This window comes from Salmo salar, chromosome 04, assembly GCF_965601325.2.
Source record: "Salmo salar chromosome 04, fSalSal1, whole genome shotgun sequence".
NCBI classification, from domain to species: Eukaryota; Metazoa; Chordata; class Actinopteri; order Salmoniformes; family Salmonidae; genus Salmo; species Salmo salar.
This window is the reverse complement of record NC_138294.1, coordinates 7,440,182-7,512,270: the sequence shown is the minus strand read 5'-3', so window position 1 is coordinate 7,512,270 and position 72,089 is coordinate 7,440,182. Positions and strand designations below refer to the sequence as shown.

Genomic DNA, 72,089 nt, shown 5'->3' with positions numbered 1-72,089 from the left:
GGAGCCCTATTCCTTATATAAGTCACTGTTTCTAGAAGTAGTGCACTATGTAGGGAATAGAGTGCCATGTTGGACAGAGATTCAGTTTATTTAACTTGACCCTGTTCCTGCTCCCCACTCACTCCTCCCTCTCAGTTAAACAAATAGAGACGTCCGTTCACTATCAGTTCATTGGTAAACACCACCATGAGTGTCCTCAGCTACGTGTCCAGAAATACATATTCAGAACTTTGTTATTCCTCCTCCTCAGACCCCTCCCCTTATTCTGGACCACACCTTGGTCTGAACTGGTTATGATCATGTGTGTCGTCCCAGTGATTGAGAAGTGAACAGGAGTTTTTTTTAACCCAAAGATCCTGATGAAATTCATTAAGTGGGAAGCAACCGAGGAGGAGGAGGAGTGAGGAGGAGGAGTGAGGCTTGACTAGTTTAGTGTTGCAACATGACTAGGGGGATGGGTGAATTCTGAATCAGTGTGTATATAAGGGTAAGCAATATTCAGACCTCCAGTTCCATTATCAAGCTGTGATTGTGATATGAAGATGCAGAAGTCTGTCTCTGTTGTTCCTCTGTTGTTGCTCCTCTGTCTGTCTGTGGTAGGGGTCACCAAAGGTCAAGGGGTAGAGGTCACCAAAGCTGTAGAGTTCAAGACGGAAAACGAGGTGGTCACAACACCAGCAGATGGAAAGACAGATGGACGGACAGACTCTGAGCCGGACCTCTGGGCTGAGCTGAGAGCGCTGAGAGACATGGTGGTGGAACAGAGAGTGGAACTGGCTGTCACTCAAAGTCAACTGGAGGATATGAAGACACAGAATTCAGGTAATAAGTGCAAAAAAATGTCAATCTTACCTAGATGTTTTGTAGTGTTTTGAGATAATGAAGTTACATGTTCTTGTTTTGAGTCGGTCTCACTTTCCCAGAAAATGTATTTACTTGTTTTGTGTTCATTTCTCTTTCCCAGACAATCAAGATGATTTGTCTTGTTTTACAATATTCTGACTTCTTTCAAGCCTTATTATGTTAAAATAAGCAAAACAATCTGCCATTGTACTAAGATAGTTTACATTGGTAAGATGTCAATGCATTCTGATGGTAAGAGAGATCTAGGTAAGGTAAGCACACTCAACACAGCACATTGAATATAGCACGGCAAAGGAACATACAGACACAATGTGGACACTGGAGCCAGATAGGAGACACACTGTTAAAACCAGTGGCAGAAAAAGTACCCAACTCTCATACTTGAGTAAAAGTAAAGATAAATTAATAGAAATTTACTCAAGTAAAAGGGAAAGTCACGCAATAAAATACTACGTAAAAGTCTAAAAGTATTTGGTTTGAAATATACTTAAGTATCAAAAGTATAAATCATTTCAAGTTCCGTACATTAAGCAAATCAGACGACACAATTTTATGTTTATTTTTTTTCATTGACGGATACACAGGGCCACACTCCAACACTCAGATATAATTTACAAACTATGCATTTGTGTTTAGTGAGTCGGTCAGATCAGAGGCAGTAGGAATCACCAGGGATGTTCTCTTGATAAGTGTGTGAATTGGACCATTTTCCTGTCATAATGTAACAAAAATATAAATAGTAAAGTAAAGTACACATATCTTTTTAGGTATAGGGGGCAGTATTTTCATTTTCGGATGAAAAGCGTGCCCAGAGTAAACTGCCTAATACTCGGGCCCAGAGTCAAATATTTGCATATTATTAGTATTTGGATAGAAAACACTCTGAAGTTTCTAAAACTGTTTGAATGATGTCTGTGAGTATAACAGAACTCATATGGCAGGCAAAAACCTGAGAAAAATCCAACCAGGAAGTGGAAAATCTGATACTTGTAGTCTTTTCAAGTCATTGCCTATCTAACACACAGTGACTTAGGGTTCATTTTGCACTTCCTAAGGCTTCCACTAGATGTCAACAGTCTTTAGAACCTTGTTCCAGGCTTTTGCAGTGAACAGAGAGCGAACAAGAAGGCCGGGAAGTTGGTGACTCAGAAAATGACATGACTTCAGTGGTGCACTTTCACGTGATGAGGTAGCTGTGTTCAATAACATTTTTCAAGACATTGGAAACGTCCGGTTGGAATATTATTGAAGTTTTATGTTAAAAAGGCCCTAAAGATTGATGCTATACAACGTTTGACATGTTTCTACGAATGTAAATATAACTTTTTTTGACTTTTCGTCGTGAAATGTTCGGCACGCTTCCTACATTTGGAGTAGCTTACTGAACGCGTAAACAACAAGGAGGTATTTGGACATAAATTATGGACTTTATTGAACAAAACAACATTTATTGTGGACCTGGGATTCCTGAGAGTGCATTCTGATGAAGATCATCAAAGGTACGTGAATATTTATAATGCTATTTATGATTTTAGATGACTCCAAAATGGCAGGTATCTGTATTGCTGGTTTGGTTTTCTGAGCGCTGTACTCAGATTATTGCAAAGTGTGCTTTCCCCGTGAAGCTTTTTTGAAATCTGTCACAGTGGCTGCATTAACCTGTCTGGGCTAGGGGACAGTATTGTCACGGCCGGATGAAAAACGTACTCATTTTAAACAGGTTACTACTCTGGGCCAGAAACTATAATATGCATATTATTAGTAGATTTGGATAGAAAACACTCTAAAGTTTCCAAAACTGTTTGAATGATGTCTGTGAGTATAACAGAACTCATATGGCAGGCAAAAACCTGAGAGAAATCCAACTAGGAAATTAAAATCTGGTTCCTGTAGTTTTCTCAAGTCCTTGCCTTTCTGACACACAGTGAGTTAGGACTCAAATAGTACTTCCTAAGGCTTCCACTAGATGTCAACAGTCTTAGTAAGTTGTTTGGGCCTTTTGCGGTGAACACAGACCGAAGGAGAACGCTGGTAAGCAGGTAACCAGAAATTCCCTTGAGTTCATAGGGCGCGTTCACGTTAGATGGGACCTAATGTTCCAAAACCTTTTTCAAGACATTGCAAACGTCCGGTTGAAATATTATTGAAGTTTGAACTTAAAATGGCCCTAAAGATTGATGCTATACAACGTTTGACATGTTTGAACGAACGTAAATAGTACTTTTTTAAAACTTTTCGTCGTAAAGGTTCCCTCGCGCGCCGTACATTTTGAGTAGCCTGCTGAACGTGCAAACAACATGGAGTTATTTGGACATAAATTATGAACTTTATCGAACAAAACAACATTTATTGTGGACCTTGGATTTTGTGGACCTATTGTGGACCTCGCATTTATTGTGGACCTTTCTTTTACTTTTCGTCGTAACATTTTCCGCGCGCACATTTGGAGTAGCTGAACTGAACGCGCGAACAACAATAAGCTATTTGCACATAAATTATAGATTTTATCTAACAAAACAACATTTGTTGAGTACCTGGGATTCCTGGAAGTGCCTTCTGATGAAGATTATTAAAGGTAAGTGAATATTTCTTATACTATTTATGCGTTTAGATTACTCCAAGATGGCCGGTGTCTATAATTGTCTGCTGTTTTTTTCTGAGCACAGTACTCAGATTATTGCAAAGTGTGCTCTCCCAGTAAAGTTATTTTTAAATCTGTCAACGCGATTGCATTCAGGAGATGTTAATCTATAGTTCTTTGAATAACAGTTTAATATTTTATCAACGTTTATAATGAGACATTTTGTAATTTGTTGTGCTGGTTCACCGGCATTTTTGGAGGCAAAATATTTTCTGAACATCACGCGCTAATGTAAAATGCTGTTTATGGATATAAATATGAACTTGATAGAACAAACAATGCATGTATTGTCTAACATAATGTCCTAGGAGTGTCATCTGATGAAGATTGTCAAAGGTTAGTGCATCATTTTAGCTGGTTTTGTGCTTTTGGATGAATACCGTTGCTTTGAAAATGCTAAGAAAATGGCTGTGTTGTTCTTTGGCTGTGGTGGTATCCTAACATAATCTAATGTTTTGCTTTTGCTGTAAAGCCTTTTTGAAATCGGACAACGTGGTTGGATTCAGGAGATGTTTATCTATAAAATGGTGTAAAATAGTTGCATGTTTGAGAAATTTGAATTATGACAATTTAGTTGTTTTCTAATTTGGCGCTCTGATTTTTCACTGGCTGTTGAATAGTGTGTCCCGCGGGTGGGACGCTGACGTCCCACGTAGCCCATAGAAGTTAAGGAGATGTTTATCTATAATTCTTTGAAAAACAGTTTAATATTTTATCAACATTTATGATGAGTATTTTTGTAAATTGTTGTGCTCATTCACCGGAGGTTTTGGAGGCAAAATATTTTCTGAACATCATGCGCCAATGTAAAATGTGGTTTTTGGATATAAATATGAACTTTATCGAACAAAACATACATGTATTGTGTAACATTGAGTCCTAGGAGTGTCATCTGATGAAGATCGTCAAAGGTTTGTGCTTAATTTTAGCTGTATTTCTGTTTTTTGTGACGCCTCTCCTGCTTGGGAAATGGCTGTGCGGTTTTTCTTGTTGACGCTCTGTCCTAACATAATCTAACTTTATGCTTTCGCCGTAAAGCCTTTTTGAAATCGGATAATGTGGTTGGATTAAGGACAAGTGTATCTTTAAAATGGTGTAAAATAGTTGTATGTTTGAGAAATTTGAATTATTGCAGATCTGACCAGAGCTCAAGGACGCTAGTCGGAAGCTTTAAAATGTGTCTTTGAGCTGAACAATAACTAATAACATTCATGCTAGGATTGTTTTACGGCAACAGTGTTGAGAGCTAACTTCCGTTGATAGGAATCAGAAAGCACAAGACCCATATTATTACCAGGTATAAATGGTCAATAAGAGTTGTTGTGGTTCTTATTCCAGAGATGCAGTTCAGGCTGAGAACTGCAGAGAACCAGGTGAAGCTACTGAAGGCTGAGATTCAAGGTAAAACAAGAGACTTTGGTGAATCTGTGATTTGGGTAATATATTTGAACCAATATTATGTATTTATTTATTGGTCGTTCCGTATGATTTCAATCACATTCTGATTGCACCCCCTTTGATTTGAACAAACATTCCATGTTTGCCCATGGTGGAAGTGGTCAGAAAGGGACACGTTGAACCTGAATGCCAAAACATTCAGGTCATAGAGGTGTTCCAAGTTGACCCATGTTGCATACCCCACCCTACCATGAGACTTCCATGTCTTCATCACTGAAAAACAATCATGGAGGACTTTGAAATAATTTGAAAGCTGACAAACAGGGTTGTTAAACTATTTTATGATTTATTTTATTTTTATGTTTAACGTTGAATTTTAGAGAAGTTAGAGAATACAGATAGAGGAGAAGAAGAGAGAACACAGATAGAGGAGAAGAAGAGAGAGAACACAGATAGAGGAGAAGAAGAGAGAGAACAGAGGTAGAGGAGAAGAAGAGAGAGAACAGAGGTAGAGCAGAAGAAGAGAGAGAACAGAGGTAGAGGAGAAGAGAGGGGAAACGTAGAGGAGAAGAGAGAGAGAACAGGTAGAAGAGAAGAGAGAGAGAACACAGGTAGAGATGGAGGATGAGCTGAAGAGAGAGAGAAAAGGTATAGGTAGAGGAGGAACTGAGGACAGAGAACAGGTAGAGGAGGAGCTGAGGACAGAGAACAGGTAGAGGAGGAGCTGAGGACAGAGAACAGGTAGAGGAGGAGCTGAGGACAGAGAACAGGTAGAGGAGGAGCTGAGGACAGAGAACAGGCAGAGGAGGAGCTGAGGACAGAGAACAGGTAGAGGTAGTGGAGGAGCTGAGGACAGAGAACAGGTAGAGGAGGAGCTGAGGACAGAGAACAGGTAGAGGAGGAGCTGAGGACAGAGAACAGGTAGAGGAGGAGCTGAGGATAGAGAACAGGTAGAGGAGGAGCTGAGGACAGAGGACAGGTAGAGGAGGAGATGAGGACAGAGAACATGTAGAGGAGGAGCTGAGGACAGAGAACAGGTAGAGGTAGAGGAGGAGGAGTAGCTGAGGACAGAGAACAGGTAGAGGAGGAGCTGAGGACAGAGAAAAGGTAGAGGAGGAGCTGAGGACAGAGGACAGGTAGAGGAGGAGCTGAGGACAGAGGACAGGTAGAGGAGGAGCTGAGGACAGAGAACAGGTAGAGGTAGAGGAGGAGCTGAGGACAGAGAACAGGTAGAGGAGGAGCTGAGGACAGAGAACAGGTACAGGAGGAGCTGAGGACAGAGAGCAGGTAGAGGAGGAGCTGAGGACAGAGGACAGGTAGAGGAGGAGCTGAGGACAGAGGACAGGTAGAGGAGGAGCTGAGGACAGAGAACATGTAGAGGAGGAGCTGAGGACAGAGAACAGGTAGAGGTAGAGGAGGAGCTGAGGACAGAGAACAGGTAGAGAAGGAGCTGAGGACAGAGAACAGGTAGAGGAGGAGCTGAGGACAGAGAACAGGTAAGGAGGAGCTGAGGACAGAGAACAGGTAGAGGAGGAGCTGAGGACAGAGAACAGGTAGAGGAGGAGCTGAGGACAGAGGACAGGTAGAAGAGTGGAGGAGCTGAGGACAGAGAACAGGTAGAAGAGTGGAGGAGCTGAGGACAGAGAACAGGTAGAGGAGGAGCTGAGGACAGAGAACAGGTAGAGGAGGAGCTGAGGACAGAGGACAGGTAGAAGAGTGGAGGAGCTGAGGACAGAGAACATGTAGAGGAGGAGCTGAGGGCAGAGAACAGGTAGAGGAGGAGCTGAGGACAGAGAACAGGTAGAGGAGGAACTGAGGACAGAGAACAGGTAGAGGAGGAGCTGAGGACAGAGAACAGGTAGAGGAGGAGCTGAGGACAGAGAACAGGTAGAGGAGGAGCTGAGGACAGAGAACAGGTAGAGGAGGAGCTGAGGACAGAGAACAGGTAGAGGAGGAGCTGAGGACAGAGAACAGGTAGAGGAGGAGCTGAGGACAGAGAACAGGTAGAGGAGGAGCTGAGGACAGAGAACAGGTAGAGGAGGATCTGAGGACAGAGGACAGGTAGAGGAGGAGCTGAGGACAGAGAACAGGTAGAGGAGGAGCTGAGGACAGAGAACAGGTAGAGGTAGAGGAGGAGCTGAGGACAGAGAACAGGTAGAGAAGGAGCTGAGGACAGAGAACAGGTAGAGGTAGAGGAGGAACTGAGGACAGAGAACAGGTAGAGGAGGAGCTGAGGACAGAGAACAGGTAGAGGTAGAGGAGGAGCTGAGGACAGAGAACAGGTAGAGGAGGAGCTGAGGACAGAGAACAGGTAGAGGTTGAGGAGGAGCTGAGGACAGAGAACAGGTAGAGGAGGAGCTGAGGACAGAGAACAGGTAGAGGAGGAGCTGAGGACAGAGGACAGGTAGAAGAGTGGAGGAGCTGAGGACAGAGAACATGTAGAGGAGGAGCTGAGGACAGAGGACAGGTAGAGGAGGAGCTGAGGACAGAGGACAGGTAGAGGAGGAGCTGAGGACAGAGAACAGGTAGAGGAGGAGCTGAGGACAGAGAACAGGTAGAGGTAGAGGAGGAGTTGAGGACAGAGAACAGGTAGAGGAGGAGCTGAGGACAGAGGACAGGTAGAAGAGTGGAGGAGCTGAGGACAGAGAACAGGTAGATGAGGAGCTGAGGACAGAGAACAGGTAGATGAGGAGCTGAGGACAGAGAACAGGTAGAGGAGGAGCTGAGGACAGAGAACAGGTAGAGGAGGAGATGAGGACAGAGGACAGGTAGAAGAGTGGAGGAGCTGAGGACAGAGAACAGGTAGAGGAGGAGCTAAGGACAGAGAGCAGGTAGAGGAGGAGCAGAGGACAGAGAACAGGTAGAGGAGGAGCTGAGGACAGAGAACAGGTAGAGGAGGAGCTGAGGACAGAGAACAGGTAGAGGAGGAGCTGAGGAAAGAGAACAGGTAGAGGAGAAGATGAGGACAGAGGACAGGTAGAAGAGTGGAGGAGCTGAGGACAGAGAACAGGTAGAAGAGTGGAGGAGCTGAGGACAGAGAACAGGTAGATGAGGAGCTGAGGACAGAGAACAGGTAGAGGTAGAGGAGGAGCTGAGGACAGAGAACAGGTAGAGGAGGAGCTGAGGACAGAGGACAGGTAGAGGAGGAGCTGAGGACAGAGAACAGGTAGAGGTAGAGGAGGAGCTGAGGACAGAGAACAGGTAGAGTAGGAGCTGAGGACAGAGAACAGGTAGAGGTAGAGGAGGAGCTGAGGACAGAGAACAGGTAGAGGAGGAGCTGAGGACAGAGAACAGGTAGAGGTAGAGGAGGAGCTGAGGACAGAGAACAGGTAGAGGAGGAGCTGAGGACAGAGGACAGGTAGAAGAGTGGAGGAGCTGAGGACAGAGAACAGGTAGAGGAGGAGCTGAGGACAGAGAACAGGTAGAGGAGGAGCTGAGGACAGAGAACAGGTAGAGGAGGAGCTGAGGACAGAGAACAGGTAGAGGTTGAGGAGGAGCTGAGGACAGAGAACAGGTAGAGGAGGAGCTGAGGACAGAGAACAGGTAGAGGAGGAGCTGAGGACAGAGGACAGGTAGAAGAGTGGAGGAGCTGAGGACAGAGAACATGTAGAGGAGGAGCTGAGGACAGAGGACAGGTAGAGGAGGAGCTGAGGACAGAGGACAGGTAGAGGAGGAGCTGAGGACAGAGAACAGGTAGAGGAGGAGCTGAGGACAGAGGACAGGTAGAGGAGGAGCTGAGGACAGAGAACAGGTAGAGAAGGAGCTGAGGACAGAGGACAGGTAGAGGAGGAGCTGAGGACAGAGAACAGGTAGAGGTAGAGGAGGAGTTGAGGACAGAGAACAGGTAGAGGAGGAGCTGAGGACAGAGGACAGGTAGAAGAGTGGAGGAGTTGAGGACAGAGAACAGGTAGAGGAGGAGCTGAGGACAGAGAACAGGTAGAGGAGGAGCTGAGGACAGAGAACAGGTAGAGGAGGAGCTGAGGACAGAGAACAGGTAGAGGAGGAGCTGAGGACAGAGAACAGGTAGAGGAGGTGATGAGGACAGAGGACAGGTAGAAGAGTGGAGGAGCTGAGGACAGAGAACAGGTAGAAGAGTGGAGGAGCTGAGGACAGAGAACAGGTAGAGGAGGAGCTGAGGACAGAGAACAGGTAGAGGAGGAGCTGAGGACAGAGGACAGGTAGAGGTAGAGGAGGAGCGGTAGCTGAGGACAGAGAACAGGTCGAGGAGGAGCTGAGGACAGAGAACAGGTAGAGGAGGAGCTGAGGACAGAGGACAGGTAGAGGAGGAGCTGAGGACAGAGGACAGGTAGAGGAGGAGCTGAGGACAGAGAACAGGTAGAGAAGGAGCTGAGGACAGAGGACAGGTAGAGGAGGAGCTGAGGACAGAGAACAGGTAGAGGTAGAGGAGGAGCTGAGGACAGAGAACAGGTAGAGGAGGAGCTGAGGACAGAGGACAGGTAGAAGGGTGGAGGAGCTGAGGACAGAGAACAGGTAGATGAGGAGCTGAGGACAGAGAACAGGTAGAGGAGGAGCTGAGGACAGAGAACAGGTAGAGGAGGAGCTGAGGACAGAGAACAGGTAGAGGAGGAGCTGAGGACAGAGAACAGGTAGAGGAGGAGCTGAGGACTGAGAACAGGTAGAGGAGGAGCTGAGGACAGAGAACACGTAGATGAGGAGCTGAGGACAGAGAACAGGTAGAGGAGGAGCTGAGGACAGAGAACAGGTAGAGGAGGAGCTGAGGACAGAGAACAGGTAAAGGAGGAGCTGAGAACAGAGAACATGTAGAGGAGGAGCTGAGGACAGAGAACAGGTAGAGGAGGAGCTGAGGACAGAGAACAGGTAGAGGAGGAGCTGAGGACTGAGAACAGGTAGAGGAGGAGCTGAGGACAGAGAACAGGTAGAGGAGGAGCTGAGGACAGAGAACAGGTAGAGGAGGAGCTGAGGACAGAGAACAGGTAGAGGTAGAGGAGGAGCTGAGGACAGAGAACATGTAGAGGAGGAGCTGAGGACAGAGAACAGGTAGAGGTAGAGGAGGAGCTGAGGACAGAGAGCAGGTAGAGGTAGAGGAGGAGCTGAGGACAGAGAACATGTAGAGGAGGAGCTGAGGACAGAGAACAGGCAGAGGAGGAGCTGAGGACAGAGAACAGGTAGAGGTAGAGGAGGAGCTGAGGACAGAGAACAGGTAGAGGAGGAGCTGAGGACAGAGAACAGGTAGAGGAGGAGCTGAGGACAGAGAACAGGTAGAACAGTGGAGGAGCTGAGGACAGAGAACAGGTAGAGGTAGAGGAGGAGTTGAGGACAGAGAACAGGTAGAGGAGGAGCTGAGGACAGAGAACAGGTAGAGGAGGAGCTGAGGACAGAGAACAGGTAGAGGAGGAGCTGAGGACAGAGAACAGGTAGAGGAGGAGCTGAGGACAGAGAACAGGTAGAGGAGGAGCTGAGGACAGAGAGCAGGTAGAGGAGGAGCTGAGGACAGAGAGCAGGTAGAGGAGGAGCTGAGGACAGAGAACAGGTAGAGGAGGAGCTGAGGACAGAGAGCAGGTAGAGGAGGAGCTGAGGACAGAGAACAGGTAGAGGAGGAGCTGAGGACAGAGAACAGGTAGAGGAGGAGCTGAGGACAGAGAACAGGTAGAGGAGGAGCTGAGGACAGAGAACAGGTAGAGGAGGAGCTGAGGACAGAGAGCAGGTAGAGGAGGAGCTGAGGACAGAGAACAGGTAGAGGAGGAGCTGAGGACAGAGAACAGGTAGAGGAGGAGCTGAGGACTGAGAACAGGTAGAGGAGGAGCTGAGGACTGAGAACAGGTAGAGGAGGAGCTGAGGACAGAGAACAGGTACAGGAGGAGCTGAGGACAGAGAACAGGTACAGGCGTAGAGGTTAGGCTGCCGTGGTAACTAAAGCATTACACAAAGTGTCTTGTTGGTTTCTGACCAGTGTTTGTTTTTGTTTGTTTCCTCTTAGAAGGGAATGTAGCGTTCTCTGTTACTTTGGGAGTTGGGGGTTACTATGGTGGTTACTATGGACCCACATCCAATACCCTGGTCTACAAGGACATCCTGACAAACATCGGCAATCACTACAACCCAACTAATGGTGAGTTACAATGTATGCTTTGCTGCAGTTTCTTACTCTTGAACTGATCTGTGGAGAGTCTTCAACTGAACTATCTATAGAGAGTCTTCAACTGAATTATCTATGGAGAGAGATAGTTCAGTCTATCTATAGAGAGTCTTCAACTGAACTATGTATGGAGAGTCTTCAACTGAATTATCTATAGAGAGTGTTCAACTGAATTATCTATAGAGGGTCTTCAACTGAATTATCTATGGAGAGTCTTCAACTGATTTATCAATAGAGAGTGTTCAGCTGAATTATCTATAGAGAGTCTTCAACTGAATTATCTATGGAGAGAGATAGTTCAGTCTATCTATAGAGAGTCTTCAACTGAACTATGTATGGAGACAGACTCACATGTTTAATCTCTTTCCCAGGTCACTTCACAGCCCCAGTGAGGGGAGTGTACTACTTCAGAATCGCCTTGTTCGGAATCGTAGAAAGGAACAGCGGCATACATTGCAACCTCCGCACAAATGGCAATGTAACCCTGAAGGCAGGTCTTTGGGAATACATTGCAAAATCCCAGCACCATGTAGCTAATGCTGCCTCTCTGCTGCTAGAGCAGGGAGATGTAGTTGACGTTCAACTGGGTGGAACCACAATCTATGATGACAGTCACAAGAGAAACACCTTCAGTGGCTTCCTGCTCTTCCCAGTGTGAGATGATAATCAGTGAACCACAATGGAAATAAGCCTTCAGCCAACGTGTGTTTATCCTCTATATTTGTTTTTATTGATTGCAATGTTGTGTCTGGCTGGAGCACCCTTCTCCTTTTGATTATAAAATAAATGAAGTCGATTGATCGATCAATAAATCAACCAAGCAATCTGTCAATCACTATGAATCTTTCTGTAAGTAAAAATGAAAGATTAACAACATATTTATTCTCATGTATGTTGTGGACTCAAGATCATTCAATACTTATTTTCATTCTATATCTATCTATAGAGATCTGTAATGGCTGTCGGGAGAGAGAGTAGACTAAGGCGCAGCGGAGTTAGTGTTCATCATGATTTTTATTTAATAAAGAACACATCACAAAACAAAACGAGAAAACTGACAGCCAAACAGTCCTGTCTGGTTTAAAACACTCAACAGAAACAATTACCCACAAAATCCAAAGGAAAAACATGCTCCTTATGTGTGACTGCCAATCAGCAACAACGAACTTCAGCTGTGCCACACACGGCCCAAAACAAAGAAATACAAAAAACCTAGAAAACGAACATAGAACGCCCACCCAATGTAACACCCTGGCCTAACCAAAATAAAGAACAAAAAACCCCTCTCTATGGCCAGGGCGTTACAAGATGTTTACTGTAAATGAGTTGATAATACTATGCTCTGCTGGTAGAGCAGTGATTCAGCTGTTAGGTATGGTAGAGCAGCTGTTAGGTATGGTAGAGCAGCTGTTAGGTATGGTAGAGCAGTTGTTAGGTATGGTAGAGCAGCTGTTAGGTATGGTAGAGCAGTTGTTAGGTATGGTAGAGCAGCTGTTAGGTATGGTAGAGCAGTGTTTCAGCTGTTAGGTATGGTAGAGTAACTGTTAGGTATGGTAGAGCAGCTGTTAGGTATGGTAGAGCAGCTGTTAGGTACGGTAGAGCAGCTGTTAGCTACATACATACATATATACATTCCAAGATGGCATAGCAGTCAGACGTCCTTTGTCTTCCTCTTGTCGTGTCCCATATATATATATATATATATATATATATATATATATATATATATATATATATATATATATTTTCTTCGCATATCTTTTTATATTTTTTTTCTCTAAAAACTCAACCTCAAAACACTCTCCTGCAACAATAAAAAAAAATATATATATTATTTACCTCAAATCTGAAATCCACAACAGAACGGTTGGCAGTCATCAGCTATCCCTTAGCTCGAAAAGCTATCGGCAGTTTTGTACAGCGCAACTCAGACCAGAGCATACCAGACCTATTTTTCTCTCCATATCCCCGGATTTCTACCGCAGGCTCTGGACATTTACACCTGGATCTTGCAGCTAGCTACCTGCTACCCGACTGACTATTGGCTAACGTCGGTCCCGGAGCTAACATCAATCATTCCGGAGCTAGCCAGCTGAAGAGTTCCATCAGCCACTCCTGGGCTACAATCACCTATCCGGACCCATTTTACTGCCGATGCGGAGCCCCATCGGGCCTTCACAACTGGACTACCGACGTTATCTGCCCGAGGGAGTTATCCAACTGGCCCCTCCATATGGTATGGTAGAGCAGCTGTTATGTTTGGTAGAGCAGCTGTTAGGTGAGGTAGAGCAGCTGTTAGGTATGGTAGAGCAGCTGTTAGGTATGGTAGAGCAGCTGTTAGGTATGGTAGAGCAGCTGTTAGGTATAGTAGAGCAGCTGTTAGGATGGTAGAGCAGTGATTCAGTTGTTAGGTATGGTAGAGCAGCTGTTAGGTATGGTAGAGCAGCTGTTAGGTATGGTAGAGCAGCTGTTAGTTATGGTAGAGCAGCTGTTAGGTATGGTAGAGCAGCTGTTAGGTATGGCAGAGCAGTGATTCAGCTGTTAGGTATGGTAGAGCAGCTGTTAGGTATGGAGGAGTAGTGATTCTGCTGTTAGGTATGGTAGAGCAGCTGTTAGGTATGGTAGAGCAGCTGTTAGGTATGGTAGAGCAGCAGTTGGGCATAGTAGAGCAGCTGTTAGGTATGGTAGAGCAGCAGTTAGGTATGGTAGAGCAGCTGTAAGGTATGGTAAAGCAGCTGTAAGGTATGGTAGAGCAGCTGTTAGGTATGGTAGAGTAGTGATTCTGCTGTTAGGTATGGTTGAGCAGCTGTTAGGTATAGTAGAGTAGATTTTAGGTATGGTAGAGCAGCTGTTAGGTATGGTAGAGCAGCTGTAAGGTATGGTAGAGCAGCTGTTAGGTATGGTAGAGTAGTGATTCTGCTCTTAGGTATGGTTGAGCAGCTGTTAGGTATAGTAGAGTAGATTTTAGGTATGGTAGAGCAGCTGTTAGGTATGGTAGAGCAGCTGTAAGGTATGGTAGAGCAGCTGTTAGGTATGGTAGAGTAGTGATTCTGCTGTTAGGTATGGTTGAGCAGCTGTTAGGTATGGTAGAGCAGTTGTTAGGTATGGTAGAGCAGTGATTCAGCTGTTAGGTATGGTAGAGCAGGTGTTAGGTATGGTAGAGCAGCTGTTAGGTATGGTAGAGCAGCTGTTAGCTGTGGTAGAGCACCTGTTAGGTATAGTAGAGTAGATTTTAGGTATGGTAGAGCAGCTGTTAGGTATAGTAGAGCAGCTGTTAGGTATGGTATAGCAGCTGTTAGGTATGGTAGAGCAACCCCACCACAATAGTACCTCACATCAACCCCACTACAATAGGACATCACATCAACCCCACTACAATAGGACATCATATCAACCCATCAAATCAAATCAAATCAAATGTATTTATATAGCCCTTCGTACATCAGCTGATATCTCAAAGTGCTGTACAGAAACCCAGTCTAAAACCCCAAACAGCAAGCAATGCATGTGAAAGAAGCACGGTGGCTAGGAAAAACTCCCTAGAAAGGCCAAAAACCTAGGAAGAAACCTAGAGAGGAACCAGGCTATGAGGGGTGGCCAGTCCTCTTCTGGCTGTGCAGGGTGGATATTATAACAGAACATGGTCAAGATGTTAAAATGTTCATAAATGACCAGCATGGTCAAATAATAATAATCATAGTAGTTGTCGAGGGTGCAACAAGCACGTCCGGTGAACAGGTCAGGGTTCCATAGCCGCAGGCAGAACAGTTGAAACTGGAGCAGCAGCACGGCCAGGTGGACTGGGGACAGCAAGGAGTCATCATACCAGGTAGTCCTGAGGCATGGTCCTAGGGCTCAGGTCCTCTGAGAGAAAGAGAGAAAGCGAGAATTAGAGAGAGCATATTTAAATTCACACAGGACACCGGATAAGACAAGAGAAATACTCCAGATGTAACAGACTGACCCTAGCCCCCCGACACATAAACTACTGCAACATAAATACTGGAGGCTGAGACAGGAGGGATCAGAAGACACTGTGGCCCCATCCGATGATACCCCCGGACAGGGCCAAACAGGCAGGATATAACCCCACCCACTTTGCCAAAGCACAGCCCCCACACCACTAGAGGGATGTCTCCAACCACCAACTTACCGTCCTAAGACAAGGCCGAGTATAGCCCACAACGATCTCCGCCATGGCACAACCCAAGGGGGGGCGCCAACCCAGACAGGAAGACCACGTCAGTGACTCAACCCACTCAAGTGACGCACCCCTCCCATGGACGGCATGGAAGAACACCAGTAAGCCAGTGACTCAGCCCCTGTAAAAGGGTTAGAGGCAGAGAATCCCAGTGGAAAGAGGGGAACCGGCAAGGCAGAGACAGCAAGGGCGGTTCGTTGCTCCAGCCTTTCCGTTCACCTTCACACTCCTGGGCCAGACTATAGTTAATCATAGGACCTACTGAAGAGATAAGTCTTCAGTAAAGACTTAAAGGTTGAGACTGAGTCTGCGTCTCTCACATTGGTAGGCAGACCATTCCATAAAAATGGAGCTCTATAGGAGAAAGCCCTACCTCCAGCCGTTTGCTTAGAAATTCTAGGGACAATTAGGAGGCCTGCGTCTTGTGACCGTAGCGTACGTGTAGATATGTACGGCAGGACCAAATCGGAAAGATAGGTAGGAGCAAGCCCATGTAATGCTTTGTAGGTTAGCAGTAAAACCTTGAAATCAGCCCTTGCCTTAACAGGAAGCCAGTGTAGGGAGGCTAGCACTGGAGTAATATGATACATTTTTTTGGTTCTAGTCAGGATTCTAGCAGCCGTATTACAATAGGACATCACATCAACCCCACTATAATAGGACATCACATCAACCTCACTACTATAGGACATCCCATCAACCCCACTACAATAGGACATCACATCAACCCGACTGCAATAGGACACCACATCAAGCCATCAACCCCACTACTATAGGACACCACATCAACCCCACTACAATAAGACATCACATCAACCCCACTACAATAGGACACCACATCAACCCCACCACAATAGGACATCACATCAACCCATCAACCCCACTACAATAGGACATCACATCAACCCCACTACAATAGGACACCACATCAACCCCACTACAATAGGACACCACATCAATCCCTCTACTATAGGACATCACATCAACCCCACTACAATAGGACATCACATCATCCCCACTACAATAAGACATCACATCAACCCCACTACAATAGGACATCACATCATCCCCACTACAATAGGACATCACATCAACCCCACTACTATAGGACATCACATCAACCCATCAACCCCACTACAATAAGACACCACATCAACCCCACTACAATAGGACATCACATCAACCCCACTACAATAAGAAATCACATCAACCCCACTACAATAGGACATCACATCAACCCCACTACAATAGGACATCACATCAACCCCACTACAATAGTACCTCACATCAACCCCACTACAATAGGACATCACATCAACCCCACTACAATAGGACATCACATCAACCCCACTACAATAAGACATCACATCAACCCCACTACAATAGTACCTCACATCAACCCCACTACAATAGGACACCACATAAACCCCACTACAATAGGACATCACATCAACCCCACTACAATAGGACATCACATCAACCCCACTACAATAGGACATCACATCAACCCCACTACAATAGGACATCACATCAACCCCACTACAATAGGACATCACATCAACCCCACTACTATCGGACATCACATCAACCCATCAACCCCACTACAATAAGACATCACATCAACCCCACTACAATAGGACATCACATCAACCCATCAACCCCACTACAATAAGACACCACATCAACCCCACTACAATAGGACATCACATCAACCCCACTACAATAAGACATCACATCAACCCCACTACAATAGGACATCACATCAACCCATCAACCCCACTACAATAAGACACCACATCATCCCCACTACAATAAGACATCACATCAACCCCACTACAATAGGACATCACATCAACCCATCAACCCCACTACAATAAGACACCACATCAACCCCACTACAATAGGACATCACATCAACCCCACTACAATAAGACATCACATCAACCCCACTACAATAGGACATCACATCAACCCCACTACAGTAGGACACCACATCAACCCCACTACAATAGGACATCACATCAACCCCACTACAATAGGACATCACATCAACCCCACTACAATAGGACATCACATCAACCCATCAACCCCACTACAATAGGACATCACATCAACCCCACTATAGTAGGACATCACATCAACCCCACTACAATAGGACATCACATCAACCCCACTACAATAAGACATCACATCAACCCCACTACAATAGGACATCACATCAACCCCACTACAATAGGACATCACATCAACCCCACTACAATAGGACATCACATCAACCCCACTACAATAGGACATCACATCAACCCCACTACAATAGGACATCACATCAACCCCACTACAATAAGACACCACATCAACCCCACTACTATAGGACATCACATCAACCCCACTACAATAGGACATCACATCATCACATCAACCCCACTACAATAAGACACCACATCAACCCCACTACAATAGGACATCACATCAACCCCACTACAATAAGACATCACATCAACCCCACTACAATAGGACATCACATCAACCCCACTACAATAAGACATCACATCAACCCCACTACAATAAGACATCACATCAACCCCACTACAATAGGACATCCCATCAACCCCACTACAATAGGACATCACATCAACCCCACTACAATAGGACATCACGTCAACCCCACTACAATAGGACATCACATCAACCCCACTACAATAGGACTTGGGCTGACTGAAAATGGAGTCTGGAAAGAGCTCACCTTTGGCCCTTCAGAATCTTTATTGAAATTGATTTTTAGTCAAGGACTAGGCTTAATCTGTGTCCATGAAACCAGCACTAAATGCAAACACTCAGAGAGGTTTCCGACCTTTTATATTGATAAACTGTAATGCTTTCCCTAGATTGAGTCATGCAGAGGAGGAGTCAGTTTTGTGGTCCTTACCGTTTTCTATAGATTAAGCCAGGCAGAGGAGTCAATATGGGAATGCTAAACGTTTTCTCTAGATTAAGCCAGGCAGAGGAGTCAATATGGGAATGCTAAACAGTTCTCTAGATTAAGCCATGCACAGGTGGAGTCAGTATGGGGTACTAAACATCTTTTGTGAAAACGCAGCTCCTGTGTTTATACTATAAAAAATGGATATAGGTGGCATCATAGCAGAGATGTTAGAAAAATAGTTTGTATTATTGTAACGGCCGTCGGGAGAGAGAGTAGACCAAGGCGCAGCGGAGTTAGTGTTCATCATAGTTATTTAATTAACGTAAGAACACGATACAAAAAACAAGAAAACCGACAGCCAAAACAGTCCTGTCAGGTGCGAAACGAAACAGAAACAATTACCCACAAAACCCCAACGGAAAAACAGGCACTTATGTGTGACTCCCAATCAGCAACAACCAACAACGGCTGTGCCTGATTGGAAGCCACACGGCCAAAATCAATGAAACAGACAACATAGAAAATGAACATAGAACGCCCACCCAATGTAACACCCTGGCCTAACCAAAATAAAGAACAAAAACCAATCTCTATGGCCAGGGCGTTACAGTTATTCGCATACATTTGCTCTCCGTCACCATCTACTGTCTAACTAAACCTCTTCATCACCATCTACTGTCTAACTAAACCTCTTCATCACCATCTACTGTCTAACTAATCCTCTTCATCACCATCTACTGTCTAACTAAACCTCTTCATCTACTGTCTAACTAAACCTCTTCATCACCATCTACTGTCTAACTAAACCTCTTCATCTACTGTCTAACTAAACCTCTTCATCACCATCTACTGTCTAACTAAACCTTTTCATCACCATCTACTGTCTAACTAAACCTCTTCATCTACTGTCTAACTAATCCTCTTCATCTACTGTCTAACTAAACCTCTTCATCACCATCTACTGTCTAACTAAACCTCTTCATCACCATTTACTGTCTAACTAAACCTCTTCATCACCATCTACTGTCTAACTAAACCTCTTCATCTACTGTCTAACTAAACCTCTTCATCTACTGTCTAACTAAACCTCTTCATCACCATCTACTGTCTAACTAAACCTCTTCATCTACTGTCTAACTAAACCTCTTCATCACCATCTACTGTCTAACTAAACCTCTTCATCACCATCTACTGTCTAAATAAACCTCTTCATCACCATCTACTGTCTAAATAAACCTCTTCATCACCATCTACTGTCTAACTAAACCTCTTCATCTACTGTCTAACTAAACCTCTTCATCTACTGTCTAACTAATCCTCTTCATCACCATCTACTGTCTAACTAATCCTCTTCATCTACTGTCTAACTAAACCTCTTCATCACCATCTACTGTCTAACTAAACCTCTTCATCTACTGTCTAACTAAACCTCTTCATCACCATCTACTGTCTAACTAAACCTCTTCATCTACTGTCTAACTAAACCTCTTCATCACCATCTACTGTCTAACGAAACCTCTTCATCACCATCTACTGTCTAACTAAACCTCTTCATCACCATCTACTGTCTAACTAATCAGCTTCATCTACTGTCTAACTAAACCTCTTCATCTACTGTCTAACTAAACCTCTTCATTTACTGTCTAACTAAACCTCTTCATCACCATCTACTGTCTAACTAATCCTCTTCATCTACTGTCTAACTAAACCTCTTCATCACCATCTACTGTCTAACTAAACCTCTTCATCTACTGTCTAACTACACCTCTTCATCACCATCTACTGTCTTACTAAACCTCTTCATCAACATCTACTGTCTAACTAAACCTCTTCATCACCATCTACTGTCTAACTAAACCTCTTCATCACCATCTACTGTCTAACTAAACCTCTTCATCTACTGTCTAACTAAACCTCTTCATCACCATCTACTGTCTAACTAAACCTCTTCATCACCATCTACTGTCTAAATAAACCTCTTCATCTACTGTCTAACTAAACCTCTTCATCTACTGTCTAACTAATCCTCTTCATCACCATCTACTGTCTAACTAATCCTCTTCATCTACTGTCTAACTAATCCTCTTCATCACCATCTACTGTCTAACTAAACCTCTTCATCACCATCTACTGTCTAAATAAACCTCTTCATCTACTGTCTAACTAAACCTCTTCATCACCATCTACTGTCTAAATAAACCTCTTCATCTACTGTCTAACTAAACCTCTTCATCACCATCTACTGTCTAACTAATCCTCTTCATCTACTGTCTAACTAAACCTCTTCATCACCATCTACTGTCTAAATAAACCTCTTCATCACCATCTACTGTCTAACTAAATCTCTTCATCACCATCTACTGTCTAACTAAACCTCTTCATCAACATCTACTGTCTAAATAAACCTCTTCATCTACTGTCTAACTAAACCTCTTCATCACCATCTACTGTCTAAATAAACCTCTTCATCTACTGTCTAACTAAACCTCTTCATCACCATCTACTGTCTAACTAATCCTCTTCATCTACTGTCTAACTAAACCTCTTCATCACCATCTACTGTCTAACTAATCCTCTTCATCTACTGTCTAACTAAACCTCTTCATCACCATCTACTGTCTAACTAAACCTCTTCATCACCATCTACTGTCTAACTAAACCTCTTCATCTACTGTCTAACTAAACCTCTTCATCACCATCTACTGTCTAACTAAACCTCTTCATCTAATGTCTAACTAAACCTCTTCATCACCATCTACTGTCTAACTAAACCTCTTCATCTACTGTCTAACTAAACCTCTTCATCACCATCTACTGTCTAACTAATCCTCTTCATCACCATCTACTGTCTAACTAAACCTCTTCATCACCATCTACTGTCTAACTAATCCTCTTCATCTACTGTCTAACTAAACCTCTTCATCTACTGTCTAACTAAACCTCTTCATCACCATCTACTGTCTAACTAAACCTCTTCATCTACTGTCTAACTAAACCTCTTCATCACCATCTACTGTCTAACTAATCCTCTTCATCTACTGTCTAACTAAACCTCTTCATCACCATCTACTGTCTAACTAATCCTCTTCATCTACTGTCTAACTAAACCTCTTCATCACCATCTACTGTCTAACTAATCCTCTTCATCTACTGTCTAACTAAACCTCTTCATCTACTGTCTAACTAAACCATAAAATAGAAGAAACTAAGTAACCATTAAGGGTCAGAGAAGAAGAAGGGAGGAGAGAGTCTTAACAGTTCAGTATTTTTAATGGTTGGAGTACAGCATGACAAAGCATAGGCGGACATCACTCATTCAGTCATTCACATACAGCAGTTAGTTAGTTATTTCCCTGATGTTTCAAAGATGCAGTTCTGGTTTAGTAGGGCATGCTTAATGAGCAGAAAGTAGGAATTCCAGCAAAATTCCAGAAACTTTATTTCCCCCAAAATTCCAAGGTTTTTCCAAAAACTCAGGTTGAAAGATTCCCAGAATCGTAATGTATTAAGCAGGGAATCTGGAATCCTTCAACTGGGATTTCTAGAAAATTAACCGGAATATTGCAAGCATAGCAGAGAGGACATAAAAACACATTTCAGCCTTCATTTTAGGATTAAAGTATAATAGAACTAGAAGCAGTATGTGAACATCAACGTTGGGTTCCATTCCACTTCAATTCCAGGCAATTCATATACTACACTGAAATTCCAATTGTAATTCCAATTCTCGTCAATGCTTTTAAATGAGGAACATTTGGAATTTGGTTTACTTTCTGAATTAACTGCAAACTGAAATTGAATTCATCACAACCCTGCTGGACAAACAGTAGTTGTGAAACTATTTTGTCTAGATTGGCTTTGGATCAGCAAACTTTTCCCCAACAGGAAATATGAATATGTAAAATAAGATATTTTTTCCCATGACAAACAGTTACTTAAACATTTAACATATAGAAATGTGCTGTATGAAATCAGGCTACATGTGAAATCAGGAAACACGTGAAATCAGGTTACACGTGAAATCAGGTCACACGTGAAATCCGGTATCACGTGAAATCAGGTTACACGTGAAATCAGGTAACACATGAAATCAGGTTACACGTGAAATCAGGTTACACGTGAAATCAGGTTACACGTGAAATCAGGTAACACATGAAATCAGGTTACACATGAAATCAGGTTACACGTGAAATCAGGTTACACGTGAAATCAGGTTACACGTGAAATCAGGTTACACGTGAAATCAGGTATGACACGAAATCAGGTAACACATGAAATCAGGTTACACGTGAAATCAGATTACACGTGAATTCATGTAACACGTGAAATCAGGTAACACATGAAATCAGGTAACACATGAAAACAGATTACACGTGAATTCATGTAACACGTGAAATCAGGTAACACATGAAATCAGGTAACACATGAAATCAGGTAACACGTGAAATCAGGTAACACGTGAAATCAGGTAACACATGAAATCAGGTAACACATGAAATCAGGTAACACGTGAAATCAGGTAACACGTGAAATCAGGTAACACGTGAAATCAGGTAACACATGAAATCAGGTAACACATGAAATCAGGTAACACATGAAATCAGGTAACACGTGAAATCAGGTAACACGTGAAATCAGGTAACACGTGAAATCAGGTAACACATGAAATCAGGTAACACGTGAAATCAGGTAACACATGAAATCAGGTAACACATGTATGTGTGTAGTGTTCAAGTTGGAAACAATCCTAATTTCTGAACAGTGAACATGCAGATTGAATGAGTTTGACAGCTCTTTCCAGAAACTAAGTGTGGATAGAAAAACTGCAACTGCCTACCAACTAGTAAGCTTACTATTCCCTATGCAGTGCACTACTTTTGACAAGGGCCCATGGGGCTCTATAGGGAACAATCAAAAGTAGTTCCCTATACTGGGAATAGGCTTCCATTGGGACACAGCCTGTAAATATAAATGGCCACCATTTTTTTACAACCACATAATGGTAGGTTTGTGTGCTAATTCAAAGTGTACACTCCCCGCGTCACCCCCCCCAACTCCCCCATTTAAAAAAGTAATACGCAGACATCAGCATTCAGCTACTAGGTTTATAAAATATCATACACAGTGATGAACCTTTATACGGTCCGTCTAGATAGTACAACTCTAAGGGAAGGGCACTATTCCCTACGTAGTGCACTACTTTTGACCCGAGCCCTATAAGCCCTTGTAGTGCACTATGGAGGGAAAAGGCCATTTGGGATATCATTTCCCTCCTTTTTTTGGTTTTGTAAACTGTTGACATTCAGAGCCCCGCCCCCTCATCTGAGGGTTGGTCATGTGACCAGACCACCTGTCACGTATTCAGAGATGTGGAGAGATAGAGAGAGAGAGAGAGAGAGAGAGAGAGAGGAAAACAGAGTATTAGTAGTTGTCAGAAATCTGTATTAGAAGTATCAAATAAAACCTTCCACTGACTGATCAGCCAGCCAAATAATAACACAATCAACATGATTGTACCTTTCAGCCAACTCTGGAGTGTGTGTGTGTACCTACATGGATCCTCCTTTTTGTAAACACACCCATTCCCTCGACATTCCTCTTTTTCACACCCCACACCAATACCATACAGAATCAATAATGAAAGCGATAACATCACAAATAAATAATACATCAAAACAAATAAATAATGAATGACAATAAATAAATTATGAATGAAAACAAAAAAATAATGGACTTTCAAATATAATAGTTACTTAAATGCTATATCAAAGCAAGCAGGTTGGCTTTGAGTGCGGAGATTGTCATTGCGTGAGGCTTCTTGCAGTTTGGTGATGATGCTACGTATGTCCAGTTTGTCCCTCGTTGTGTGGTTGCAGTACTTGCACAGCATACTGTAGGTTACTGTTAAAAAAACTTAACAGTCATTTGGGACCTGTTATGACATCACTCTTATGTCTTCCAGCGTGTCACACGTTCTCTGTGATGTCACACAGGCGCTTTGTGATGTCACAGAGGTTCCTTATTTATGATGCCACAGAGGCTCTCTATGATGTCACAGGAGATTAGACCCGTCTTGTTTCATCCATCTCATCTCTCTCTCCTTTCAATTGTGCTTCTACTGTTTTTTTTCACTACGTGGACTTGTTGCAGTTCACACATTCATTCCCCACTCAGCCTGGTGACTGACTGATTGGCTGGCAACCCTGTGTAGTGGGTCTAGAGGTCAGAATTGAAAGGTCAACCTCTTTGTTGTTATAGGGGTCAGAGTTCGTTGGTTCAGTTCAGAGGGCGGTGAGTGTGCGGAACAGCTGTGTGAGGCAGAAGACGGAAGCAGTGAGGGCAGTACACTGCTTGGCAAGAAGCTTGGTGCTGAGGTCATGACAGCTCCGCCTCCCGCTCGCCCTCTCCGCTGCCAGCACAAACTCCCGGTACGTTCTGGCCACGTCCGCCAGCCCCGCTAGTGCCTCGGCATTCCTCCGGTCGCACCGGTCGCACCCGGAGAACCACAGGCACATGCCGGCCATGCCCACCAGGGTCCTGAAGCTGTCGGAGAGGGAGAAGAGCATCTCGTCCGGGGTCTGCCCCACCCGGACCACCTTCTGACAGCCGGCCATCAGCCTCCGGGCCTCCATGTGGAGAAGACGCTTGTTTTCTGAGAAGTGGGTGGCGCAGGTCTCCCTGGGGTGCCTCCCCCCTTTCCCCCCCATCCTCCCCCCCTGCAGGAGGGTGAGAAGCTCGTCCACGTCACTCCGGATGGTCTGGAACCCTGCGGGGGGCGGTGGGAAGCGGCGGTGGCGTAGTCGGCTGATATCATCATGGAGACTTGACTGGGACAAGAAGCAGTTGGACGGGGAAAGGAGTGGGGAGAGGAGAGGGGTGAGCTCCATGGAGGAGGAGGGGGGCAGGATGGAGCGAGGAAAGGAGGGAGAGAGGAGGGGGGAGGAGGGAGGGGAGGAGGACAGGAAAGAGGAGAGAGGAGGAGAGGTCGTGAGAGGGAGGGCCAGCGCAGAGGAAGAGGGTTGGGAGGCGGGAGGAGAACTTGTCCGGCAGGAGAACTCGTATACTGTCAACTCATCGTCGAAGCTGTCACCCCCGCTGAAACAGTTGGTATAAACCAGCGGTGGCGGACACCTGCATGCCTCCAGGGGCGTCTGCACCCCCTCCAGGACCGTCTCGCACCCTGATGCCAGCACCGAGCTACACCCAAAATCAGGCTTTGCTGGGGAATAGGATTCCATGTGGGCCTGGTTGGGCTGGGTCTCACAGGTGGAGGTGAAGACCCCACAGCCTGTAGTCAGAGTGTTCAGCAGGCCTGCCTCCTCACCTGGGGGTTTACAGAAGCTGTTGCTCCCAAATGGCCGTCCTCTCATGTTATAACCAGGGAAGCTGAGCCCCGGTCCGTTCAGACTCTGTGTGGTCACCACTATAGCAGAGGGGCAGGAAACCAATGGAGCGGACATTTTGGGGCCTGATAGGGGTTCAGGGCAAGGCTCTGGCTTGGGTTCTACTCTGATGGGGGGAGGATTAGAAGAAGAGAAATTCAGACTCTGTGTGGTTACCACTAAAGCAGGGGGATAAGTAGACGACAAGGCGGCCATTTTGGAGCGTATGGATAGTGGTTCATGGTCTGGTTTGGGCTCTACGCGTATGGGCACGGGAGAGGAAGGACAGGAAGTTAATGGGGCGGGCATTTTGTGGATAGTGGGGCCTGGGGAGAGTAGTTCAGTGACTAGTTTGAGCTCCAGACAGATAGGTGCAGGAGCCATAGGAGGGGCAGTTTCCACTGTAGCAATGGGACAGGTAGGCAACTTGACAATCATTTTGGGATGATCTGGTTTGGACTCAAGAGAGATGGGTGCTAAAGGGGGAGGAAGGGAGGATCCGTAGACCATCACAACCTTCTCGACCACCTCCTTGACCTCCGAAACCGTCAACCTCGTGATTTCCGCCCCGGCCGTCTCCACAACAACCTCGCCAACCTCCGATTCTGTCAGCGTAACCTCGGAATCATCCGACTCTGCCAACGCCACCCCGGAATCTTCCAAATCCTCCACTGTCACCAATTTTGTGACATCGTCGTCCTTGGTGGTTTCGGTGGTGACCATTACCTCAGTCTTGTTGCTGGTGGTCTCCGGAGAAGGGTTCCTGTTGGGGCTTCCCACCCCAGAGAGGGTGAGGGTTTCCTGGGAGCGAGATAAATAGAGGGGCAGGTTCTGGATCTTCCCCCGTAATGTGGAGGCCGAGAGGCTTTGCCCGATGATGCCCGGTGAGCAAGGCCGGAGGAGGAAGCCTGTTGTAGGTGATATTGGAGACTCTTTGGGAATGTTAGCCATAGCTGAGTTAGTGTTAGCTGAATTAGCATTAGTCATAGCTAAGTTAGCATTACCTGTAGAATCATTGCTAGTTGTAAGGGAATACATTATAGCATTAGCTTCACTGTTAGCCGTAGCAAAATCGGCATTAGCTATAGTGTTAGCCGGAACAGATTTGATGCTATTTGTATCTTTGTGATTAGCAGTGCCTAAATCAAAATCAGAGCTAACTGTAGTCTCAGTGTTAGCCATGACAAAATGAATGTTGGCTGTAGCTGCAATGTTAGCCGTAGCAACATCAGTGTTATCAGTAACATAATTAGTGCTAACTATAGCTTCATCATTGTCAGTTTCTGCTTTCCCTTGGCTTGTCAGGTCTTGGTGACTGATAGTGAGTTTTCTATGGACTTGAGTCAAGCAGCTAATGTCCTTCTCTCCGTCTGAGTGTGTGAAGGGTTTGGGTTGAGACCCCACATTCCCATCCTTGCTATCACTCTCTCCCCTCTTTGTGTGGGGGATGGAGGGGGCTGGGAAGGGTGGCAGTGGAGAGGTGGGGGGAGGAGGAGCAGAAAGGGGAGTCACGCTCTCCTCACCACCAGCCACGCCTTGTTCACCCCCCATGTCCCTCCCATACACACCTGGATGGGAGATACTTATTTGGGGTACGAAAGAAGCTACCTGATCCTCGTCTTTCGTTAGACACAGAGGTCGTCTACTAAACTGGGACCCCCTAACAGAGGATGGATCTTCAGAAATGAGAGAAAGCTGTCTCTCCTCTCTGTCGCTCTCCCCCTCCTCCCCTGTTTCCTCCCCCCTCTGCCCCTCCTCCTCCTTAATCTCAGTCAGAAACATGTGACATGTGAATGGTCCTGCTTCTCCGCCCCCCTCCTCCTCCTCCATCTCTCCCTCCACCTCCTCCCCGTCTCCTCTCCGATCAGTGCTCTCCTTGCCGTCTGGTTCTACTCTACAGCGGACAGCCGTGATGGAGAGGGAGGCTGCCGTCACCAGGGCAGTGACCGATTTGGACTCCATCACGTCAGGCTCCGTCTCCATGGACTGCCGCCTGCTCCTGGAGCTCCTATGGAGGTTAGCCTTCGGGTTATCAGGCGCCCGTGGATCTCCCTTTGGGTTACCAGGCACACATGGCTCTCCAGGTCCCCGATGGGACCCCTCTGGGCTGGGCTTGGTGAGGATAGGCTTGGACTCGAGCTGGGACGCCTCCCCCTCGGCGTGGCTCAGAGAAGAGACAGTAGGACATGGGTTCTGGCTCTGCTCAGAGGGTTCTGGGTCCAGACTCAGCTGCTGGCTTTCATCTGAACTCTCTGTCCGGTTCTGTGCCCGGTCCGGATACTGATCAGGAATGTGATCTGGGTTCCAGTCCCTGTTCCGCTCCTGGTTTTGGTCCGGTCCAGGGTAGGAGACTGTTGAGGTGAAGTCGGTCTGCATGAAGGAACGCCGCTTCTTCGATCTTTTCCTAGAGAGCCTGGAGAACATCTCTCTCCCTCCTCCTCCTTCGTTGGTCTCTCCCTCTCTACCCTCCTCTCTTTCATGCCTCGTTCCTTCAGCCAGGCTGATTCTGATGTCACTCAGGCTCACAGTTTGCTGCGTCATTCCACTCATCATCTCGGCTGAAAAATCTGGAAAAAATGAAAACTTTATGTGACGAAAGAAATCAGAACAAACCTTACATAATTAAATGCTTTCCAGATATCTATTGACCTCAGATCATCAGGAATTAGAACCTTTCATCCATTTAATCTCATTAATCTCTCTTTATACATCACTAATTAACTGGAGAATACGCACTATACTTCTCACAGTTTTATCTAATATGACCAGTTTCAGTTCTTCAAGTAAACACTTAAAAACTAAAGCTGTTAAGTTAACACCATAACGGACCTAGTGCAATTAAGTTCATAACCCCACCAACCTCTGGACACCTAATAGGGAACTAACTCTTACACCTTACAGTACAGTAATAACCCTGACACACCTCGGGACACAGTCCCTGATGTTGGGTCTTCAGGCGAGGCAAACCGATCCCTCGCATCAAAGAACTCCTCGTCAGAACTGCTGTCCCCGAACCCTGGAGGCGGCTGGAGGATGGGCACAGGCTCCAGGGTTAGGAGCGCCCCCTGCTCTTCCTCCTCACCACCACCCTCCTCTTCCTCAGTCTCAGGGTGAGGGTGGGTGAGGCTGCGGGTGCGGGTGCTGTCAGGGGTAACATTAGGGCAGATATTGTAGTAATGCCTTGCGTCTCTCTGCTCGAATGTAAACACACAGTCCATAAGTGAGGAGGAGGAGGAACGGGGACGTCCGGATAAGGAAAATTCCTCCTGTCCAGTTCCTTCATTACTCCTCCTCATCTCTTCCCTCTTCTCCTCCTCGTCCTCATCGTCACTCGCCTCCGGAGGACTGGGGAGGTACTCCAGCATGAGAGAGAGCTCAGCATAGTTCAGGTTCTCAGAGGGGTCAACCACGGGGGTCACAGGTTCAGAGTTCATGGAGTCAGGGGTCATGGGAGAATGGTGAGTGTTGACCCAAGCTCCGTTGCCCGATCCCCTCCCTCTTCCCCCTCCTCTGCACTCTCCTCCCCCTCCTCCTCCTCTCCACTCTCCTCCTCTCCACTCTCCTCCTACCCCTCCTCTCCACTCTCCTGACACCTCTCCACCTCCTTCTCCTCTCCACTCTCCTGCCCCTCCTTGGGGTGAGGATGCACCCCCTCGTGGGTGAGGCTGGGGATGGGGGGGCTCCACTGTGAGGCGGAAGGGAGGGTGAGGGTGAGGGAGGGAGGAAGAGCAGGCGATCAGGTCATCTTCCTCCAGAGCATCCAGGGAGTCACTGGAGATGCTGGTCATGAAACGAGAGTCAGTACGACACGAGTCTGACGCCTCCTCTGATACGGACGGGTGCTCTTCTGTCGTAGCTCCCCGAACCTCCCCTCCTCCTCTCTCCTGCTCTGCTTTCCTCTCCCCTCCACCTCTCTCCTCCTCTCCTTTCCTCTCCCCTCCTCCTCTCTCCTCCTCTCCTTTCCTCTCCCATCCTCCTCTCTCCTGCTCTCCTTTCCTCTCCCCTCCACCTCTCTCCTCCTCTCCTTTCCTCTCCCCTCCACCTCTCTCCTCCTCTCCTTTCCTCTCCCCTCCACCTCTCTCCTCCTCTCCTTTCCTCTCCCATCCACCTCTCTCCTCATCTCCTTTCCTCTCCTCTCCTTCTCTTTCCTTCTTTGCGCTCTCGTCCTCTCTTTCTCTGTCGTCTTCCTGCAGTCCTCTGTTCTCTGCACCTCGTTGTTTCTCGGACTTCGCCTCTCCCCCAGTGTCTTTCTTTCTCTGGTCCCCAACTCCTCCCACCTTCTCCTCAATTCTCTCCTTCTCTCTGTTTTTTCTCAGTGGAGACATAGTTCCGTATTTCATATTTTTCTCTTGTTCTCCTTCTCCCTTCTTTTTCCTCTCCTCTCTCTCCTTCCTCTCTTTCCTCTCCTCTTTCCTCTCCTCCATAATCCGGCGTAGACCGACAGGGTCTGATGTGGTTCGCTTGTTGTTATGGGATACAAGGGAGATGAGAGTGTCCATGTCCATGTCGGAGGAATCGTCCGAGTCACTGCCACACCGCGACACATAACCTATAAACACACACACATCATGACAACATGAAACCTGTAACACATAACCTATAGAAACACACCATGACAACATTAAACCTGGAACACATTACATCATGAAAAAACAGTTCCGCAACTTGATTTTCATGATAGGTTTACTTATCTATCTGCTTACAGTATATACTGCACTATCTGACACACAGATACAACCTAGTTCTACTGTCTGACACACAGATACAACCTAGTTCTACTGTCTGACACACAGATACAACCTAGTTCTACTGTCTGACACACAGATACAACCTAGTTCTACTGTCTGAAACACAGATACAACCTAGTTCTACTGTCTGACACACAGATACAACCTAGTTCTACTGTCTGACACACAGATACAACCTAGTTCTACTGTCTGACACACAGATACAACCTAGTTCTACTGTCTGAAACACAGATACAACCTAGTTCTACTGTCTGAAACACAGATACAACCTAGTTCTACTGTCTGACACACAGATACAACCTAATTCTACTGTCTGACACACAGACACAACCTAGTTCTACTGTCTGACACACAGATACAACCTAGTTCTACTGTCTGACACACAGATACAACCTAGTTCTACTGTCTGACACACAGATACAACCTAGTTCTACTGTCTGACACACAGATACAACCTAGTTCTACTGTCTGAAACACAGATACAACCTAATTCTACTGTCTGACACACAGACACAACCTAGTTCTACTGTCTGACACACAGATACAACCTAGTTCTACTGTCTGACACACAGATACAACCTAGTTCTACTGTCTGACACACAGATACAACCTAGTTCTACTGTCTGAAACACAGATACAACCTAGTTCTACTGTCTGACACACAGATACAACCTAGTTCTACTGTCTGACACACAGATACAACCTAGTTCTACTGTCTGACACACAGACACAACCTAGTTCTACTGTCTGAAACACAGATACAACCTAGTTCTACTGTCTGACACACAGATACAACCTAGTTCTACTGTCTGACACACAGATACAACCTAGTTCTACTGTCTGACACACAGATACAACCTAGTTCTACTGTCTGACACACAGATACAACCTAGTTCTACTGTCTGACACACAGATACAACCTAGTTCTACTGTCTGACACACAGATACAACCTAGTTCTACTGTCTGACACACAGATACAACCTAGTTCTACTGTCTGACACACAGATACAACCTAATTCTACTGTCTGACACACAGACACAACCTAGTTCTACTGTCTGACACACAGATACAACCTAGTTCTACTGTCTGAAACACAGATACAACCTAGTTCTACTGTCTGACACACAGATACAACCTAGTTCTACTGTCTCCTTCTTTTCTCTTCAACTATCTAATTATTTAAACATTCTAAACTGATATTATTACATTGGCAGATGTCAACTCAACAATTCAAAATCTTTATTGAAAATACATGGCACTTTTCAATTCCTTAAATGACTGAAAGGACCCTGTCCCTGTTGTGAATAGCCTGGTAGTGGGGTGGTATCGTACCTTCCTCAGCAGAGACTTGGTGTGTGTGTGTGTTTGTGTTCGTCTGTGGTAGCATACCCTCCTCGGCGGACACACGGTGCTGCTTGGCGTCCTGTGTCCAGGGGAAGATGATGAGGCTGGGGTCCACTAGGGCACGACAGTACCCTGCCACCAGACAGGACAGTTCCTTAGCTGCTACTGACTCCAACAACAGGGTGATAGGCTGGGGAGAGGAGGAGAGGAACAAGGGACAAGAGAAGAGGAGGAGAGGATAGGAGGGGGAAGAAAGAGAGGAGGGAGGGAGAAGAGAGAGAGGGGGAGGGGAGTAGAGGAGAGCAGAGCAGAGCAGAGGAGGTCAGGGGAGAGAAGACGATGCTTCAGTGATAAAAACACGTCTTTCAGTAGTAAGAAAATAGCTTTTGGGGAAATTGGCTTTGTAGCGTGTGTCTGTGTGTGTGTGTGTGTGTGTGTGTGTGTGTGTGTGTGTGTGTGTGTGTGTGTGTGTGTGTGTGTGTGTGTGTGTGTGTGTGTGTGTGTGTGTGTGTGTCTGCTAGTGCGTGCATGCATGTCTGTGTTTGTGTATCATACCATACCTTGATGTCCTGTAGATATATCTTGACCAGACTAACACGGTCAGACTCTGGCAGCAGCTCTATGCGTGTGATACTGCTGAACTCTGTGAGTGTGGTCATGATGCTCAGTTTGTGGTTCACCACCTGACTGATACCGTACCGCGACCCCACCAACAGGGTCACCATCGACTCTCTGTCCTGGAGCTATGGAGAGAGAGAGAGAAAGAGGGGGAGAGAAGAGAGGGAGAAGAGAGGGAATGAAGTTCTCATAGACAGTTGAGGTCAGTTGAGCGTTTTTCTCGACTAGATCTGTGGGTAAGGGAGGTGCATCGTGTTAGTACTGAAGATCCATGTGGTTTCTCCCTTAGATCTCTGGGTAAGGGTGGTGCATTATGGGAGTACTGAAGATCCAGGTGCTGTGGCCACCTAATTCCCGCTCCAACAACCAGCACTTCCCAACTCAAGGTGTAACTTTGGCCTGAAAACATGGCACTCCCTGGCCACACCACCAGGGGGTGCCAAAATAGAATAATTAATAGCTCTGTCATGCCCACTGAAACCCATCATATCCTGTCAGTAGACAGAGATGAATAGAGAGGTACTGTAGCTCTGTCCTCCCCACTGAAACACATTATATCCTGTCAGTAGACAGAGATGAATAGAGAGAGAGAGAGAGAGAGACACCATGACAGGGATACGTTGGTAGAGATAAATAGCAGTAGAGATGAATACATCATGCCAGCACTGACAAAGAGAAATAGAGAGATAATATAATCCTTCAAATTGGTGCTAAGCAACTACCATCATGATATAGACAGAAATAACTAGAGATAGATAGAGCTAATCTCTCTCCTACCATCATGATATAGACAGAGACAACTAGAGATAGATAGAGCTAATCTCTCTCCTACCGTCATTATATAGACAGAGATAACTAGAGATAGATAGAGCTAATCTCTCTCCTACCATCATGATATAGACAGAGACAACTAGAGATAGAAGGAGCTAATCTCCTACCATCATGATATAGACAGAGATAACTAGACAGCGGTAATCTCTCCTCTACCATCATGGCAGAGTTACAGAGACAACCAGATAGAGGTAATCTCTCTCCTACCATCGTGGTAGAGATACAGAGACAACTAGATAGAGGTAATCTCTCTCCTACCATCATGGTAGAGAACCAGAGATAACTAGATAGAGGTAATCTCTCTCCTACCATCATGGTAGAGATACAGAGATAACTAGATAGAGGTAATCTCTCCACTACCATCATGTCAGAGATACAGAGATAACTAGATAGAGGTAATCTCTCCACTACCATCATGGCAGAGATAGAGATAACTAGATAGAGGTAATCTCTCCTACCATCATGGTGGCGCTGAAGGACTTCCCGCCAAAGGACTTGAGGTCACACAGCTCCTCCAGGTAGTTAATCTTCGCCTGATTGGCCGACAGCACCTTCTGCTTTGGCTCCTGTGATTGGCTCTTCTTCATGTGATAGCCAATGGCCTTTCTCAGATCCTTCTCCCTCATGTTCCTCAGGAGGGTTGAAGAGATAAAGTTCTCAATGCCCCAACTTTTCCTGTAGAGAAGATAGAGGGAATATGATCAGCTGTAATGTTCAGTTCTAATAGAGGGAATATGATCAGCTGTAATGTTGTGTTCTAATAGAGGGAATATGATCAGCTGTAATGTTCTGTTCTAGTAGAGGGAATATGATCAGCTGTAATGTTGTGTTCTAATAGAGGGAATATGATCAGCTGTAATGTTGTGTTCTAATAGAGGGAATATGATCAGCTGTAATGTTGTGTTCTAATAGAGGGAATATGATCAGCTGTAATGTTGTGTTCTAATAGAGGGAATATGATCAGCTGTAATGTTGTGTTCTAATAGAGGGAATATGATCAGCTGTAATGTTGTGTTCTAATAGAGGGAATATGATCAGCTGTAATGTTGTGTTCTAATAGAGGGAATATGATCAGCTGTAATGTTGTGTTCTAGTAGAGGGAATATGATCAGCTGTAATGTTGTGTTCTAATAGAGGGAATATGATCAGCTGTAATGTTCAGTTCTAATAGAGGGAATATGATCAGCTGTAATGTTGTGTTCTAATAGAGGGAATATGATCAGCTGTAATGTTCTGTTCTAGTAGAGGGAATATGATCAGCTGTAATGTTGTGTTCTAATAGAGGGAATATGATCAGCTGTAATGTTGTGTTCTAATAGAGGGAATATGATCAGCTGTAATGTTGTGTTCTAGTAGAGGGAATATGATCAGCTGTAATGTTGTGTTCTAATAGAGGGAATATGATCAGCTGTAATGTTGTGTTCTAATAGAGGGAATATGATCAGCTGTAATGTTGTGTTCTAATAGAGGGAATATGATCAGCTGTAATGTTGTGTTCTAATAGAGGGAATATGATCAGCTGTAATGTTCTGTTCTAGTAGAGGGAATATGATCAGCTGTAATGTTCTGTTCTAGTAGTGGGAATATGATCAGCTGTAATGTTGTGTTCTAATAGAGGGAATATGATCAGCTGTAATGTTGTGTTCTAGTAGAGGGAATATGATCAGCTGTAATGTTCTGTTCTAGTAGAGGGAATATGATCAGCTGTAATGTTGTGTTCTAATAGAGGGAATATGATCAGCTGTAATGTTGTGTTCTAATAGAGGGAATATGATCAGCTGTAATGTTGTGTTCTAATAGAGGGAATATGATCAGCTGTAATGTTGTGTTCTAGTAGAGGGAATATGATCAGCTGTAATGTTCTGTTCTAGTAGAGGGAATATGATCAACTGTAATGTTGTGTTCTAATAGAGGGAATATGATCAGCTGTAATGTTGTGTTCTAATAGAGGGAATATGATCAGCTGTAATGTTGTGTTCTAATAGAGGGAATATGATCAGCTGTAATGTTGTGTTCTAATAGAGGGAATATGATCAGCTGTAATGTTGTGTTCTAATAGAGGGAATATGATCAGCTGTAATGTTGTGTTCTAATAGAGGGAATATGATCAGCTGTAATGTTGTGTTCTAGTAGAGGGAATATGATCAGCTGTAATGTTCTGTTCTAGTAGAGGGAATATGATCAGCTGTAATGTTGTGTTCTAATAGAGGGAATATGATCAGCTGTAATGTTGTGTTCTAATAGAGGGAATATGATCAGCTGTAATGTTGTGTTCTAATAGAGGGAATATGATCAGCTGTAATGTTGTGTTCTAATAGAGGGAATATGATCAGCTGTAATGTTGTGTTCTAATAGAGGGAATATGATCAGCTGTAATGTTGTGTTCTAATAGAGGGAATATGATCAGCTGTAATGTTGTGTTCTAATAGAGGGAATATGACCAGCGGGACGTGAGGGACGTACGTGATGATCTTGAGTTTGGTCCGAGGTGACTGTCCACAGCTGGCTAGTCTCTCCTGTATGTGCAGGGCTGCCAGACGCAGGGCCGTGTTGCAACGCATCTCCACCGCAAAACGCTCCTGTAGCACATCATTTATACCCTACACACACACACACACACACACACACACACACACACACACACACACACACACACACACAGTGATGTTACACACACAAACAAACACACACACACGGTGATGTTACACACACAAACACACAAACACACAGTGATGTTACACACATACACACACAGACACACACACACGGTGATGTTACACACACAAACACACACACACACAAACACACAGTGATGTTACACACACACACACACACACACACACACACACACACAAACGGTGATGTTACAAACACACACAAACAGACACACACACACAGTTAGTGATGTTACACACACGTACTCACATATATTCACATCCATGTTATGCAACCTCCACTCCTCACTCACACACACACACACACACACACACACACACACACACACACACACACACACACACACACACACACACACACACACACACACACACACACACACACACACACACACACACACACACACACACACACACACACACCTGCAGGTAGAGGTACTGGAAGGCAGTGGGGTCGTCTTGTAACAGGTGCTCAGGTTCTCTGGGTATAAAACACACTCTGAACAGACACCTGTAGTCATGGACTTCCTTCTGATGAACCACCTGGAGATGGACAGAGGGAGGGGGGGGGCGGGGTTGGATACAGGGGCGTGTGAGTATAACGGATGTATCCTGTCCTCTTTATGGAGTAACAGTAGTTTAGTGATGCTATCCTTTGCGCGTGTGTATGTGTGTGTGTGTGTGTGTGTGTGTGTGTGTGTGTGTGTGTGTGTGTGTGTGTGTGTGTGTGTGTGTGTGTACCTGTTGTATCCTCTCCTCTTCATGTAGTAACAGTAGTTTACTGATGCTATACTTCTGTTCCAGAACCAGAGAGAAGTGTTCGATACGAGACAGAGACAGTTTCTCCTTCAGGGTCATCACTATGTCCTGGGAGGAACCAGAGAGAACAGGAGACAGGGTCATCACTATGTCCTGGGAGGAACCAGAGAGAACAGGAGACAGGGTCATCACTATGTCCTGGGAGGAACCAGAGAGAACAGGAGACAGGGTCATCACTATGTCCTGGGAGGAACCAGAGAGAACAGGAGACAGGGTCATCACTATGTCCTGGGAGGAACCAGAGAGAACAGGAGACAGGGTCATCACTATGTCCTGGGAGGAACCAGAGAGAACAGGAGACAGGGTCATCACTATGTCCTGGGAGGAACCAGAGAGAACAGGAGACAGGGTCATCACTATGTCCTGGGAGGAACCAGAGAGAACAGGAGACAGGGTCATCACTATGTCCTGGGAGGAACCAGAGAGAACAGGAGACAGGGTCATCACTATGTCCTGGGAGGAACCAGAGAGAACAGGAGACAGGGTCATCACTATGTCCTGGGAGGAACCAGAGAGAACAGGAGACAGGGTCATCACTATGTCCTGGGAGGAACCAGAGAGAACAGGAGACAGGGTCATCACTATGTCCTGGGAGGAACCAGAGAGAACAGGAGACAAGACACTGATTTGTTAGGCCAGTTAAACTATATGGTTGAGGTCAATTGGGATTTCAGTTGACTTGCTGAATGGACTACATTGAAAGGTCTGTAGAATAGGGTGCAACAGTACACAGTATGTACACAGTCAGTCAGTAAGTCTATTGTCTGAGCCAGGACGGCCTGTAGAGGAGGAGTCTATTGTCTGAGCCAGGACAGCCTGTAGAGGAGGAGTCTATTGTCTGAGCCAGGACGGCCTGTAGAGGGGGAGTCTATTGTCTGAGCCAGGACAGCCTGTAGAGGAGGAGTCTATTGTCTGAGCCAGGACGGCCTGTAGAGGAGGAGTCTATTGTCTGAGCCAGAACGGCCCATGGAGGAGTCTATTGTCTGAGCCAGGACAGCCTGTAGAGGAGGAGTCTATTGTCTGAGCCAGGACAGCCTGTAGAGGAGGAGTCTATTGTCTGAGCCAGGACGGCCTGTAGAGGGGGAGTCTATTGTCTGAGCCAGGACGACCCGTAGAGGAGGAGTCTATTGTCTGAGCCAGGACGACCCGTAGAGGAGTCTATTGTCTTAGCCAGGACGGCCTGTAGAGGAGGAGTCTATTGTCTGAGCCAGGACAGCCTGTAGAGGAGGAGTCTATTGTCTGAGCCAGGACAGCCTGTAGAGGAGGAGGAGTCTATTGTCTGAGCCAGGACGGCCTGTAGAGGAGGAGGAGTCTATTGTCTGAGCCAGGACGGCCTGTAGAGGAGGAGTCTATATGTTTCTGTAGCATGAGGCAGCTTGATGTTCATGTTCACCCCTGGACAGGACACTAATTGACAGTATTTTTAAATAGTTTTTTCTCATTTAACTAGGCAAGTTAGTTATGAACAAATTCTTTTTTACAACGACGGCCTACCGGGGAACACTGGGTTAACTGCCTTGTTCAGGGGCAGAACAACAGAGTTTTATTTTGTGAACTCGGGTATTCGATCTAGCAACCTTTCGGTTACTGGCCCAACGCGCCCCAGTATAGTTCCTTAACAAATCAAATCAAATTTTATTGGTCACATACACAAATTTAGGAGATGTTATTTCGGGTGTAGTGAAATGCTTGTGTTCATAGCTCCAACAGTGCCGTGGTATATAACAATTCACAACTATACACACAAATCTAAAAGTAAAATAATGGAATTAAGAAATGTATAAATAAATATTTGGTTGAATATGGTGTCGAAGCAGTGTGGTATCATATAGTAAAATAAAGTTATCTTAACAAGGGTGTTGGGCCTTGGTCTGTCTATTATATTAGTAGTATCATCAGGATTCTACTTATAATATGATACTGTAGTATGTGTATGATATAGTTACCTTGACAGTGGTGTTGGGTTCAAACTTGAAGGCCTTGGTCTGTCCGTTCTCCAGATACACCTTTAGAACGTTGGGGAGGAAGAGCAGCGAGTTGCCCTGGAAACCAGAATAATCAGGAAATAAGGGTGTGTTATTATTAGCTAAATACTTTACTGATATCAGATAAATATTAGAGAAGGGGACAAATAAGTGTTTTGAAAGGTAAGCTACCTGAGCTTGTGGTGATGACAGCTCAGCTAACATTAAACACTCTGAATGACTCCCAAATGGCACTCAATAATGGTTCTTCTAAGTTCTTCTAAGTTCTTGGAACAACCTTAGGGTTCTTGGCACTGAAAATTGCCCCCAAAAAGGTTCTTCCAAGAACCCCATAGGAGGTGGGGTTCATCGAGGAACCTCGTTAGTTGGTGGGGGTTCTTGCAGGAACCTAACTGCCCAACTGAAACGTTTGGATTTGAATTTGAAAGGACAGCATGTGTAGGAACTTAATTGAACAATGTAAAGATCTCCTCAATTTAAGGTATTGATATTGTTTTATGTTTTCATATTTGTTTACCTCATTTTTGGATCATAATAAACACTAAAAACTAAAATATTGTGTTATTGTTGTGCGTATTATTATTAATAATAATAGTATTTTGTTGTTGTTGTTGAGGATCCATTAAAAGGGGTTATATGAAGAACCCCTAAAGGACGCTCCAGGAACCTTTACGTTTTAGAGTGGATGTCTGCCTCTCTCTCTGTCTCTCAATTTCTATTTCACATTAAGGGCTTTATTGGCATGGCAAACATATGTTTACATAGCCAAAGCAAGTGCAATAAATAATAAACAACAAAAAATGAACCGTAAACATTACACTTACAAAAGTTCCAGAAGAATAAAGACATGCATCATTTGGTGTTTTACGTTGTACATTTTAGCAGAATTCTGCATGCAGAGTGTCAATATGGTGTTTGTCCCATTTTGTGAATTCTTGTTTGGTGAGCGGACCCCAGAGCTCACAACCATAAAGGACAAAGGGTTCTATAACTGATTCAAGTATTTTTAGCAAGATCCTTGGTATGTTGAATTTTATGTTCCTGTTGATGGCATAGTAGGCACTTCTTGCCTTGTCTCTCAGATCGTTCACAGCTTTGAAGAAGTTACCTGTGGTGCTGATGTTTAGGCCGAGATATGTACAGTTGAAGTCGGAAATTTACATACACTTAGGTTGGAGTCATTAAAACTCATTTTTCAACCACTCCACAAATTTCTTGTTAAACAAACTATAGTTTTGGCAAGTTGGTTAGGACATCTACTTTGTGCGCACGACACAAGTCATTTTCCCAACAATTGAGAAACTTAAAATTCACTGTATCACAATTCCAGTGGGTCAGACATTTACAAACACTAAGTAGACTGTGCCTTTAAACAGCCTGAAAAATTCCAGAAAATTATGTCATGGCTTTAGAAGCTTCTGATAGGTTAATTGACATCATTTGAGTCAATTGGAGGTTTACCTGTGGATGTATTCCAAGGCCTTCAAACTCAGTGCCTCTTTGCTTGACATCATGGGAAAATCAAAACAAATCAGCCAAGACCTAAAAAAAAAAAATGTGTAGACCTCCACAAGTCTGGTTCATCCATGGGAGCAATTTCCAAACGCCTCAAGGTACCACGTTAATGTGTAGCAACAATAGTAAGCAAGTTTAACCTCTCTGGGGCAGGCGGGACGAATTCGTCCCACCTACGTAACAGCCAGTTGAATCCTGTGGCGCGATTTTCAAAACCTTTGAAATGCTATTACTTCAATTTCTCAAACATATGACTATTTTACAGCTATTTAAAGACAAGACTCTCGTTAATCTAACCACACTGTCCGATTTCAAAAAGGCTTTACAATGAAAGCAAAACATTAGATTGTCAGCAGAGTACCAAGCCAGAAATAATCAGACACCCATTTTTCAAGCTAGCATATAATGTCACAAAAACCCAGAAGACAGCTAAATGCAGGACTAACCTTTGATGATCTTCATCAGATGACAACCCTAGGACATTATGTTATACAATACATGCATGTTTTGTTCAATCAAGTTCATATTTATATCAAAAACCAGCTTTTTACATTAGCATGTGACATTCAGAACTAGCATACCACCCGCAAACTTCCGGCGAATTCACTAACAATTTACTAAATTACTCACGATAAACGTTCACAAAAAGCATAACAATTATTTTAAGAATTATAGATACAGAACTCCTCTATGCACTCGATATGTCCGATTTTAAAATAGCTTTTTGGTGAAAGCACATTTTGCAATATTCTAAGTACATAGCCCAGCCATCACGGGCTAGCTATTTAGACACCCGGCAAGTTTAGCACTCACCAATATCAGATTTACTATTACAAAAGTTTGATTACCTTTTGTTGTCTTCGTCAGAATGCACTCCCAGGACTGCTACTTCAATAACAAATGTTGGTTTGGTCCAAAATAATCCATCGTTATATCCGAATAGCGGCGTTTTGTTCGTGCGTCCCAGACACTATCCGAAATGGTAAATCAGGGTCGTGCGCATGGCGCAATTCGTGACAAAAAAAATCTAAATATTTCATTACCGTACTTCAAAGCATGTCAACCGCTGTTTAAAATCCATTTTTATGCCATTTTTCTCGTAAAAAAGCGATAATATTCTGACCGGGAATGTCCATTTAGCTAAACAGAGGAAAGAAAACAAAGCTTTCGGTCGACGCGGGCACGAGCCTGAGTCTCACAGTACTGTAACCAGCCACTACCCAAACGCGCTACTTTGTTTCAGCCAGAGCCTGCAAAGCCACAATTCAGCATTTTGCCGCCTTCTGAGAACCTATGGCAGCCGTAGGAAGTGTCACGGGACAGCTAAGATCCTCACTCTTCAATAAACAGAGACAAGAAGAACGACACCTTGTCAGACAGGCCACTTCCTGCATGAAATCTTCTCAGGTTTTTGCCTGCCATATGAGTTCTGTTATACTCACAGACACCATTCAAACAGTTTTAGAAACTTTAGGGTGTTTTCTATCCAAAGCCAATAGTTATATGCATATTCTAGTTACTGGGCAGGAGTAGTAACCAGATTAAATCGGGTACGTTTTTTTATCCAGCCGTGTCAATACTGCCCCCTAGCCCTAACAGGATAAACACCGTGGGACCACGCAGCCGTCATACCGCTCAGGGAGGAGACGCGTTCTGTCTCCTAGAGATGAACGTACTTTGGTGCGAAAAGTGCAAATCAATCCCAGAACAACAGCAAAGGACTTTGTGAAGATGCTGGAGGAAACAGGTACAAAAGTATCTATATCCACAGTAAAACGAGTCCTATATCGACATAATCTGAAAGGCTGCTCAGCAAGGAAGAAGCCAGTGCTCCAAAACCTCCATAAAAAAAGCCAGACTACGGTTTGAAACTGCAGATGGGGACAAAGATCGTACTTCTTGGAGAAATGTCTTCTGGTCTGATGAAACAAAAATAGAACTGTTTGGCCATAATGACCATCTTTTTGTTTGGAGGAAAAAGGGGGAGGCTTGCAAGCCGAAGAACACCATCCCAACCTTGAATCACGGGGGTGACAGCATCATGTTGTGTGGGTGCTTTGCTGCAGGAAGGACTGATGCAATTCACAAAATAGATGGCATCATGAGGATTGAAAATTATGTGGATATATTGAAGCAACATCTCAAGACATCAGTCAGGAAGTGGGTCTTCCAAATGGACAATGACCCCTTTCATTTTCTCGCTTTCTCTCTCTCCCTCCAACCCTTTCTCTCTCACTCTCTCTCTGTCTCCACCCCTCTCGTTCCGCTCCCTCCCTTCACCCTTCTCTCTCTCCACTCCACCCAACGTTGTGGCAAAATGGCTTAAGGACAAGAAAGTCCTGAGCTCAATCCTATAGAAAATTTGTGGGCAGAGCTGAAAAAGCATGTGCGAGCAAGGAGACCTACAAACCTGACTCACTTACACCGTTACACCAGCTCTGTCGGGAGGAATGGGCCGAAATTCACCCAACTTATTGTTGATAATGATAATGATAATGCATAGGATTTTCCCAAGGTTTCTGTTGACGCATATCCCACTGTCTCTCTCTCTCTCTGTCTGTCTCTCTCTGTCTATCTGTCTCTGTCTCTCTCAATTCAATGTAAGTGATTTATTGGCATGGGAAACGTACAGTTGAAGTCGAAAGTTTACATACACCTTAGTTAAACACATTTAAACTCAGTTTTCACAATTCCTGACATTTAATCCTAGTAAGAATTCCTTGTTTTAGGTCAGTTAGGATCAACACTTTACTTTAAGAATGTGAAATGTCAGAATAATAGCAGAGAGAATAATTTATTTCAGCTTTTATTTCTTTCATCACATTCCCAGTGGGTCAAAAGTTTACATACACGCAATTTGTATTTGGTAGCATTGCCTTTAAATTGTTTAACTTGGGCCAAACGTTTCGGGTAGCCTTCCACAACAAGTTGGGTGAATTTTGGCCCATTCCTCCTGACAGAGCTGATGTAACTGAGTCAGGTTTGTAGGCCTCCTTGCTCCCACATGCTTTTTCAGTTCTGCCCACAAATTTTCAATAGGATTGAGGTCAGGGCTTTGTGATGGCCCCTCCAATACCTTGACTTTGATGTCCTTAAGCCATTTGCCACAACTTTGGAAGCATACTTGGGGTCATTGTCCATTTGGAAGACCCATTTGCGACCAAGCTTTAACTTCCTGACTGATGTCTTGAGATGTTGCTTCAATATATCCACATAATTTTCAATCCTCATGATGCCATCTATTTTGTGAAGCGCACCAGTCCCACCTACAGCAAAGCACCCTCACAACATGATACTGCCACCCCTGTGCTTCAAGGTTGGGATGGTGATCTTCGGCTTGCAAGCCTCCTCCTGTTTCCTCCAAACATAAGGATTGTCGTTATGGCCAAACAGTTACATTTTTGTTTCATCAGACCAGAGGACATTTTTCGAAGAAGTATGATCTTTGTCCCCATGTGCAGTTTCAAACCGTAGTCTGGCTTTTTTATGGCTGTTTTGGAGCACTGGCTTCTTCCTCGCTGAGTGGCCTTTCAGGTTATTTTGATATAGGACTCGTTTTACTGTGGATATAGTTGCTTTTGTACCTGTTTCCTCCAGCATCTTCACAAGGTCCTTTGCACTGAGTTTCAAGGTAGGCCTTGAAATACACCCACAGGTACACCTCCAATTGACTCAAATTATGTCAATTAGCCTATGAGAAGCTTCTAAAGCCATGACATAATTTTCTGGAATTTTCCAAGCTGTTTAAAGGCACAGTAAACTTAGTGTATGTTGACTTCTTACCCACTGGAATTGTGATACAGTGAATTATAAGTGAAATAATCTGTCTGTAAACAATTGTTGGAAAAATTGCTTGTGTCATGCACAAGGTAGATGTCCTAACCGACTTGCCAAAACTATAGTTTGTTAACAAGAAATTTGTGGAGTGGTTGAAAAAACAGTTTTAATGACTCCAACCTAAGTGTATGTAAACTTCCGACTTCAACTGTATGTTAACATTGCCTAAGCAAGTGAAATAGATAATAAATAAAAGTGAAATTAACAACAAAAAATTAACAGTAAACATTAAACTTACAAAATTCCAAAAGAATAAGACATTTCAAATGTCATATTGTCTATAAACAATGTTGTAATGATGTGCAAACAGTCAAATAGTTAAAAATAAATAAACATAAATATAGGTTATCTTTCTCTCTCTCTCTCTATATATATATATATATTGCCTCTCTGTCTTTCTCCATCTGTCTCTCTGTCTATTATACTGTGTTTTTCATGTTCCTCCTCTCACCCCCTCTCTCCCACTCTCTCCTCTTCCTCCCCCCTTTCAATACATTATTCTTCTGTAATCACAGCTGTTCTGAAGGGAATCAGACTGGCATTGATCCAACCACTCAATCTCTTCCTGTTGTTCTCGCTCTCTCGCTCCACCTCCCCTCTCATCTCTCTTTCATTCTCCCTCCACCTCTCTCTCTCGCTTTCTCTCTCTCCCTCCAACTCTCTCTCTCTCTCTCTCTCTCTCTCCTCTCTCTCTCTCTCTCTCTCTCTCTCTCTCTCTCTCTCTCTCTCTCTCTCCTCTCCTCTCTCTCTCTCTCTCTCTCTCTCTCTCTCTCTCTCTCTCTCTCTCTCTCTCTCTCTCTCTCTCTCTCTCTCTCCGCTCTAATCGTTAATAGTGTGTTTACACTGAGTATACAGAACATGAACAACTCCTTCCTAACATTGAGTTGCACCCTCCCTTTGCCCTCAAAACAGCCTCAATTTATCAGGTTATGGACTCTACGATGTGTTGAAAGCGTTCCACAGGGAGGCTGGCCAATGTTGACTCCAATGCTTTCCACAGTTGTTTCAAGTTGGATGGATGTCCTCTGGGTGATGAACCATTCTTAATACACACGAGAAACTGTTGAGTGTGAAAAACCCAGCAGCGTTGCAGTTCTTGACACAAACTGGTGTTCCTGGCACCTACTACTAAACCCCGTTCAAAGGCACTTAAATCTGTTGTCTGGCCCATTCACCCTTTGAATGGTACACACACAATCCATGTTTCAATGGTCTCAAGGCTTGAAAATTATTCTCACCTGTCTCCTCCCGTCATCTACACTGATTGAAGTGGATTTAACAGGTGACATCAACAAGGGATCCTATCTTTCACCTGGATTCACCTGGTCAGTCTATCTCATGGAAAGAGCAAGTTTTCCTAATGTTTTGTACACTCAGCGTATTCTTCTGTAATCAGGGAATCATCCAGCCCTCGATACGACCACTCTGTCTCAGGTTGAGTCCCAAATGGAACCCTATATCCTATATGCCAAAGTTCTGGTCAACAGTAGTACACTATATAGGGAATAGGGCTCTGGTCAACAGTAGTACACTATATAGGGAATAGGGCTCTGGTCAACAGTAGTGCACTATATAGGGAATAGGGCACTGGTCAACAGTAGTGCACTATATTGGGAATAGGGCTCTGGTCAACAGTAGTGCACTATATAGGGAATAGGGCTCTGGTCAACAGTAGTGCACTATATAGGGAATAGGGCTCTGGTCAACAGTAGTGCACTATATAGGGAATAGGGCTCTGGTCAACAGTAGTGCACTATATTGGGAATAGGGCTCTGGTCAACAGTAGTGCACTATATAGGGAATAGGGCTCTGGTCAACAGTAGTGCACTATTTAGGGACTTGAGATGCAGCCTCTGTCTCTGATCACTAGCGGAAGCTTGTGGTCCACCCCCCCCGCCCCCCCTTATCTCAACCGTTCCTTTCTGTATGGAGTCCTCCAGGGAGAACCTTCCTCCTCACGTGTATTTACAGGAAAGGGACAGGACATCTAAATCACCGTGAACTGGGTTTCCAAGCCAAGCAGTGAGGATAGGGAGGAATATAGGGTTGTTACATGGCTGAGAGATAAACCACTTGTGACTAGCTACATACAGCAGTCATGTAAGCTCCATAAAGCATTTACAGACATGTCCATCTGGTGCTTTAAAAGTCACTACATAGAGTAGATTATACATGAATCCTGGACAGATATGACACAACAGCTTCATAAAGGGCTTATAACACGTCATGCATTGACAATAGGGTGTCATAAGAGTCTGACGTACCTGAGAGTGACTGTTGACTTCAACCTCCTCAGCAAAGCGAACTTTGACTGGGTTGGACCGGAGTTTAGCTCTCTTCTCTGGGGTGATGAAGGAAGACTTGGGTCCCTGAGAAACCACAGGAGGAGAAATTAGGACTTGAGTCCCTGAGAAACCACAGGAGGAGAAATTAGGACTTGAGTCCCTGAGAAACCACAGGAGGAGAAATTAGGACTTGGGTCCCTGAGAAACCACAGTAGGAGAAATTAGACAGAGTTTCCAAAAGGCACAAGGGTACAGACTGCAGAGCCTGTGGTTTACCTGTAATGCTCCCAGCATAGACAAATAACATACTCCTCTCCCTACCTGGGTTCACACCCCTTCTCCTTCCTTCATGTTGTGTCTGCCTCCTTCCTGTATCTCCATCTGTTTCTATACCTATCTAAATCAAGTGTCAGTAAACCCTAAAAAATCTAGATCTGAAAACGAACAGGTAGTGGATATACAACAGAACCTCAGAGACACTAATCTGACTGATCAACCCAACAGGCTGATATACAACAGAACCTCAGAGACACTAATCTGACTGATCAACCCAACAGGCTGATAAACAACAGAACCTCAGAGACACTAATCTGACTGATCAACCCAACAGGCTGATATACAACAGAACCTCAGAGACACTAACTCTGACTGATCAACCCAACAGGCTGATAAACAACAGAACCTCAGAGACACTAATCTGACTGATCAACCCAACAGGCTGATAAACAACAGAACCTCAGAGACACTAATCTGACTGATCAACCCAACAGGCTGATAAACAACAGAACCTCAGAGACACTAATCTGACTGATCAACCCAACAGGCTGATATACAACAGAACCTCAGAGACACTAATCTGACTGATCAACCCAACAGGCTGATAAACAACAGAACCTCAGAGACACTAATCTCAGACAAACCTAAATGTTACTTTCATGTAAACTGAAAACTTAATCACTAATATTGTTGCTGTTGTGGTTATGAAGTGGTTTCTCCACTGTAGATAACGCCAACCACTGCAACACATCCAGGGAGTGTTCCTAATGGATACAACTGTGTGGGGGTTGTTGAAAAGAGTCAGTGTTCCTAATGGGTACAACTGTGTGGGGGTTGTTGAAAAGAGTCAGTGTTCCTAATGGGTACAACTGTGTGGGGGTTGTTGAAAAGAGTCAGTGTTCCTAATGGATACAACTGTGTGGGGGTTGTTGAAAAGAGTCAGTGTTCCTGATGGGTACAACTGTGTGGGGGTTGTTGAAAAGAGTCAGTGTTCCTGATGGGTACAACTGTGTGGGGGTTGTTGAAAAGAGTCAGTGTTCCTGATGGATACAACTGTGTGGGGGGTTGTTGAAAAGAGTCAGTGTTCCTGATGGATACAACTGTGTGGGGGTTGTTGAAAAGAGTCAGTGTTCCTGATGGATAAAACTGTGTGGGGGTTGTTGAAAAGAGTCAGTGTTCCTGATGGATAAAGTGTGTTGTTAAAAATATCTGTAGTTGCCCATTCATCAACACGCAAGCAAGCAGACACACACACACACACGTTCAAGGCCACACTACTAGGTCATAATAACAGGTTGTGACAACACTCTGCTGCCTGTGGGGAACCATGATGGAGCACCTGGGGGTGTGTGTGGTTTCTCTGTTGGTGAAGAGAGCAACTGCTAACTGAAGGAAGAATACAACATGGAAAACATAGTGACTCACCGCTGAGTTTCTGAGGACCGTTATCATCACAGAGTACTGACACTCCCTAGGGGGGAGGGAGAGGAAGAGAGAGAGAGGAAGAGAGAGAGAGAGAGAGAGAGAGGGGGGGGTCAATATGAGGAATAAATGCTGTTGTGTTTGTGAGTGTGTATGCATGCATGTGTGTGTGTGTGTTGTGCGTGTGTGTTATTGTACCTGATGAGGTCAGCCGCTTGCTCTGGGGTCAGGTCGTCGACGGCCACATTGTTGATCTTTACGACCTGGTCGCCAGGGACTAGCCTTCCATCAGCCGGCCCCGCTACCCACACACACAAACATACACACAGATTCCTCTTCCTCATCATCTTGATCAACAGGGTATATAACAGATCATTGCTGATAAAGGCTTCCAAAGATCTATTTATTTCCAAAACACCAAGAGACCTCTCTGTCTCTCTGTCTCTCTCTTGCTCTCTGTCTCCTCTCTCTGCTCCTCTCTCTCTCTCTCTCTCTCTCCTCTCTCTCTCTCTCTCTCTCTCTCTCTCTCTCTCTCTCTCTCTCTCTCTCTCTCTCTCTCTCTCTCTCTCTCTCTCTCTCTCTCTCTCTCTCTCTCTCACTCATACTCTCACCCTCACTCTCACTCTCTCTGTCTCTCTCTCTCGATCTCTCAGGGTTTATGAGTCAACAGGAGAGAGGGCAGAGCAACAGGGACAGAGAGACAGAGACAGATGGTGGTATTACTGAGATCAGTGCCAGAGAGCCCAGACTCAGGGGGCCACTCACACCCCGGCCGTTACTATCTGTAGTATGTGTGTGTCCATCTGATGTGGTGCAGATAAACAGCAAACGTGGTTTCAAAAAACAAATAAAGCAACACCTCATGGCACAACGCCTCTCCCCAATGTGACCTACTGGTTGTGTGTATGTACTGACATGTGACCTACTGGTTGTGTGTATGTACTGACGTGTGTGTAACTGATAGATGCACACACACTACATGCTAATGTTATTCAATGTATGTAAATTGTAAAGTCTTTTGTCTGTAATTTCTTTCACATTATGTGTCGGAACCCAGTAAGACTAGCTGTCCCCAGTTAGACTAGCTGTCCCCAGTTAGACTAGCTGTCCCCAGTAAGACTAGCTGTCCCCAGTTAGACTAGCTGTACCCAGTTAGACTAGCTGTCCCCAGTAAGACTAGCTGTCCCCAGTTAGACTAGCTGTCCCCAGTTAGACTAGCTGTCCCCAGTAAGACTAGCTGTCCCCAGTTAGACTAGCTGTACCCAGTTAGACTAGCTGTACCCAGTTAGACTAGCTGTCCCCAGTAAGACTAGCTGTCTCCAGTTAGACTAGCTGTCCCCAGTTAGACTAGCTGTCCCCAGTAAGACTAGCTGTCCCTAGTAAGACTAGCTGTCCCCAGTAAGACTAGCTGTCCCCAGTTAGACTAGCTGTCCCCAGTTAGACTAGCTGTCCCCAGTAAGACTAGCTGTCCCCAGTAAGACTAGCTGTCCCCAGTAAGACTAGCTGTCCCCAGTTAGACTAGCTGTCCCCAGTTAGACTAGCTGTCCCCAGTTAGACTGGCTGTCCCCAGTTAGACTAGCTGTCATCATTGGAGTGGGCTAATGGGGATCCTAATAAACTCAAATACTGTCCATTATCTGACTGATATTTTTCTCTGTTGGGCATATGATTGGCCAATATGATGTATCTAATGTCTGATATGGCTATTGTTCACAATTGCAACTATATACAGTAGGTCTGTGAGGGTAGTCTATATACAGTAGGTCTGTGTGGGTAGTCTACATACAGTTGGTCTGTGGGGGTAATCTATTTACAGTAGGCCTGTTTGGCCCTGTCCGGGAGTATCGTCGGATGGGGCCACAGTGTCTCCCGACCCCTCCTGTCTCAGCCTCCAGTATTTATGCTGCAGTAGTTTATGTGTCGAGGGGCTAGGGTCAGTCTGTTATATCTAGAGTTTTTCTCCTGTCTTATCCGGTGTCCTGTGTGAATTTAAGTATGCTCTCTCTAATTCTCTCTCTCTCTTTCTCTCTCTTTCCCGCTTTCTTTCTCTCTTTCTCTCTCTTGGAGGACCTGAGCCCTAGGACCATGCCTCAGGACTACCTGGCATGATGACTCCTTGCTGTCCCCAGTCCACCTGGCCGTTCTGCTGCTCCAGTTTCAACTGTTCTGCCTGCGGCTATGGAACCCTGACCTGTTCACCGGACGTGCTACCTGTCCCAGACCTGCAGTTTTCAACTCTCTAGAGACAGCAGGAGCGGTAGAGATACTCTGAATGATCGGCTATGAAAAGCCAACTGATATTTACTCCTGAGGTGCTGACCTGTTGCATCCTCGACAAACACTGTGATTATTATTATTTGACCCTGCTGGTCATCTATGAACATTTGAACATCTTGGCCATGTTCTGTTATAATCTCCACCTGGCACAGCCAGAAGAGGACTGGCCACCCCTCAGAGCCTGGTTCCTCTCTAGGTTTCTTCCTAGGTTCTGGGCTTTCAAGGGAGTTTTTCCTAGCCACCGTGCTACTACTCCTGCATTGCTTGCTGTTTGGGGTTTTAGGCTGGGTTTCTGTACTGCACTTTGTGACATCAGCTGATGTAAGAAGGGCTTTATAAATACATTTGATTTGAGGGTAGTCTATATACAGTAGGTCTGTAAGGGTAATCTATTTACAGTAGATATCTGAGGGTAGTCTATATACAGTAGGTCTGTGAGGGTAATCTATATACAGTAGGTTTGTGAGGGTAGTCTATATACAGTAGGTCTGTGAGGATGGTCTATATACAGTAGGTCTGTGAGGGTAGTCTATATACAGTAGGTCTGTGAGGTTAGTCTATATACAGTAGGTCTGTAAGGGTAGTCTATATAAGGTAGGTCTGTCAGGGTAGTCTATATACATCCATACACACAGGGCCCTACTGTAGGTACTATTTGCATATGACGATAAACCCTTTGTTGTCCTATTGATCTCCCATTAACCGTTCCTCTCATTACTGTAACCACCACCACACACACACCAGCGATACTTCCACTAGCTCAGCAACATTCCCCCTCCTCTCACTGCGTCCCAAATGGCACCCTATTCTCTATAGGGCACTACTAGGACTCTGGTCAAAAGTAGTACACTATATAGGGAATTGGGTGCCATTAACGACTCACCCTCAGTCTCCACCTGGGCTTAACAACACAAACCCTAATGGAGCCTATGGAACAACACAAAACCCCTCAACCCTTTTCTGTACAGCCTGTCAATGAAAATCAATCTCAATGACATCACAATCGGATTCTACAATTTGATCATAGATGTGGTAAAGGAGTCAATGGAACGTTCCATTGACCAGAATGCAGACGTTCCATTGACCAGAATGCAGACGTTCCATTGCCCAGAATGCAGACGTTCCATTGACCAGAATGCAGACGTTTCATTGCCCAGAATGCAGACGTTCCATTGCCCAGAATGCAGACGTTCCATTGACCAGAATGCAGACGTTCCATTGACCAGAATGCAGACGTTCCATTGACCAGAATGCAGAAGTTCCATTGCCCAGAATGCAGACGTTCCATTGACCAGAATGCAGATGTTCCATTGACCAGAATGCAGACGTTCCATTGACCAGAATGCAGACGTTCCATTGACCAGAATGCAAACGTTCCATTGACCAGAATGCAGATGTTCCTCCCTCTTCTCTTACCCATCATTCCTAGTTTCTCCTGGCATCTTTCAGTCTTTCCTCCTCTGTGGACCCCCTCCCTCCATCAAATCCCTCCCTCGACACACTCATGCACACCAGCCCCTCAAACACAGCCCCCAGTGAGAGATGGATAGGGGGATGAGAGAAAGGAGAAGGAAGAAGAGGAGTGTCCCAGGTTTTTGGAGAGGTACATGGGGTCTGAGATGATACATGATCTCCTTAAGGCCCAATGGTCCACCTCCTCCTCCAGGGTAAAGAAGGGACACTCAGACCCCACCTTACCCAGGCTCGGGGGCACCACCCTAGGCCTTGATGCTGCCATCACCCCCCTGACCCTCCAGGCCCTACAGAGCCAACTGTGCCTCTCCTGGAGGAGAGAGCTGGATGGAACCACCACCAAAGAGGCTGAGGGGACTCAGGACGGAGCAGAGTGTCTGAACAAGCCAGAGAGGCTGGACAAGCCCAGAACGGAGCATCGCAAATGGAGTTTAGATAATGATGGTGAGGGTGATGAGGACCAGGGTGAAAACCAGGGTGAGAACCAGGAGGGGGGTCTGGCTCTGAGGGTGATCCGAGCGTGAGTCAGGCTCTGGGGTGGATCAGGGAGGCGGAGGGGTACCTCATCCACCCAGACTATGATGCTCTGGAGGATGTAGTTGGATCCTGTACCTAATGGAGTAATAACTAGCAAGACTGCCAGGATCTCAGTTTTGCAAAGGGTGATTGGTCAAAAGACTGCCACGTGAATTCAACAGCATAACTAATTGGTCTGATTTCTGCCACCCAACCAACCAAATTATTAAATCAAATCTTCAAGTGACTCTGAAACCATATGTTGTTTTCTTTCCCTTGCTGTTTTTCTCATCAGATGTTGATTGTTAACCTGTTATGGCTAGGGGGCAAACTCATGACAATGTAGTCCTATGTCAGGGTTATGATAGCTCTATGTCATGTTTGTCCTGTTGAGGGTAGTGGGCAGTATTTGCACGGCCGGATAAAAAAATGTACCCGATTTAATCTGGTTATTACTACTGCCCAGAAATATGCATATAATTATTGTCTTTGGATAGAAAACACCCTAAAGTTTCTGAAACTGTTTGAATGGTGTCTGTGAGTATAACAGAACTCATATGGCAGGCAAAACCTGAGAAGATTCTGTACAGGAAGTGCCCTCTCTGACCATTCCTTGGGCTTCTTGACTCTCTTTATTGAAAATTTTGGATCTTTGCCGTAACGTGACACTTCCTACGGCTCCCATAGGCTCTCAGAAGGCGGAAAAAAAGCTGGATCATGTCTTTGCAGCCCCTGGCTGAAAAACATTAGCGCCTTTGGTAAGTGGTCTATCAGAGGACAATGAGACTGAGGCGTGTGCACGAGGCGACCCCATGTTTTTATTTTCTCTCTCTTTGTACTAAAACAGGGTTTCCCGGTCTGAATATTATCGCTTTTTTATGAGAAAAATGGCATAAAAATTGATTTTAAACAGCGGTTGACATGCTTCGAAGTACGGTAATGGAATATTTAGAATTTTTTTGTCACGAAACGCGTCGGGCGCGTCACCCTTCTTTACACTTCGGATAGTGTCTTGAACGCACGAACAAAACAGAGGATATTTGAACATAACTATGGATTATTTTGAACCAAACCAACATTTGTTATTGAAGTAGAAGTCCTGGGAGTGCATTCTGATGAAGAACAGCAAAGGTAATCAAACTATTTCTTATAGTAAATCTGACTTTGGTGAGGGCTAAACTTGGTGGGTGTCTAAATAGCTAGCCCGTAATGGCTGGGCTATCTACTCAGAATATTGCAAAATGTGCTTTCACCGAAAAGCTATTTTAAAATCGGACATAGCGAGTGCATAAAGGAGTTCTGTATCTATAATTCTTAATATAATTGTTATGTTTTTTGTGAACGTTTATCGTGAGTAATTTAGTCAATTGGCACCCGGAAGTTTGCGGGGGGTATGCTAGTTCTGAACGTCACATGCTAATGTAAAAGCTGTTTTTTGATATAAATATGAACTTAATTGAACAAAACATGCATGTATTGTATAACATAATGTCCTAGGATGTGTCATCTGATGAAGGTCATCAAAGGTTAGTGCTGCATTTAGCTGTGGTTCTGGGTTTTATGTGACATTATATGCTAGCTTGAAAAATGGGTGTCTGATTATTTCTGGCTGGGTACTCTGCTGACATAATCTAATGTTTTGCTTTCGTTGTAAAGCCTTTTTGAAATCGGACAGTGTGGTTAGATTAACGAGAGTCTTGTCTTTAAAATGGTGTAAAATAGTCATATGTTTGAGAAATTGAAGTAATAGCATTTCTAAGGTATTTGAATAACGCGCCACGGCATTCCACTGGCTGTTATGTAGGTGGGACGATTTTGTCCCACCTACCCTAGAAAGGTTATGTAGCCTACCTGGGGTGACGTCCTGCACCAGTATGGGTGTCTGAGGTGTCAGGGTGAGTCCATGAGTGTTGAGGAGGGGGTCTCGTAGGATCTGGACGGTCAGTCTAACCGGGTAGTTGTTCTTCTGGTCCTGACTGCTAGACTCTCCCCCCGCAGCTGCCTTCCCATCTACCAGGATACGCTCTCTGATTGGGGTAGAGACCAGGTATTAGCCAGAATCAGAGGACAAGGTAGCAGACAATCAGAATCAGGGAACCATACAAATGGAGATGTCATCCAATCAAAGGGGAGGACAACAGAAGGCAAGGTATCAGCCAATCAAAACAAACAAGGAAACACTTCATCATAATAGTCTGCTACAGATGATGTCGAATATTGCCTTGAATAACCAAGCCTAACCCAAACAAAACCATTTAGACAAACCCATTACTAGCCCCCAGGCTAACCTAGACAAAACCATTACTAGCCCCCAGGCTAACCCAAACAAAACCATTTAGACAAACCCATTACTAGCCCCCAGGCTAACCTAGACAAAACCATTACTAGCCCCCAGGCTAACCCAAACAAAACCATTTAGACAAACCCATTACTAGCCCCCAGGCTAACCTAGACAAAACCATTACTAGCCCCCAGGCTAACCTAGACAAAACCATTACTAGCCCCCAGGCTAACCTAGACAAAACCATTACTACCCCCCAGATCTAACCCAGACAAACCCATTACTAGCTCCCTGGCTAACCCAGTCAAACCCAAACTAGTCGGGCATAATGCCAAAGCTAACCCTGTTACGTGGCCGGCCTGGTTAGTACTAACCTGCTGCTGGAATCCCTGGAGCGTCGTAGCCATCGCCCCACCACCTGCTCCACCCGACTGGTCCTGCGGGACGGGGAGCGGCTTCTGTCCCGCTCCTCCATTTAACTACAGACAGGGGTTAAAGGTCAGAGGCCAAGGATGAGAGCAGGGGTTCAAATATAGATTAACATTGTGACTATTGTTCCATTGCCTGTATTAGAGGTATGCACGTAGACATGTCATAACTTTCAATGAGCAACATTTCCTATATGACCTAGGGATGTATGATTGGGAGGGTGTGTCTTCTATCTCTGATTCAGATCTTTAAATGTTTTACCTCTCAGTTTAACTCTGTTGCAGATCAGCATGCCCCACATAAAAAACTCAAGGGTTAAAGACAGCTCTAATCCATGGTTCACGCATTAATTGTCTGAAAGATTTCATGAAAGAAACTTAGCTTGGGCTAAAGCTAAATTGACTGATTCTACCTCTTGACTGGCTTCTTCAGACATTTGAGAAAAGTTTGTCTTACTTTGGTTAACTTGTTATGGATAGGGGGCAGTATTTTCACGGCCGGATAAAAAATGTACCCGATTTAATCTGATTATTACTCCTGCCCAGAAACTAGAATATGCATATAATTATTAGCTTTGGATAGAAAACACTCCAAAGTTTCTAAAACTGTTTGAATGGTGTCTGTGAGTATAACAGAACTCATTTGGCAGGCCAAAACCTGAGAAGATTCCAAACAGGAAGCGCCCTCTCTGACCATATCTTGGCCTTCTTGATCATCTCTATCCAAAACAGGGGATCTCTGCTGTAACGTGACATTTTCTAATGCTCCCATAGGCTCTCAGAAGGCGCCAGAACGTTGAATGATGACTTTGCAGACCATGGCTGAAAAACAGTAGCGCATTTTGATAGTGGTCGATCTGAGAACAATGAGACTGGCGTGCGCATGCACGAGAAGAGTCCATTTTACTTACTTCGTCTTTGAATGAAAACAACGACTCCCGGTCGGAATATTATCACTTTTTTACGAGAAAAATCGCATAAAAATTGATTTTAAACAGCGTTTGACATGCTTCGAAGTACGGTAATGGAATATTTTGACATTTTTTGTCACGAAACGCGCCGGGCGCATCACCCTTCGTTACCCTTCGGATAGTGTCTTCAACGCACAACAAAACGCCGCTATTTTGATATAACTATGGATTATTTTGAACCAAACCAACATTTGTTATTGAAGTAGAAGTCCTGGGAGGGCATTCTGATGAAGAACAGCAAAGGTAATCCAATTTTTCTTATAGTAAATCTGAGTTTGGTGAGTACCAAACTTGGTGGGTGTCAAAATAGCTAGCCATGATAGCCGGGCTATCTACTCAGAATATTGCAAAATGTGCTTTCACCGAAAAGCTATTTTAAAGTCGGACACCGCGATTGCATTAAGGAGTTCTGTATCTATAATTCTTAAAATAATTGTTATGTTTTTTGTGAACGTTTATCGTGAGTAATTTAGTAAATTCACCGGAAGTGTTTCTGGCTGGGTACTCTGCTGACATAATCTAATGTTTTGCTTTCGCTGTAAAGCCTTTTTGAAATCGGACAGTGTGGTTAGATAAAGGAGAGTCTTGTCTTTAAAATGGTGTAAAATAGTCATATGTTTGAAAAATTGAAGTTTGGGGATTTTCGAGGACTTTGTATTTCGCGCCACGCCCATCATTGGATATTGGAGCAGGTGTTCCGCAAGCGGAACGTCTAGATGTAAGAGGTAACAAAGCAAAGTCAACATACTTTTTGAATTGTATATCAGAGAGTGGTGGAAATCCATCTCCATTGTGGAGTGATCAAATCAACAAAAACTCCACCCCCTCCTTGCCCCAGTAGACTGTGACAGTGTCTTGTCCCATAACAGTCAAAAATGACATTTGTGGAGTTTTTAATAATAATTTTGCCTAAACTGGCCATCTATTTGAACAAATGGTTTCTGGAAAGGAAAAGGTGCAATGCTTGCTCACCATTAAACATTCTTAATTGGTGAGCGAGTGGTTTTGCGTGTTTTTCTTTGCAATGATGATTACACATTTTTAGATTGCACCTGGACTCATGTTAGTTGAGCACACTCTACTTCTTTCCAAAGAATGGTTTCTGAAAAGTCCTTTATTCCATTTATTCTAAACAGATATTAGAGAATGATGCACTTCCCGCCACTCACTCTTTGTTTTAAATTATATATTTTTTTATATCAATGATGTATTAAGTGACTTGCAAAAAATAGATGTAAAAGAATCGACAGGATCTGATTCACTTGATCCCTTTCTACTGCAGCTTTCTGTCGTCCTCAACCTTTGACCCATATGTTTTATTTAATAATCTCCCTGAGATCAGGAAGGCGGCGCATGTCCTCCCCTTTTACAAAATTGGGGATCCTTCTGACCTAGATAAATACCGGACAGTTTCTAAACTATCTTGCCTTGCAAAAAATATTAGAATCACTGGCACCTTTCAGCTAAGAAGTTTTTTTTTTACTTCAAACTACACACAGTGGCCAGTTTAGGTACACCACCCTGTTCACAAAAAAATGTATTGCTCCTACAGACAGGTAGACAGGCATTGAGGCAGGTAGACAGGCATTGAGGCATTCAGTTACTGTTCAATTCAACATTAGAATGGTTAAAACGAGTGACCTAAGCAACTTTGAGCGTGGTATGACCGCCGGTGCCAGGCGCGGCAGTTCCAGTAACTCGGAAACGACCTCCTTTGTTTTTCAAGCACGACAGTGTCTAGGGTTTACAGAGAATGAGAGAATGAGACAAACAAAAAACATCCAGTCCTGTGGGCGAAAACAGCTCGTTGACGAGATGGGTCACAGGAAAATGGTAAGAATCGCGCAAAGGCTAATAGGCAGTCCACAAAAAGACAAATAACGGTGCAGTACAACAGTCGGCGATACTTGTCACGTATGGGCTATTGCAGCAGACGAACACACCGGGTTCCACTACTATCATCTAAAAACAAGAAGAAATGGCTCCTGTGGGCACGCCATCACCAAAACTGGACAAATGAGTAATGGAAATACATTGCCTTGTCCGATGAATCCTGGTTCCTGTTGCGTCATGCTGATGGAGCCTTGAGTCCATGGCCCCATCCTGCCTGGTGTCAACGGTACAGGCTGGTGGCGGTGGTGTAATGGTGTGGGGAATGTTGTTCTGGTACACGTTAGGCCTCTTGACACCAACTGAACAATGTCTCCATGCCCCAAAGAATGTTTCCATGCCCGAAGGGGGGTCCGACCAGGTAGTCAATGGGTGAGTGTACAAAGCATCTTTCCATGACATAGATTGACCAGGTGATTCCAGGTGAAAGCTATGATCCATTATTGATGCCACCTGTTAAATCCACTTCAATAGTGTAGATGAAGGTGATGAGACATGTTAAATAAGGAGTTTTAGGCCTTGAGACAATTGAGACATGGATTGTGTATGTAAGCCATTCCGAGGGTGAATGGGCAAGACAAAAGATTTAAGTGCCTTTGAACGGGGTATGGTAGTACTTATAAAATATGAGATACCAAACCCATTCACATTGTTAGTTAACTCTTGAGATTCCTCGGGTTGCCACCAAACTAGCTAAATCCACATTTAGTTTTAACGCTCCACATTTTTGGACTCACTTACACAATTCCTTACATTTGGAATCCCTGGTGCTACTAAAGCGGTTTAAAATCCTGATGATAAATGAGTTCAACGAGGTGTGCAATTATTTTGATTGCCTTTACATTTAGTTTATGATGTTCTAATGTACTGGTTATTCTATCTTGATATTCCATCTGGTTATTCCATCTGGTTATTCCATCTGGCTATTCTATCTAGATAGAATATCTGGTTATTCTATCTGGTTACTCTATCTGGTTGATCTATCTGGTTATTCTATCTGGTTACTCTATCTGGTTGCTCTATCTGGTTATTCTATCTGGTTATTCCATCTGGTTATTCCATCTGGTTATTCTATCTGGTTATTCTATCTTGTTTTTCTATCTTGTTGTTCTATCTAGATAGGAAATCTGGTTATTCTATCTTGTTGTTATATCTTGATATTCTATCTTGTCATTCTATCTAGTTATTATGTCTAGATAGAAAATCTGGTTATTCTATCTGGTTATTCTATCTGGTTATTCTATCTGGTTATTCTATCTTGTTGTTCTATCTGGTTATTCTATCTGGTTGTTCTATCTTGTTGTTCTATCTGGTTATTCTATCTGGTTATTCTATCTGGTTATTCTATCTGGTTATTCTATCTGGTAATTCTATCTGGTTATTATATCTTGTTATTCTATCTGGTTATTCTATCTGGTTATTCTATCTTGTTGTTCTATCTTGTTGTTCTATCTGGTTATTCTATCTGGTTATTCTATCTGGTTATTCTATCTGGTTATTCTATCTGGTTATTCTATCTGGTTGTTCTATCTTGTTGTTCTATCTGGTTATTCTATCTGGTTATTCTATCTGGTTATTCTATCTGGTTGTTCTATATGGTTATTCTATCTGGTTATTCTATCTGGTTATTCTATCTGGTTATTCTATCTGGTAATTCTATCTGGTTATTCTATCTGGTCCGGTTACATCTGGCTATCTTGTTATTCTATCTGGTTATTCTATCTGGTAATTCTATCTGGTAATTCTATCTGGTTATTCTATCTGGTTATTCTATCTGGTTATTCTATCTGGTAATTCTATCTGGTTATTCTATCTGGTAATTCTATCTGGTTATTCTATCTGGTAATTCTATCTGGTTATTCTATCTGGTTATTCTATCTGGTTATTCTATCTGGTTATTCTATCTTGTTGTTCTATCTTGTTGTTCTATCTGGTAATTCTATCTTGTTATTCTATCTGGTTATTCTATCTTGTTGTTCTATCTGGTAGATTTATATTTTATGAATTTGATTTATTTTCTGTCCTCAGGGCACCATTGGAAATGAAATCTTGGTCTCAATTGGGCTCGCCTGAATAAATAAAAGTTCACAAACACGCACACACACGCACGCACGCACACACACACTTATATATTATTCAGTAGAGTGCTGTATGTGGTTTTGGGGGACCAGAGATGATGTCACTAGGGATTGTGATGCTCTAATTGGTCTGTAGACCAGACAGGCTGCGATTGGCTGATATCTACATGTGGTGCGCATAATGTCAATTGATCTCAAATAATACGGCTCCTAATTATCAATCTCAGCTGTGGTGTCTCTTTTAATGGGTCTCCAATGGTTCAGTTGTGTGAGGAGGGGATCATCTCAAATGGATCCTGACAGACCATGTTGGACATGTGGTTGTAATGGATAGTGGTTCCGTCCCAAATGGCACCCTATCCCAATGGTTGGCCTGGCAACTCTTAACCCTCCCCGGCCACAGAAAGAAAACATGGGTGGGTGAGTGGGTGAGTGAGTGAATCAAAAATAGATACATGGATGGTTGGATGAATTATGAAGACAGTAGCATGTTTCTAAGGCCCTGGTGATAAATAGTGCACTATATATATGGTGCCATTTGGGACACAACCTAGGTCTGAGACTCCCATCTGGTAGGAAACAACAGACATTACTGATGATGGAACACACACATTACTGATGATGGAACACACATTACTGATGATGGGGCATTAACACCATCCATTAGACTAGAGAGAGAGGGAGGGAGGGTGTGGGAGAGAGGGGGTGAGAGAGAGAGAGAGAGAGAGAGAGAGAGAGAGAGAGAGAGAGAAAGAGGGAGAGAGAGATAGGGTTGATACTATAAGGTACTGTAGATCAGAAGAAGAGGAGTGAGACAGAGGTTAAAAGAGAGAGAGAGATCAAAGCAGAGAGAAAAAGTGGAGGAGGAAGAGGACCGGCAGAGAGTGATATATGAAGAGAGATGTATGAAAAGTGATATATGAAGAGAGAGATATGAAGAGAGATATAATGAAGAGAGAGAGAGAGAGTGAATGACAGAGAGAGATATCGTCACACCCTGATCTGTTTCACTTGTCTTTGTGATTGTCTCCACCCCCCTCCAGGTGTCGTCCATCTTCCCCATTGTCTCCTGTGTATTTATACCTGTTTTCTCTGTTTGTCTGTTGCCAGTTTATTTTGTTTCGTCAAGCCTACCAGCATTTCTCCCTCTGTTCCTGTCTCTCGATTGTTCCTGTTTTCTAGTTTTCCCGGTATTGACCTTTTCTGCCTGCCTTGACCCTGAGCCTGCCTGCCGTCCTGTACCTTTGCCCATCTATCTGGATTACTGACCTCTGTCTGCCCTGAGCCTGCCTGCCGTCCTGTACCTTTGCCCATCTATCTGGATTACTGACCTCTGTCTGCCCTGAGCCTGCCTGCCATCCTGTACCTTTGCACCATCTATCTAGATTACTGACCTCTGTCTGCCCTGAGCCTGCCTGCCGTCCTGTACCTTTGCCCCATCTATCTGGATTACTGACCCCTGCCTGCATTGACCAGTCTTTTGCCTGCCCCTGTTGGATTAATAAACTGTTGTTATTTCGACGTTGTCTGCATCTGGGTCTTACCTGAAATGTGATAGATATATGAAGAGAGATAGTGAATGACAGAGAGAGATATATGAAGAGAGATAGTGAACGACAGAGAGAGATGTATGAAGAGAGATAGTGAACGACAGAGAGATATATATGAAGAGAGATAGTGAATGACAGAGAGAGATATATGAAGAGGGATAGTGAATGACAGAGAGAGACGTATGAAGAGATATAGTGAATGACAGAGAGAGATATATGAAGAGGGATAGTGAATGACAGAGAGAGATATATGAAGAGAGATAATGAACGACAGAGAGAGATGTATGAAGAGAGATAGTGAACGACAGAGAGATATATATGAAGAGGGATAGTGAATGACAGAGAGAGACGTATGAAGAGATATAGTGAATGACAGAGAGAGATATATGAAGAGGGATAGTGAATGACAGAGAGAGATATATGAAGAGAGATAATGAACGACAGAGAGAGATGTATGAAGAGAGATAGTGAACGACAGAGAGATATATATGAAGAGGGATAGTGAATGACAGAGAGAGACGTATGAAGAGATATAGTGAATGACAGAGAGAGATATATGAAGAGGGATAGTGAATGACAGAGAGAGATATATGAAGAGAGATAATGAACGACAGAGAGAGATGTATGAAGAGAGATAGTGAACGACAGAGAGATATATATGAAGAGGGATAGTGAATGACAGAGAGAGACGTATGAAGAGATATAGTGAATGACAGAGAGAGATATATGAAGAGGGATAGTGAATGACAGAGAGAGATATATGAAGAGGGATATTGAATGACAGTGAAATATATATTAAGAGAGAGAGCGAGAGAGAGAGAGAGAGAGAGAGAGAGTTGGAGGGTGAGAGTGTAATGTTTATTGTTCATTTTTTTATTGTTTATTTTACTTTTGTTTTTTATCTATTTCACTTGCTTTGGCAATGTTAACATATGTTTCCCAGGCCATTAAAGCCCCTTGAATTGAATTGAAAGAGAGAGAGAAAGACAGAGAGAGTATCCTCCGTGTACAACGTAAAACACAAAATAATGCATGCAGAGCAGGGTTAGGCCGATACTGACTAATTATCAAAATCCAGAAAAGAGACGTTAAATTCTACAACCACCTAAAAGGAAGTGATTCCCAAACCATCCATAACAAAGCCATCACCTACAGAGAGATGAACCTGGAGAAGAGTGCCCTAAGAAACTGGTCCTGGGGCTCTGTTCACCAACACAAACAGACCCCACAGAGCCCCAGGACAGCAACACAATTAGACCCAACCAAAACATGAGAAAACAAAAAGATAATTCCTTTACACATTGGAAAGAAATAACAAAACAACACAGCAAACTAGAATGCTATTTGGCCCTAAACAGAGAGTACACAGTGGCAGAATACCTGACCACTGTGACTGACCCAAATTTAAGGAAAGCTTTGACTATGTACAGACTCAGTGAGCACAGCCTTGCTATTGAGAAATGCAGCTGTAGGCAGACCTGGCTCTCAAGAGAAGACAGGCTATGTGCACACTGCCCACAAAATGAGTTGGAAACTGAGCTACACTTCTTAACTTGTATGACCATATTAGAGATACATATTTCCCTCAGATTACACAACACACAAAGAATTTGAAAACAAATCAAATTTTGATAAACTCCCATATCTATTGGGTGAAATACCAGTGTGCCATCACAGCAGCAAGATGTGTGACCTGTTGTCACAAGAAAAGGGCAACCAGTGAAGAACAAATGTAATTGTAAATAAAACACATATTTATTTATTTTCCCTTTTGTACTTGAACTATTTGCACATCATTACAACACTGTATATAGACGTAACATGATATTTGAAATGGGTTTATTATTTTGGAACTTGTGTATTCGTAATATCTACTGTTCACTTTTTATTGTTTATTTCACTTTTGTTAATTATCTATTTCACTTGCTTTGGCAACATAAACATATGTTTATCATGCCAATAAAGCCCTTTGAATTGAATTGACAGAGACAGAGACAGAGACAGAGACAGAGAGACATAGTAGGAGAGATATAGATAGATGGAGAGAGAAAGAGACAGAGAGAGACAGAGACAGAGAGAGAGAGAGAGAGAATAACAGAGAGAGAGAGAGAGAGAATGACAGAGAGACAGAGAGATGGAGAGTGGGAGAGCGAGAGAGAGAGAGGGAGAGATGGAGAGAGGGAGAGAGATGGAGAGAGAGAGAATGAGAGAGCGAGAGAGAGAATAACAGAGAGAGAGATAGAGAATGACAGAGAGAGAGAGATAGAGAATGACAGAGAGAGAGAGATAGAGAATGACAGAGAGAGAGAGAGAGATGGAGAGTGGGAGAGCGAGAGAGAGATAGAGAGAGATGGAGAGAGGGAGAGAGATGGAGAGAGAGAGAATGAGAGAGCGAGAGAGAGAATAACAGAGAGAGAGATAGAGAATGACAGAGAGAGAGAGATGGAGAGTGGGAGAGCGAGAGAGAGATAGAGAGAGATGGAGAGAGGGAGAGAGATGGAGAGAGAGAGAATGAGAGAGCGAGAGAGAGAATAACAGAGAGAGAGATAGAGAATGACAGAGAGAGAGAGATGGAGAGTGGGAGAGCGAGAGAGAGGGAGAGAGAGAGAGAGAGAGAGAGAGAGAGAGAGAGAGAGAGAGAGAGAGAATGACACAGACAGACAGAGAGAAAGCGGTGTCTCCAGAGACTGTGTTGTCTATCTATGAGTCATGGTCACATTAGCCCTCAATCTGTCCGTCTGTCTGTTTTGTTTGTCCATCTCAAATTACACACACGCACACAAACATGCACAAACACACACACACACAGGAAGGGGGGAAAGATCTCTACAGGTGCAGGAACCAATCCGGACCAGAGTAAACTTTACTGAATCACACCTGTCATCACAAAGCATTTCAGAGTAGGAGTGTTGACTTAGGATCAGGTCTCCCCTGTCCATGTTGTAATCTCATTCATTATGCTCTAGGATCAGGTCTCCCCTGTCCATGTTGTAATCTCATTCATTATGCTCTAGCATCACGTTTCCCCTGTCCATGTTGTAATCTCATTCATTATGCTCTAGGATCAGGTCTCCCCTGTCCATGTTGTAATCTCATTCATTATGATCTAGGATCAGGTCTCCCCTGTCCATGTTGTAATCTCATTCATTATGATCTAGGATCAGGTCTCCCCTGTCCATGTTGTAATCTCATTCATTATGCTCTAGGATCAGGTCTCCCCTGTCCATGTTGTAATCTCATTCATTATAATCTAGGATCAGGTCCCCCCGTCCATGTTGTAATCTCATTCATTATGATCTAGGATCAGGTCTCCCCTGTCCATGTTGTAATCTCATTCATTATGCTCTAGGATCAGGTCTCCCCTGTCCATGTTGTAATCTCATTCATTATGATCTAGGATCAGGTCTCCCCTGTCCATGTTGTAATCTCATTCATTATGATCTAGGATCAGGTCTCCCCTGTCCATGTTGTAATCTCATTCATTATGATCTAGGATCAGGTCCCCCCGTCCATGTTGTAATCTCATTCACTATAATTAACAAGTCAAACTGATCCTAGATCAAAACTCCTACTCTGAGACTTTGTGATTACAGGCTCAGACCTAAACAGAACAATACTAGGTTAGACCAGACTAACAGAACAAGACCAGACTAGACTAGACTAACAGAACAAGACCAGGCCCAGACCTAACAGAACCTTACCAGGCTAGACCAGACTAGCAGAACCAGACCAGGCTAGACCAGGATAAACCTGAAACAATTACACTTTCGCACCCTGATCTGTTTCACCTGTCTTTGTGTTTGTTTCCACCCCCACCAGGTGTCTCCCATCTCCCCTCATTATCCCCAGTGTATTTATGCCTGTGTTTTCTGTTTGTCTGTTGTCAGTTTGTCTTGTGATGTCAGGTCTTACCAGTGTGCATTCCCATTTTCCTTTTTCTCAAGTGTTTGTTTCCTAGTTTTCCCGGTTCTGACCATTCCGCCTTCCCTGACGAACTGGGCTACTGGTTTTATCATGGGTTGGAGCCCATTCTGCCATGGTCATTGTCTTAAGTCGGCCCAGCCTGGCCTGGGACATCTTCTTGCAGGCTTGAGAGAAGCTCTCGGATCTCTCCGCCATTCCCGCGAAGTACCTGGACCTCCGGGAAGTCTTTAACAAGGCCTGCGCTACGGCTCTCCCTCCGCATCGACCCTATGACTGCGCCATTGACCTTCTCCTGGGCGCTACACCCCCTCGAGGGGGCTTTACTCCTGGAGACCAAGGCTATAGAGGAGTACATTCAGAACTCTCTCGCTGCAGGGAGTATTCGTCCATCGGCCTCTCCCGCCGGCGCAGGGTTGTTCTTTGTGGAGAAGGACAAAACCCTGTATCGACTACAGGGACCTTAATGACATCACAGTTAAAAAACGTCACCCTCTACCACTCATCTCCTCGGCTTTCAAACCTCTTCATGAAGCGACCATCTTCTCTAAATTGGACCTTCGGAACGGCCTACCATCTTGTTTAGGTACGGGAGGGAGATTAGTGTAAAACAGCCTTTAACACAGCTAGCGGGCACTATGAGTATTTAGTTATGCCAATTGGATAAAAATTGTTAAAAACGCTTTTGGTGGCCTTCCAACTGCCCATTTTATTCCCCTCCCAAGTTACCCTCAGCCAAGGAGACGACTCAGCTCATGGTGCAGCACGTCATCCGGATCCATGGACTTCCGGTTGCCATGATCTCCGATCGTGGTCCCCACTTCTGGTTCTGGAAGGCGTTCTGCACCCTCATTGGGTTGCCAGCCAGTCTGTCTTCTGGTTTCCACCCCAATCTAATGGCCAGTCGGGGCGAGCCAATCAGGACCTGGCGACAGCCCTTCATTGCCTGGTCTCCGCCAACCCCACCACATGGAGCCAGCAACTTGAACTTGAACTGCACTGTTGGTTAAGGGCTTGTAAAGTAAGCATTTCACGGTAAGGTCCACACTTGTTGTATTCGGTGCATGTGACAAATAAAGTTTGATTTGTTTGGGTGGAATACGCCCACAACAGCCTTCACTGCTCGGCCACTGGCCTCTCACCCTTCGAGTGTCCCTTGGGATATCAACCCCCGCTCTTCCCCGAGCAAGAGGAGGAAGTCAGCCATCGCTCTGCCCAGATGTTCATCCGCTGCTGTCTCCGTACCTGGAAGAGACCCCGGCCGAGCTGTTGAAGACCACTTCCAGGTATCGGCAACAAGCGGATCGCCACCGGACCCCTGCTCCCTGCTATCGGCTCAGTCAGAGGGTATGGCTGTCCACTCGAGACCTGCCCCTCCGGGTGGAGTCCGGTAAACTTTCCCCCCGTTTCATCAGCCCTTCTCCATCTCTAAAGTACTTAGCCCCTCTGCTGTTCATCTTCTGTTGCACCGCACCCTCCGAATACATCCCACTTTTCATGTGTCTAGGATTAAACCTCTGTCTCACAGCCCTTTGTCTCCTGTTTCTGTTTGTCTGTTGCCAGTTTGTCTTGTCAGTTTTTACCAGCGTGCTTTCCCGTTTTCTTGTTTCTCAAGTGTTTTTTCCAAAGTTTTCTCGGTCCTGACTATTCTGCCTGCCTTGAGCTTTCTGCCGTCCTGTACCTGCCTGAATCTGACCTGACTACGAACCTCTGCCTGTCCTTGACCTGCCCTTTGTGTTATAATAAATTGAGAACTGTACTATCTGGGTCATATCCTGAGTTGTGATTGACACCAGGCAAATGTGATGCTAACTATCCACCATATGATTAATAGATATTTACATGGCATTTGTCTTCTTCAAAAGTAGATTATGAAAAACACTGAGTGAGGTTTCAGCTCATGCCAAACACTAAAACCACTCAATAATATATTTATTCCAATACATTCTAGTCCCTTCTCATTAATAACATATCTCTAATGAACGTTTTTGTCGTTTGGACTTCCAAAGTGGATTGTTGTCTATTTATCAGAATGTATAACAGAACACTGGTATCTAAGCTCTATTGTTGTCTATTTATCAGAATGTACAGCAGAACACCGGTATCTAAGCTCTATTGTTGTCTATTTATCAGAATGTATAACAGAACACTGGTATCTAAGCTCTATTGTTGTCTATTTATCAGAATGTACAGCAGAACACCGGTATCTAAGCTCTATTGTTGTCTATTTATCAGAATGTATAACAGAACACTGGTATCTAAGCTCTATTGTTGTCTATTTATCAGAATGTACAGCAGAACACCGGTATCTAATCTCTATTGTTGTCTATTTATCAGAATGTACAGCAGAACACTGGTATCTAAGCTCTATTGTTGTCTATTTATCAGAATGTACAGCAGAACACCGGTATCTAAGCTCATTGTCTACTACAGTGTTGTGAGGGAGGAGCCATTAGAACAATAGACACAGCGTAGCAAAGCATTTCACTGTCAAGAAACAAGGGGGTGGAGTCATGTGAACACTTTTATTGCAGAGTACTGTCTCACTGTCTCTCCCTGCCTTCATGTCTGTCAGTCTCATCCACCTAGCTCTTATTTCCCCAGTCTTTTCTTGATCAATCGTTCAACCAACCATCACTCACACTCTTTCTATTTATATTTCTCTCTCTCTCTCTCTCTCTCTCTCTCTCTCTCTGTGTCGCTCTCTCTCTCTGTCGCTCTCTCGCTCTCTCTCTCATTCTCTCTCTCTCTCTCTCGGTTTATTAGATAAGTAGAAACAATGGGAGGAGTCAGATTTCCTCTGACAGGGTAATACTGACACTCACACACACACACACACACACACACACACACACACACACACACACACACACACTAGAGGGTAATGGGGCTACAGCAGCACATGTGCCCTACTCAACCATTCACTTTCTCCCTGCCTCCCTCTTCCCATCTTCTCCTCCTCTACCTCTCTCTTTTACTCTTTCATTTCACCTCGTTCAACTTCTTCTTCATAGTTCTTTCACTTACAGCACGTTTATACATTCAAACTAAAATAAAACACACATCAGACAAATGGCATGTGCTTACACAAACACACACACAGATAATGAGATTACTGTGAGTGTGTGTGTGTGTTACTGCGTCACCCCACTGAGCCAGATTAGAGACAATCACCTCAGACCAACGTACAGCCATATACACTAAGACAGAGACCCCTCCACTCTGTCTGTCTCTCTCTGTCTCTGTCTCTCTCTGTCTGTTGTTTCTTCCTTGGTCTCTCTCCTTCATTATTTCTCTCTCTCTCTCTCTCTCTCTCTCTCTCTCTCTCTCTCTCTCTCTCTCTCCCCCTCCACAAACACAGTTTCCCTCCTCCCCCTCCACAAACACAGTTACCCTCCTCCCCTCCACAAACACAGTTACCCTCCTCCCCTCCACAAACACAGTTACCCTCCTCCCCCTGCACAAACACAGTTACCCTCCTCCCCTCCACAAACACAGTTACCCTCCTCCCCCTGCACAAACACAGTTACCCCCCTCCCCCTCCACAAACACTGTTACACTCCTCCCTCTCCACAAACACAGTTACCCCCCCCCCCCTCCACAAACACTGTTACACTCCTCCCTCTCCACAAACACAGTTACCCTCCTCCCCTCCACAAACACAGTTACCCTCCTCCCCCTCCAAACACAGTTACCCTCCTCCCCCTCCACAAACACAGTTTCCCTCCTCCCCCTCCACAAACACAGTTACCCTCCTCCCCTCCACAAACACAGTTACCCTCCTCCCCTCCACAAACACAGTTACCCTCCTCCCTCTCCACAAACACAGTTACCCTCCTCCCCTCCACAAACACAGTTACCCTCCTCCCCCTGCACAAACACAGTTACCCTCCTCCCCTCCACAAACACAGTTACCCTCCTCCCCCTCCACAAACACAGTTACCCTCCTCCCCCTCCACAAACACAGTTACCCTCCTCCCCTCCACAAACACAGTTACCCTCCTCCCCCTCCACAAACACAGTTACCCTCCTCCCCCTCCACAAACACAGTTACCCTCCTCCCCTTCCAAACACAGTTACCCTCCTCCCCCTCCACAAACACAGTTACCCTCCTCCCCTTCCAAACACAGTTACCCTCCTCCCCCTCCACAAACACAGTTACCCTCCTCCCCCTCCACAAACACAGTTACCCTCCTCCCCTTCCAAACACAGTTACCCTCCTCCCCTTCCAAACACAGTTACCCTCCTCCCTCTCCACAAACACAGTTACCCTCCTCCCCCTCCACAAACACAGTTACCCTCCTCCCCCTCCACAAACACAGTTACCCTCCTCCCCTTCCAAACACAGTTACCCTCCTCCCCTTCCAAACACAGTTACCCTCCTCCCTCTCCACAAACACAGTTACCCTCCTCCCCTCCACAAACACAGTTACCCTCCTCCCCTCCACAAACACAGTTACCCTCCTCCCCCTGCACAAACACAGTTACCCTCCTCCCCTCCACAAACACAGTTACCCTCCTCCCCCTGCACAAACACAGTTACCCCCCTCCCCCTCCACAAACACTGTTACACTCCTCCCTCTCCACAAACACAGTTACCCCCCCCCCCTCCACAAACACTGTTACACTCCTCCCTCTCCACAAACACAGTTACCCTCCTCCCCTCCACAAACACAGTTACCCTCCTCCCCCTCCAAACACAGTTACCCTCCTCCCCCTCCACAAACACAGTTTCCCTCCTCCCCCTCCACAAACACAGTTACCCTCCTCCCCTCCACAAACACAGTTACCCTCCTCCCCTCCACAAACACAGTTACCCTCCTCCCCCTGCACAAACACAGTTACCCTCCTCCCCTCCACAAACACAGTTACCCTCCTCCCCCTCCACAAACACAGTTACCCTCCTCCCCCTCCACAAACACAGTTACCCTCCTCCCCTCCACAAACACAGTTACCCTCCTCCCCCTCCACAAACACAGTTACCCTCCTCCCCCTCCACAAACACAGTTACCCTCCTCCCCTTCCAAACACAGTTACCCTCCTCCCCCTCCACAAACACAGTTACCCTCCTCCCCTTCCAAACACAGTTACCCTCCTCCCCTTCCAAACACAGTTACCCTCCTCCCTCTCCACAAACACAGTTACCCTCCTCCCCCTCCACAAACACAGTTACCCTCCTCCCCCTCCACAAACACAGTTACCCTCCTCCCCTTCCAAACACAGTTACCCTCCTCCCTCTCAACAAACACAGTTACCCTCCTCCCTCTCCACAAACACAGTTACCCTCCTCCCCTCCACAAACACAGTTACCCTCCTCCCCCTGCACAAACACAGTTCCCCTCCTCCCCTCTCACCTGTGCTTTGTCCTCTGTATCAGGGCTCCATCATAGTGTAATCCCCATTTACTCCCCCTCTCTGATCTCTCTCTGGACATCCTGGTGAGGAAGAGGAAGGTGCTGCTTCTTCATCTCCTGCTGATACAACACAACATGAATGATCGCCAGATAAATATTGAACAAACTATCAACTACAAATGTGTTGATATGTAACCTGTTGCTAGGGTTACAGTAAAGTTTAGAGTCAGAGTAAATGTGTTGATATGTAACCTGTTGCTAGGGTTACAGTAAAGTTTAGAGTCAGAGTAAATGTGTTGATATGTAACCTGTTGCTAGGGTTACAGTAAGGTTTAGGGTCAGAGTAAATGTGTTGATATGTAACCTGTTGCTAGGATTACAGTAAATTTTAGAGTCAGAGTAAATGTGTTGATATGTAACCTGTTGCTAGGGTTACAGTAAAGTTTAGAGTCAGAGTAAATGTGTTGATATGTAACCTGTTGCTAGGGTTACAGTAAGGTTTAGGGTCAGAGTAAATGTGTTGATATGTAACCTGTTGCTAGGGTTACAGTAAGGTTTAGAGTCAGAGTAAATGTGTTGATATGTAACCTGTTGCTAGGGTTACAGTAAAGTTTAGAGTCAGAGTAAATGTGTTGATATGTAACCTGTTGCTAGGGTTACAGTAAGGTTTAGGGTCAGAGTAAATGTGTTGATATGTAACCTGTTGCTAGGGTTACAGTAAAGTTTAGAGTCAGAGTAAATGTGTTGATATGTAACCTGTTGCTAGGGTTACAGTAAAGTTTAGAGTCAGAGTAAATGTGTTGATATGTAACCTGTTGCTAGGGTTACAGTAAGGTTTAGGGTCAGAGTAAATATGTTGATATGTAACCTGTTGCTAGGGTTACAGTAAGGTTTAGGGTCAGAGTAAATATGTTGATATGTAACCTGTTGCTAGGGTTACGGGAAGGTTTAGGGTCAGAGTAAATGTGTTAATATGTAACCTGTTGCTAGGGTTACAGTAAGGTTTAGGGTCAGAGTAAATGTGTTGATATGAAACCTGTTGCTAGGGTTACAGTAAGGTTTAGAGTCAGAGTAAATGTGTTGATAGGGTTACACCTGATATGAAACCTGTTGCTAGGGTTACAGTAAGGTTTAGAACAGGGTATATGTTAGGGTAAAGGTTAAGGTTAGGGTTAATATAGTATTCTTATTATATTATAGCTAGTATAAAAGTCAGCTCTGGATAAATACTGTATATTCAGACAGAAGAAACTCTAAAACTTCTTTAAATGTGCTTTCCTCACCATCGTAAATAAGCATGCCCCTTTAAAAAAAAATGAAATAAGAACAGACATAGCCCTTGGTTCACTCCAGACTTGACTGCCCTTGCACAAAATCACCCTGTGGCGTACTGCATTAGCTTTGAATAGTCCCCGTGATATGCAACTTTTCAGAGAAGCCAGGAACCAATACACACAGTCAGTTAG

The 72,089-nt window shown here is 44.6% G+C and overlaps 2 protein-coding genes across 3 annotated transcripts; one reads left to right on the top strand and one right to left on the bottom strand.

Annotated features, from left to right (window-relative positions):
- Window positions 1-480: 480 nt before the first annotated feature.
- LOC106599027 (complement C1q-like protein 2) lies at window positions 481-11,837 on the top strand. Of its 2 annotated transcripts, XM_082974038.1 has the most exons (4): window positions 487-822; window positions 4,844-4,906; window positions 10,863-10,994; window positions 11,393-11,837. In XM_082974038.1, exons 1-4 carry the CDS (start codon window positions 537-539, stop codon window positions 11,677-11,679), a joined length of 768 nt encoding a protein of 255 aa, XP_082830164.1. In that variant the 5' UTR covers window positions 487-536; the 3' UTR covers window positions 11,680-11,837. The 2 variants fall into 2 exon arrangements, with proteins under 2 accessions (XP_082830165.1, XP_082830164.1); XM_082974039.1 differs by lacking the exon at window positions 4,844-4,906 and having other exon boundaries at window positions 481-822.
- Window positions 11,838-21,396: 9,559 nt separating this feature from the next.
- Window positions 21,397-70,745, bottom strand: LOC123744179 (uncharacterized). The gene is made up of 15 exons (XM_082974037.1): window positions 70,624-70,745; window positions 54,806-54,910; window positions 54,002-54,177; window positions 48,083-48,185; window positions 47,888-47,933; window positions 46,166-46,270; window positions 38,511-38,606; window positions 36,487-36,612; window positions 36,169-36,288; window positions 35,534-35,670; window positions 33,529-33,745; window positions 32,182-32,364; window positions 31,667-31,811; window positions 28,451-30,076; window positions 21,397-28,094 (listed from the first exon to the last, which is right to left on the bottom strand). Exons 2-15 carry the CDS (start codon window positions 54,904-54,906, stop codon window positions 24,427-24,429), a joined length of 6,849 nt encoding a protein of 2,282 aa, XP_082830163.1. The 5' UTR covers window positions 54,907-54,910; window positions 70,624-70,745; the 3' UTR covers window positions 21,397-24,426.
- Between the last annotated feature and the right edge of the window lie 1,344 nt (window positions 70,746-72,089).

Excerpts from the sequence above, each read along its gene's own strand:
- LOC106599027 (XM_082974038.1), top strand. The coding sequence starts at position 537 with ATGAAGATGCAGAAGTCTGTCTCTGTTGTTCCTCTGTTGTTGCTCCTC. Across the intron at positions 823-4,843 it reads TATGAAGACACAGAATTCAG|AGATGCAGTTCAGGCTGAGA; the intron begins GTAATAAGTGCA and ends TTCTTATTCCAG. Across the intron at positions 10,995-11,392 it reads TCACTACAACCCAACTAATG|GTCACTTCACAGCCCCAGTG; the intron begins GTGAGTTACAAT and ends TCTCTTTCCCAG.
- LOC123744179 (XM_082974037.1), bottom strand. The coding sequence starts at position 54,906 with ATGGAGGAGCGGGACAGAAGCCGCTCCCCGTCCCGCAGGACCAGTCGG. Across the intron at positions 46,271-47,887 it reads CGGTCCTCAGAAACTCAGCG|GGACCCAAGTCTTCCTTCAT; the intron begins GTGAGTCACTAT and ends GTGGTTTCTCAG. Across the intron at positions 28,095-28,450 it reads ATCAGGGACTGTGTCCCGAG|ATTTTTCAGCCGAGATGATG; the intron begins GTGTGTCAGGGT and ends CATTTTTTCCAG.